Source organism: Populus nigra, chromosome 14 (genome assembly GCF_951802175.1).
Source record: "Populus nigra chromosome 14, ddPopNigr1.1, whole genome shotgun sequence".
Lineage (NCBI taxonomy): Eukaryota > Viridiplantae > Streptophyta > Magnoliopsida > Malpighiales > Salicaceae > Populus > Populus nigra.
Genome location: NC_084865.1, coordinates 10,218,028 through 10,289,493, shown reverse-complemented (window position 1 = coordinate 10,289,493; position 71,466 = coordinate 10,218,028). Strand labels below are relative to the sequence as shown.

The following is a 71,466-nucleotide window of genomic DNA, read 5'->3' as shown; positions in this document are numbered from 1 at the left end:
CAAGCTAATGATCAAAAGATGTACTACAATCCTCAAGATGACAGGGTTACCGCTGCCTCCTCATACAGTGCAGCTCCTCCTAATTATGGCAGTTATATGGGTGCTGGAACGCGATCCTCACACCAACCATATATGCAGTAGTCTCATTTACATGGTAGTTCATTTTTTTTTCTTTTTTTTTCCTGCGATGCAGAATTAAATATTGTAATGTTCTGTAAGCACGTATTATCCTTGTTCTGTTGGTAAATGCAAAGATTTAATAACATTGTAGTTGCTAGATGAAATCATCATCTTTCTGAACCATTTAAAAATTGCATCAGTTTTTATTCATTTGGCATCTCTACGTGGTGCTAGATTCATCTCAACAAGTTATTTTATACCATGTACTTCTATTTTCTTGAAATCACCACCTCTCTGAATTTGAACCTTGAGCGGCAGTAACTTCTTCCTTAAAATTTAAGCTAACCATGCAAGGATTCTCAATCAAATCCTGAATTATCTTTTTGTGCCAATCAAGTTCTTAAATAATCAAAAAGTTGTTAATTGAGTCCTTTCCATGACAACGGATTTGGGTGTTTGGTATCATTCCATTCAAGATTATCTGAAAAGAGCAATTCAAAGAATCTCCAATGTAAGCTACGAATGTAATTCTCTTTTAAAATTAAAATGACGGCCATTTGGATGCCTACACATTCATTTTTATATATATATAAATAACCTGATCTTTTATATTAAAATCTCTTAATACAAAAAAAAAAAAAAACCTAAAAGCCCTCAGTGACTTTCTAAGTGAAATTATTGTGGATTAGAGTAGTTTTTCCTAGAGGATGCTCTGCTTCTTGGTGATTTCTTCGTGCAAAATGAGCGTTGTTCCACTCTTACATCTCAGCTGTAAGGCTTGCTGTTGTTTTTTTGAGAGGCTTTAAAGTTTGTCTTTGGGCGTGCAGATGGCTATGTTTAGAGGGATTATCGTTTGAAGGTCATGGAGCTAGTGGGTTTGATTGGATTTTGGCTAGACTAGAGTGGTTTGGTTGTGGTTGGTTGATGGGTGTGTTATGGGCCTTCTCCTTCCTTGGTTAGTGGGATGTGCCAGGATTTTACATTAAATGCACATCCCATTGTAATGTACCTAGTTGTTTGATCTTCATTGAAAGAGTGGGGGCTGGTACTCTTAGATTTGATGTTTGATTGCTTGAGAGCAACATTTTTTGGTATTGACCAAATGGCTAGAAATTCAAAAAGATTGGTCAAAGAGTTGAAAATATTGTCGAATGTTTCTTTTTTTTCTTCTTTAGATATTTTGACATGCTCTCTTATTTGATAAGCTAATAATTGAAGAAATCCATTATGTAACCTTTCTTATCAGATGTTTGCACATTTGAATTCTTGAAAACACTTATTTTATGTTGTCTTACTAGTATGGCTCACTTCTGATTTTAAATGTTGCTCGGTTGAAGATGTTGATTTAATTATTTGTGATGAGATACATGACAAGGACAAAGATCCAATATGTTATGATGTTGTTTCATGGTTTATGATCTATGGTCCATGTGGTTTACAAACCCAAACAGTAAATGCATGAAGAAAGGAAAGTGTTCAAAGTGTTTTCCAAAAAAAACCAAAAGTCAAACAATCTTTGATGACAATGGTTTGTTTATTATAGAAAAAGAGAACAATATGGAAAACCTATTATTAAAGATGGGATTGAACTAAACAACAGTCATGTTATTCCATACAACATAGAGTTATTATTACGATACAATGCTCATATAAACATTAAAATCTGTTGTCAATCAATGCTCATTAAATATCTTTTGAAGTATGTCAACAAAAGATCTGATAGATGTAGGATGTCTGTTGAAAAAGATAACAATGATGAGATTAAAACATATCTTAATTGTAGATTCATATATCCATACAAAACTGTTTAGAATTGTCTCCAATTCCTATTCATTCAAAATCTCCTTCTGTCGAGCGACTTCAAGTTCATTTACCGCAATATTAGAACATTATCTTTTTAGGGAGTCAACCGTTACCCTCAGTTTTAAGAAGGCCATGTGTTGATAAAACAATGCTTACATAATAGTTTGCACGAAATTGAATTGATGTCGACGGGCATAATATTTATTACTTTAAATTTTCAAATAAGTATGTTTGACATGTTGGTAAAAAAAATGGGTACCTAAATTAAAAGGGTTTTTGCCTTGTCCATGTCACATATGTCTACCTCACTGCTAGAGAGTTATATTTTGTTAGGTTACTTTAAAACCATGTTAAAGGAGCTTTAAGCTTTGAAGACTTAAGAAAGGTTTCTCTGGAGTTGTTTATCTAACATTTCAGCTTGCTTACAAAACCTTTAAGTGTTTTTGGTGATGATAAGAATGGGCTAAGGCTTTTTATGAAGCTATTACAAGTGCCACATCTCCATAACTTAGACAACTTTTTGTTAGCATCATTCTTTTTTGTGAAGTTGTCGATCCAATAGCTTTATTCCTTGAATGTTTGCATTTAATGCATGATGATATCATATACCATCTTAGATTAACCTTCTGCATGCCAAATCTATGATTATCATAAATTGAGTTGCGAAACTATGTTTTGTATGAGCTCGAGTTGCTTTTTAATATTGTTGCCATTTATCTTAAGAAACACGATCTTATAATTTCAGATGGGTGTTTGTTGTCTGAAGTAAAAAAACAAACTTAACTAAATTATAATATCGCTGATTTGACATGTCAACATTCATCTGCTCTTTCGATACTTAACCAGTGCAAAAAAAAATATCTATGAATATGTTGTTAAATATGTTCTCGATAAATCCCATACATTGATATTTGTCCATAGCCATAAAAGTATTGGGAAAATTTTTTTTGTGGCATACAATAATTAATAAAATAAGGTCTGAAGGTTTGACCATGCTTATTGTTGCCTTATCTTGGATTGCTTCACTTTTGTTGCTGAGTGGGAGAACTGCTCATTCAAGGTTTAATTTTCATCTTCTAGTTACTGATGACTCATCATACGAAAAAGAAAAACACATATATTTCATACTTGTTTGAAAGGATAGCTCTTGTCGTTTGGGTTGAGACTTCGATGAATAATAGATGTTGCTTCGAGACATTAGACCATTCGTTATTAGTTGTTTTAGCAAATGGTTCAGACTCTAAGCAAGAAAACCATTTGGAGGGAAATCAATCTTATTAGGAGGGATTTCATGTAAATTTCACTTGTTGTTCCTACAAGAACAAGGGAAGAGATTATCCATGCTTCTCTTAGTAGCGTGGCTTTATAGCCTGCGTTCAAAACCCTCACTCTTAAAAAGAACATGTGCCTTTCATTTGACAGCCTTGATGATATATATATAAGAAACTTTGTGAATTTGTTAAGTGGATTCTTTCAATTAGGAATGGAGAAATATCTGACCTCACATTCCTAAATGATTGTGATGCATCTCTGGTTAAAATTCCATCAGATCTATTGTTAAATGTCGAGTTGGATCTAATTACAACCATTGTCTTAACAATTTATCCTTGCATTGGTGAAACCAATATTGATACAAACTATTTTAAAAAAAAGAGCAATCATCACTCCGAAGAATGTTACAGTTACTTAGATAAACAATTTTTTCCTTCATAGTTCATTAGGGGTCAAATGCCTTTACCTAAGCACTGATATTGTCTACAAGTCCTTTGGCAATATTAATAATGTTGATTTATTATACACTGTTGAGTTTATCAATTAACTCGAGTTTAATGATGTGCCCTCATATGTCTTTTCTTTGAAAATATGTACACCAATCATATTATTACGTAACATAAATCCATCAACTGGTTTATGTAATGTAATAAAACTCAATGTTACACAACTTGTTGAGAGAGTGATCAAAGTACAAATTATAATAATGTCTAATATTGGAAGTCATGTTTTCATCCCAAGAATTGTCATTCATATAAATCAAGGAAGGTGCCCATTCACAATTAGACAAAGACAATTTCCTATTAAACCATGTTATGGTATGATAATAAACAAAATCCAGGGGCAATCATTAAAAGTCATCGGCATTTTTCTCAAAGAACACATTTTCAATCATGGCCAATTAGATGTCGTTTTCTCGCGAGTTACGTCAAATAATAGGCTCAAAATAATCACATATGACAACAAAGGAAAACCTTTTAATTATACGAAGAATATTGTCTATAAAGATTTCATAGGATCTATATCTAGAGAATGATTTTTTTAAATTGTAAAAGTCAAATGCAGTCATTGGATAATGCCTTCTAAGGAATTGCTTTCTCTTTTCAATGACCTTTTTTAAAATTTCAAGAGCCTTTTTTTCTTTATTTGTTAACTTTTACCTATTCTCTTTTAGTTTTCTTTCCACCTTCCCTATTTTCTTATTTGTTCAATTACATTATGTGTTACTAAATCAAATTCTTCTTATATGTGTTATGCCTCTCATTTATATGAAAAAACACATAGCATCTAACCAACTATATTATATCTTTGTAGAGCCATGGCTATTCCAATTCAAAACATCAAGAAGTTCCTCTTTTATCCACTGATGTGTGCTCGAGTCTGTCGTCTGTGGGTAGCAAAATTTGATGGCCAACGTAATAGCTTTAATTGTATTTTATTGATAATTAGGTTAGTTTTTTCTTGTTATCATCAATCTATTAACAATTTATTCTTTTTTTTAAAAAAAAAAATTCTATATGATACTATTTCTTATAGCATTTATGTCTTCATCAATACATATTAGTTTAGTCATTGTTTTATTCCTTTAATGATTTTTATCCTTCTTTGGTTATATCTTTTTTTCTGCCTATAAAAATTGCATGGCAACTTACCTTACAAATTATCATTTCATTAATACACTATTTTTAATTTTATTTTACAGTTGCATATTTTTTCCTTTTAAATGACATTTCTTTCCATTTTTTAATATAAGGCAAAGCAATTCAAGAATCGACAAAAGTAAGGGATATTCCATTTTTCAATGACTCCATTGCTGAGGATAAACACTAAGAAATAAAAGGCTTCTACACCTACGAGAATAGATCAAGAAACCTGGTGCTTCCAAACAATGTTGTCGTTGACTTGAAATCTGACATAATAATTTCTGTCATTTCTCCTATTGTACCATTAGTGTTGAGGTTTAGTACGGTTGACTTCGTGCATATTCTATCTAAAATAAAGGGATCAAGGATTCTCACAGTTTCTTACAAACACTTTTAGTTATTTTCCTCTTATAGTTGACTCAATGTTTCATGTAAAAAAAACATCTTAACACATGCGCCTTTTATTATTTTTAAGATGTGCTTAGGAGGCTTAAAACAATACAGTCACTACAACAAATCTTGGTTCGTGGTTAAAATCTTGAAAATAAAAAAAGATCACCCTAGAAAATACACGGTTAGTTTTTATAACCCATCAACTTTGTTGAATACGTATTTCATTGCATAATAAATCTTTTCCAATATATTCCAAGGGGTGATGACATACCTATTATTCTTTAGGGCAACTATGTTAGGAGCTTTGATGTTATTGCTCTACAGGAGCTCTCATCTTCTATCATTGATGTTTTTGCAAGGTTTCGTGTCTCTAAACTTCTAGGTCAACCCTTTCACCTCCAAGTCGTCAACTCACATCATCAATTTTTCTATTTGATTAATGACCTTTCTTCTTCTTCTTTTTCCTTTTTTTTAGCCCAACCATTTTGTTTTTTTTTTTAATTCTAAATAGGTCAACCAAACTTGAATAACATTGTTGCTTCACTTTGGTATTTTAATCCTGATATGCTTAAATTGTTAGTATATACATATTAGTACGTCTTCCTTTCCTTATTCAATCTTCTTTTAGCACACATATTTCTTTTTTATGTTAACTTATTTTTTTCTCATGTTATGCCCCAGTTTTAACCAGCTTTCTATTGAGATTTATTAGCTGCCATCATCTTCAAATGTTGTATTATCGATTGAAGACCAAATTAATGAAAATAGAAATACAATTAGAGAGATTCTAGACATGAATCCTTGTGAACACAAGGTTTACCTTTGTTATTTTCATTCAAATACTTTATATTATCTTTTTGCTCATTTTTATAAGCATTTTAGGAGATTCTATTCGAAATCTCAGCCATTGCACTTTGACTATAGTGTTTCCACCTTAATCATCATGCAATATTTAACTTTCTATTTTTTGCAGGACATAAGATTCACATGTGGGTATCCAAGTTGTCCAAAATGCAACAAAAAACTTAGTAGAACTAGAAAAATTACAAATACATCGACCACGACTTTATAATGTCTTTGTCGATTCCATGGTGTGGTGTATTACATATTAATAGATTATTTAAAAAAATTAACTTTGTTATCAATGCTTTTTTATTGTTGCTTTAATTGCCCAAATGTTCACATAAATTTCGACTAGAATGTGTCGTGGCTGATAGAGAAGATGTTACTAGCTTTTTTTTTGTTGTGAAAGCTACTAAGAACTTTTTTTGTTCGTCTGCACATCATTATATGTATGAAAAAAAGTTTAGCAATCCTTTTATCATCATGCCTCTAATGATTGTCAAGCTCAACAAGAGCTTTATTTTTCAGCTTAGATTCGGTGCCTTCAGACCTAGTAACAATCGATGTGACATGGTCATATATAAAAATCTTTGATGATGTCCTTTAAAATGAGCTTGATGAGTAATCCTAGCAGTTAGGAACATCTGCAACATCTGATGTGGTTGTTGCTCCATCCTCAATACCACCACCTTCACACAACCCTTTCACTTTAGCAAACATTGTGCCTTAACACCCAATAACCATTGCATCTGCTGACACACCCACAACAGCAATACCAACAAACTTCCCTGCTGAAACAAAAAGAAAATTAGAGTTTGACAATGAGAAAACACCAATAAGACAAGCCTGTATTTTTCCTTTTTTAAAAAATGTCCAATAAGGCAAGCCTATATTGTTTCTTTTTTTTTGAAATGTTTTGTTTCTAATAACCCACAAAACCATGTGATCTCAGAGCAAGCAAAAGACATAATGCGATATTCAGACTCGGTGAAGGACTTGGAAACTCTATCATGCTTCTTACTCTTCCAAGAAATGAATGCATTGCCTAAAAACATGCACCGGCCAGTAGTAGAGTGACGAGTATCCACACATCCAGCCTAGTTAGCGTCACAATACCTCACCAACTGTAAGGAAGATTCCTTATAAAAGAACAACCCGCATGTAGAGGTGCCCTTCAAATATCGAATAATGCGACAAATAGCGGCCAAGTGAAGGTGTCAAGGGGCCTGCAAAATTGACTAACCTACTCGACAATAAAATAAATGTCAAAACGAGTAATCGTCAAGTAGTTCAAACTCCCAACAAGTTGCCGATACAAGGATGCATCTGATAGAAGGTCATCTTCCTCCTAACGAAGCTTAAGATTTACCTTCAAGGGAGTAAGAACATAATTAATCAATTGGAGGCCAGCTAATGCAATCATTTCATCTATGTATTTGTGTTGGTGTAACAGCGTACCAATCAGAGTAAGTTACACCTCAAGACCAAGAAAGTACTGCAAGGGATCCAAAATCTTTCATGTGAAAAAAGCCTTAAGATGTTGTTGTAATTGCTTAATTAACGCAATATCAAAGCTAGTAATCACAATGCCATCAATATATACTAAAAGCAATGTCCTGTAGAAGTCTTGTGAAGAAATATAGAGGAATCAAACTAACTCTGAGTAAAGTGAAAAGTAAGTAGAGTAGAGCGAAATTTATCAAAACATGCATGCGAAGCTTATTTCAGCTCATACAAAGATCGGTGTAGCTGACAAACCTCTGAGGAAGATGTGGTAAACATGTCAAGAAGTGGAGACATAAATAACTTTCTTCAAATCATCATGTAGAAAAGCATCTTCACGTCCATTTGCTGGGGTTTAATTGACAATATATGCTCATAACTAATTTGGCATAAATTATGTGTCTTTGGGTTATTTAAAACGTTACTTTTCATAATTTAGTTCTAAAACATAACATTATGCCTATGAAATCATTTTTGACATCAATTTGAGTCACAATTTAGTTTTTGTTCTAAGTTGAGTCATGATCAACAAGTAGAAATCATGTGTCTTTGAGTCATATGTCAAAAGTTGCTTTTTGTAATTCATTTCTAGGAGAATATATTATATTGATGAAATTTGTTTGACAAAACTTTTGTGAACAACCTTTTTTTAGAGCTATAATTTAGATTTTCTCCAAATTTAGTCATGGTTAGTGAGTAGAAATCATTTTGACAACAATGTTGTAAACATATTCTTTGAGACACAATTTAGTTTTTGTTCCAAATTGAGACATGATCGATGAGTAGAAATCATGTGTCTTTGAGTCATATGTCAAAAGTTGCTTTTCATAATTCATTTCTAGGAGAATATATTATACTGATGAAATTTTTCTGACAAAACTGTTTTTACGCAAATGTAGTCAAAATGTTTTATAAGTTCAATTAGTATAATCTTGTTTATTCACTCTTCATCTTCCACTCAAATGATGTCAAATTGCACTAGAGGTTTTTTTTTGTTTTCTTACATAATAAGTATAGAATAAACTATCTATATTTGTTTAAAAGGACACAGTAAGTTACTTAAAAGAAGTTGCATCAAACAGGCTCCTAGAACATGAGGGAAAAGGTTTCATACCATGAAAGAACAATCATAGAGAATGTTTTCTCTTTTAGCATGTGCTCTAAATCTTCAAACTATCTTTTTGGTTGAGATGAATCAGGTTCTTTTAAGTTTGAATGTGCTATATACACATGATGCTTTTGAAACCCATCATGTTTTCTCTTTAGCGTATTATGATGGCTTAATTAAGATGCTTTTTTATAATATTTAATCATTTACTTCCATACACATATGAAGAGCAAATTGGACAAATAACTAAGAAATGATGTTGAAAGTGAACTACTCAGACCTGAAGCTTCACGTTTCAGAACTTAATTAGTTCATTGCTCAGGAGCTAGGTGAATGCAACGCAGGTTATATTGCAGTATTACACAAACACACACACACACACACACACACACACGGGGGGTATGGGTTTTTCATTGTAGCACTAGACATAGATTATTATTGGTTGCTATAGTAAAATCATCATTTTACCTCTCTACTAAAAAAATCAACATTTTACTTTGAAGGTAAAGTTTTCTTTTCATGTGGACTCATTGGTCACTGTTGATTTGGGAAAGGCAAAATGATCTTTTCGTATAAAAATAAACAGTAAAATAACTATATTACTCTTTAAAAATCACAAGTATAGAAGGGTTTTTTTGTCATTTTCTTTTTCAAGAAATGGTGTAATTGCTTCAATGCCCTTCATATTAAAAATTTTAAAGCTATCATTTAGGGGCTATTTGGACTTTTTTGTGGTTTTTTTTTGTTATATACAATGTGAATGAGGATTAGTTTAGTCTTTTTAGCAATATAAAAAATAATAAAAAGTGACTTGCACATGTGGAGGAGGGTCGCCGTGTTCAAGTGGTGTTTGCGCCTTCCTATGACGGCCAAAATTGTTCGACCTTCATGTCAATAGAACCACCGAGTGGATGTGCTTCCAATGAGGTGGCGTGTGTGTTGTGATTCACCACAGTTAAATTTTTTCTTCCCTATTTTTTTCTCTTTCATGGCCTCTAGATTCGCGTTAGTCAAACAAAAAATAAAATACAACAGCCAAAATTACCTAACCTTCATGTCAATAGAACTGCCAAGTGGAGGCGCTTCCAATGAGGTGGCGTGTGTGTTGTGATTCACCACAGTTAAATTTCCCTTTTTTTCTCTCTCTCATGGCCTCTAGATTCGCGCTAGTCAAACAAAAAATAAAAAGTGCCTCCCATTTTATTTTTATTTAAGTTATAGTCCTCTTTCTTTTAATTAATCTTTGATTATTTTATATTTATTTAATTTATTTTTCTTTTCATTTTCATCCATTGAAATTTAGATTAATTTGGTTTTTATATCAAAGTTGCTCCTTATCCTTTTAATTACTATTTTTTTCTTTTCAATTTAATCTCCTAAAATTTAATTTAATTTGATTTTTATATTAGATTTGATCCTAGTTTTTTTAATTACTGTTTTTTATATCATTTTCTTAATTAGCTTTTATTTTTTAATTTCATTCCTCATCATTTTATTTATTTTTATTTGGTCCTCATTCTTTCTTTCTTTTTTTATTCTTTTTTTATTTTATTCTTTAATATTTGATTGATTTTGAGTTTAGATTGTGAATTTTTTTCATGCAGTGATCCAGGTCCATTGGGATTTTTTTATCAATTTTTATTTTTTCTTTCCTATTTTATCCTTCAAGTTTAGTTTTTTACTGAATTTTTTTTTTGCTTTTTTAAATAAAATTTAGGCAAGTCTTTTGCATTTTTATATTAGAATAGTATTTGATTTAGTGTATAGCCTATTTGTTATTTTTAAAAACGTTTTAAAGTTGGTGTATTTTCAGCGCTCCTAAGGATTAAAAAAATATTTTCATTTTTTAAGCTTTAGACAAGGAATTGTTATCAAACTTTCAAAGATTTTTTTGTTTCATGTCCATGTACCAGCCCTTTTCTTTGGTGTTTAGATGAAAAATAATTTTTTTAATAAAAAATTATTAGATCCAATAAAAATCAAATCACGGATTTAATTGTTCAGTTAACTCAAAATTATTTTTTTTAGATTAATTTTTTTATTTTCAATTTCATCTATAATTATTTTTTTATTTTTTGCGTTTGTTGTAAAAAAAAAGTGTTGTTTAAGCTTGTATACTCATTTCTTTTGCTGGAAAAAAATGTTTGCTATCAAAAAACCATGTTGGATAAGCCATTACATTTCTTTTCTAAAAAAATTATTTCTCCGACCAATGGCAAAGCACGGGCAGTTGGCTAGTTTGATCTAAATGCAAATCATAGTGGTGTTCATAATCATCTTCTCGATCAGGTAAAAGATGTCAAAATTAAAGCTACTTCCTAATTCATACTGGCTATGATGAAGTTTACTTTGGGAAGCCAATAATTGTAAATTCATGATTTCAGGTCCATTTACTCAATTTTACTCATCAAAAAGGAAATGATTCATTCATCAGATGGGCTGTAGTCCCTTCAGGATCTGCCGACGGCATTTCTAATGTCGCTGCTCTCGGAAGTTTGTTCTTGGAAGTTATCGTTTAATTAACTGGAACATCAAGGCCCCAGCATAACGGTAGGTTGCTTTTTACTTTATCGAAATCAGCCCCAGTTCATTATGGTTTTCGTTTCTTTTCCTTGTATATACAATTACTTCATGATTACAGAAGATGAATATATAATCAGTTGAAGGTTATGGCTTTTTTCCTCATTAAAAAATAAAATACAAAAGAAGAAGAAAAGAAGAAAAGCTGTGTCCTCTTCTCGTTTGTAAACTACTTTCAATGTGGAAATTGCTAAACCACCATATGGGGTCATTGCTTGCTTCTTTCCCGCTCGAGTCTTAAGAGTTTTCTGCTTTCACTATTGCTGGATCCTCTTTCCCATCTTGTTGTTACTTTTTAGGCCTTACTGGGCTTTGATATGGTTCATGCCTCGTGGTATTCTGTGAACAGTGTGATCTCATCATGTTGCGCAGGAGATGGTGCATGGCAGCAACATTTTTTGCAGTGGTTCTAGCCATTGTTGTTGCTTGTAGTTTCGGATTATCAGCTCTTGGAATATGGTTTATTTGGAGACACTGACAACATCCATTAAACGCATACAAACAAGCTGATGCAGTGGTTGCGGAGCAAAGAACTATAGTCATTGTAGGCTTCTCGATGGTCAATGCATTGTTTTTTTTAATGCTGGTGTGTAAGATTTGGCTTCTTTTTTTTTTTTTGACTCGGAGAAGCTGTAAATTCTGCTACCCGTGCGACCAAATTGGATTTTGTCCATTGACACAAATTGCCCTTTCAAATGCTTTATTGTGTTGTGCAGCACAGACAGTAGTGCAAAGAAAAGCAACTCGGCGCCCAGATTTTGTATTTTAGCACGAGTGAATCACACAGAACCTGTTCGATAATGCCATCACTAAGAACTTTTTCCACGGTTGTTTTCTTTTTATTTCATGTAGTTTCTTTTATTAAGCCTCTCTAGCTTTGAATTATTCACGCAAACTCTAAAAGAATCTTCTCGATCAAATATTAAGTTGTTAAATGAAATCCCAAAATATAATTTATATTATTTTTTAATATATCACTTTAAATAAAAATTCTTTAAACTTAAAACTTGCACAGATTTACACTACCTTATACTTAATGTTTATCTAATAAATAAAGATTTTGAAATTAAAACTCGTAATTATTTTATCATTAAGATTTTAATATTATATTAAAGAATCATCTTAATTCAGTAACTTAAATTATTATATAAAATTTACTTAAATTATTATATAAAATTTTAAAATATAATTTATATTATTCTATTTACAAAAGATTCAAGCTTGGTGCAGTGGCTAATTATTCCTCGTCTTTGTGCTGAACGCGTTACGGACCGAGTGGGTCAAAACATAAATATTTGGACCATGCAAAGATCAGAGCGACCAGGTCCTTTGGGAATAAATAGGAGTAAAAAACAAGCATGCCTCAATTTGAAATTGTTGCCAACTGTCAAGTTGACATTCCGAGGAGTTTCCCACTATCTTCCTGTGCTGGTATGAGAGCCACGTGTTGCTTGCTCAAGCAGGGTCTGGGAGGCATAAAGTCCAAAAAGGCCTTTCGGGTGTAAAATGCCTAGGAATCATGCACCGAGTAAAATTAATTACATTAGAAAAACTCTTTTCCAACTTTTAGAGGGCACGTCATGTGTCATGTCAACCTTCTGCGTGCAATTGGTCAGGTTAGGTATATTTTTTAAAATATTTTTTATTTAAAAATATATTAAATTAATATTTTAAGTTCGGTCCAATAATTACAAGGCAAAAGAAAAAGGAAAAGTAATAGATGATTCATAGATTACTTCTCATGCGATTTGACCCTGTGAGTTTGTGTGCACAGAAGGAGAATAATAAATAAAGTATAGTCTTCCAACGAATTCTTTGCAACGGTCGGCTGCTGATAAATTTCATAACTAATTTTATTTTATTTATTAGTATAAATATTCATGTCAGCTTGTATATATCTCAATAAATTTTATAAATTTTAAAATTAATAATTATATAAATTTTTAATAACCCTGAAATTTATAAAATTTAAACTAATAATTTTTAAAAAACAAATCTAACACTTAACATATTGAGAGAGAGATAAATATATAATGACTACCATAACCCTTCTTTACTATGATGTTTTTTTTTATATTAAAAAAAATATATAGATTAAAAAAATGAATGAATTTCTTATATTTACATAAGATCACGAGTTGGAATATTTAAATTTAGAAAATATTCTTTATTTTTATAATGATGATTAATTCAATTAATCATAATTATGAGAACATGAATCCTTATTCTGTTAACTACTCGCTCTAACCCTTTTAACCTCGTTTTTAAACCTCACGCAAGGGAAGGCATCAATGCTTTTGAGCACACAGCACATAACAATGACAACGCAGATGCACCCTCTTAATAGGCATAACTGAGTATAAACGAAAATAAAAATAAGGAAAATATATATATATATATATATATATATATAATAATAATAATAATCAAAAGAAACTAAAACGCGTAGCGTTTAACCATGTAGAGAAACACCATGGGGTCTATTATTAAATTTATTGTGATTTGTAATAGTGTTAATTTTATTTTTTTTAGTTATGAATTTTTTTCTTTTTAATTGCATCCTTTAATGAAATGTTTTGGGTTTTTCTCAATTAATTGTCTCTTATCTTCGCGTGTTCTATGGATTTGAATGGTTTTTTTCCTTGATTTTTAGACTTGTTTGGAGTCAAATAAAATAAGGTATGGTTTTGATTTGTAATAAAAAGATATAATTAAAAGACAAAATAGTTTATTGTAAAACAAGAGAAAATCATGTGGCCACTATCGAACTCATGCAAAAAAACCCTTTTTAGAGCCGGTTTGTTTTGTGATTTAAAAGTATTTTAAAAAAAATTATTTTTTTTTGTTTCAAATTAATTATTTTAATGATTTTAGAAAGATACTAATGTCAAAAAAAATTAAAAACATTATTTTAATATATTTTCAAATAAACAATATTTTAAAAAGAAAACGCTACCACAATATCAAATAGGCTATTAGTCTATTTGTTTTTCCTTTTCTTTTTCCACATTACTTTTAGTATTTGGGGTTTTAGTTTTGGTCTAAAAATTCATTTTGTTTATTTTTCAATCTTTAGGTTTGATTGAGGAGAGAGTTGTCAGAAAATGTGAAAGGGAGAGAAAATTGTTAATTCCCATATTCCAGTAACAAAAAAAAAAAAGGGTATCAACATCAATAAGTTGTTAAGTAGGAGAAAAGTTATATTTAGGTGTTTTAAATTTTTATATTTCTAGAAAAAATAGATTAAGGCTTGAAAATATTTTTTTTTGAAATCACGTTATTTTTTTTATTTTTAACCGATTAAATATTAATGTAAGACCTAAAATAAGTTTATTGAGGTATTTATAATATTTTATTAATTTTTTTAATTAAAAAAGGTTGAAATGCCTTTAATTGGTATTTAAAATCTTACCCTGACTTTTCAAGCACCTTTAGTGGTTGAGAAGTCAATTAGTAAATAACATGTGTTGTTGATATGTTTTATGTTTTAACTAAATGAGTATATGATGATAGAAAAAAAAAGAAGAAGAGAGTGATCTAGGTGCACGAGCTTGGTAAGACAGTGTTTAACATTTGCGATCGGAAAGTGATTTTGAAAAAATTTAAATTTTTTTTATTTTTTTTTAAATTAATATGTTTTGATGTTTTCAGATTATTTTGATATGCTGATGTTAAAAATGATTTTTAAATAATAAAAACATTATGTTAATATGTTTTGGAATGAAAAACATTTTAAAAAGTAACCGCTATCACACTCCCAAACACCCTAATCTTATTCAATCAATTTCTTGAGAATGTTTTTTTTTTATTGTAGTGCAATTAAATACAAAATTAATTTTAAAAAATAAAGTTATTAAATATTTGATTCGATGACTTTGGTTGTAGGTTTAGTGGGTTAATCTACCTAACCCAAGTCAATTCAATATATTTTCAATTCAATAATAATAATAATAAACACCAAAATAACAACAACTTTGTTTTAAGATTAAACTGAATTCAAAATAAATTGATCGATTTGTGTTTGAACTTTTCTAATCGATCGAGTCTTATAAAATCAACTTGGACCATCATTAATTTAAAATTTGAACTATGAAAGGTGGGTAAGGGTGGGTTAAATAGGAGTGAGTTAAATAATAATGACAAAAGTTCTTCAAAACAATGCGCAAATAATATATTATTTTTAATATATTAGTAAAAAATATAAAACAATTATTTTTTGTTTAATTTAAACTTGATGTTGTCTTAAAAAATATTCTATGGATAAAGAAGGATACTTTTTTTTTTAATTTTGATTTCATATCATCTAAAGTTTTTTTTTTTAATTATTAAGCTTTTTATTTTGATTTATCATCATCTAAAGTTTTTTTTTAAAAAAATTATTTTATAACAAATTGAAGGAATAAGTATTTATTTTGATTGTTTTTTATTTTTATTTTAAAAAAGAGGGATTATACTAACATATTATTTTATCTTAATAAAATATAAATTATTATTTTTGTTAAAAAATATTAACATCTATTCAAATAAAAAAAATAAAAAATTAACTTCTAGCTCCGGTTTTCTCAATTTAGTTTTTAGCTATTATTAACAATCTTTTTTAAGATTTATTGTAGCATGCAATCATCAATTTATTTTATTTAAAATATACATTTAATTTTCATTTTATAATTAAAATATTTCTTGCTGTTAAAAAAATTAACAGCACCGGTGTATTTTGTTTTTAAAATTCTTTTTATTGTGTTAGCAGTTAAATTTTAATACGAACCCGCGGCGGGTAAGTTGACCAGTAAAGACTAAAAACAGAAAACAACAAGAACAAAACCCCTGCATAGCTTTACAAAGAGGGGGAGAGCAAGCGAAAGAAAGAAGATCTGTAGTTGATTTTTCCCTTTTCTTTTTCCAAAAGAAAGTGAATTCTAAAACAAAACAAAACACAAAAAAACCTCTCTCTATCTATGACGATAGAGATGATGGTGGTGATGAGAGTATTAGAAATATAATTGGGAGTTTCATTCTCGTCTTCCGGCTTGCATTCAACAGACAGGTAAAGATATTCTCCTTTTATTTGATGATCTATCTTAGGGTTTTCTCTTTATCTTTTATTCTTTAACATAATCCAGCTACTGCTGCTGCTGCTGCTCAATTCGTCAAATGTTTGCTTTTTTAGGGTTTCCAATTTACACTATCAAGGCCTCACCTTCCTCCATCTCTGGTCTCTGTTTTTAGAGTTTTGACTATTTTGATCCACTGCCTTTTTTTCTTTCTTTTTTAAGCTCAAATGATTAATTCTGCGCTTCTATGCCATCTTCACTTTGTATTAATTTGAAACGCTTTTAGGATGCCAAAGCTTTTAGTAAATAAAAAAAAATTAGCAACTCAGATTCGGGAAAGTTTTTGTCAGTGTTATAATTGAGGACTGAATGGACGGGGAGTGTTAGCAAAGCTTCAATCTGGGCTAAAGTTATGCTTGTGAAAGCTTGAAATGCAGGAGGTGTGTTTTATTTATTGGAAAAGGGGGGTTTTAGCTGTTATTGTCTTCGAATGGTTAAGTTAGAAAGTGGGGTTGGATTGACTATTACCTATGTTATTCGATTTTAAGTGTACTAAAAGCTTTTGATATTTTGAAGCATTCTAATCCAATCGGGTCTAACTTCCCCATTTGGTTGATTGATGGGTGCAAGCTAGGCTTCTTATGCTACCTTGATATTATGAATTCTAGTGATTTGAATTTCATTTCTTTTCTCCCATAAAATTCCCATGCATTATGTTTTTTGTTCCTTCCTTGGGCTCATATGTCTCAGTAATTTCAACCTATGAACATTTGGTTTCTTTTTGGGTTTTGAAAACAGCATGTTTAAATTTCAGTTGAGATTGGGGTTGCGCGAATCAATACAGATCCTATTTGAGGGGAAGAGGAGTGAATGCAAGTAATTACTTGGGAAACCTTTCAGAGAGAGAAAATTTTTAAGTAAGTGAGAAATTTCCTTTTTCATGATAGGTGACAAAATATATTAACTGTCATGCATGTTTGAAGCCATATGAAAGTTCTTATCCTTAATATCATCAATAAACACACTGTATCCTCAGAAATGATCCATCTAGAAAACGGTGATTGTGGTTTAAAACTAGCAATGAAAGGGCAAAAAAGCATGTCTTTATTTGCGTGTGTTATCATTGATGACACAGATCAGTTGAATTCCTGGAAACTTTGTGTGAAAGAGTTCCAAGCAAGAAAATATGATATCTGAAAGAGACAAAAAGGAAACGACCAAATTATGGTCCTGCTGAATTGTGATCTTGTGAAGTAACCCAGAAAGTCCTTCATTTTGATAATTTTTTATAAAATGGCTGCTCTCAAGTCTCTAACTAGCAGTTGGATTATATCATTGCCCTAGACCAGTGGTCCTTGCTGAATTTGAGTGCAGGAATCAATTTATACCGTTCATATTCCACTCACAAAAATATTGGCATTTATTACTTGCTGTAAGGATGAAGACATGGTCACCTTGGCTAGGAAGCCATGATTACTGAGAGTTTTTTTTCCTTCCCTGTATGTGTTCAATTTCTTCTCTAATCTTTAAATATCAGAATTTTTTCAGACCATGGCTTTATTTGGTTTTTACAGGGGTTTCCTAGTTGAGAGCACAATTTTGAAGAATTTCATAAGTTTATCATGGATGTCAAAATAATGAGATATTATTTGAGTAGTTGAAGTGACAAGTTTGTGGAGGGGGGGGGGGGGGGGAGGTAATAAGGGAGAACTGCGTTAGAAGCCTAAGACTTCTTGATTTTGTTATCTGTGCCCGAATCCTTTAATTTTTAACAATTAAATGTGATTTTATCAATGTAATCTTAAATGCAATGTCTGTTAACTCCTAGCTGATGTGGCAATTAATTGCTTATGCCATGATTGGTATGGCATGCGGATAGGCTAACTGTATAGACACATAATCACTTTCACATTCATAGGGAGTGAGAGTAAGAAATAAAATCAAAACTAAAATGATTCTTGCACGCCTGTGCAAATCCTGAAACCTGAAAATTTCCACGTTTCTTCAATGCCTCTACCATCCTGGCAAGGGTTCCAATGGAAGAACCATGCTCTTGATAAACATCCATAGCCCCCTTTCTTATCCTCTGACTTTTCTGATATTTCCTTTCCATGGTACAAGTCCATCAACTCTCATATTCATCCTTGATCTCAGTCCCACGACAAACTATCCTCCTTTGGCACCATTGCAACCATAAATTGTTTTTAACACTGAGTGCCACCATAGTCCTATCTTTGACTATCTTCGAGAAACTTTAGGGAAACACTGCAATCTAAATCAAATTTACTCACACCACATACCAGAGCCTCTGAACTGGAAGCAATGAAGCAAAGATAATCAACCTTTCTGTCGATCATAAGGCCAAGATCATTTTTTAATTGCAGGGTTAAGTTAGATTTTTGTGATTGTTTTTATCTTATTTGGATTTGGTTTAGTACAGTTAATTGCTATGATGTTAATCTCAGGATCAACATTTGGTTGGTTCTTAGAAATTGTAGTAGACAATGCCATGAGATACACATTGCCAGTATGTTTGACAGGTGTATGGTTTCTTTAGAAGCTTCAGTTGGAGGTTGGAATTTAAAATTAGGTTGGGTGTTAGGCTGTTAATTGGGACATGGATAGATGGTGATACTTGGGTTATGATTGGGAAGCATTCTGGGGCATTTAGAATGAGAGATATGCAATTCCAGTTCTTTTTTTGATTTTTGATTTTTATTTTTCGAGATCAGATGACAGATGATGCAGTGCCATTAGCTGACTTTGTGTTTAAAAACATTTAGCTGATTTGCATGCCAGATCAGTGATGACATTGATAATTTTGCAGTCAGGTCAACTTGGAGTTACAAGACATCCCATTTAGGAAATACATTGATACAAAATTGGCAATTGTGACATTCAATTGTTACAAAATAAAGTATTAGGACTCAAGTAGAAAAGCTCGAAAAACTGTAGGACTTATAATGCTGTCATCCTACAATGATAAACATTAGTAAGTTTGTCTCCATCTTGTGTTTTGCTCCAAGAAGCACCTCAATGGAAGTGGCAAGAGAAGTGTTGAGTATTAAAGATTTGATGGAGACATTGCTCTTGATATTGCTAACTAATGTACAAGGAATCATGTAAAATACCTTTGTCATTTGGCTGAATGCTTCATTGAGCAATGATTCTGTCAAGTTTTGTGTTGGCATCAATTCTCTCATTGTTGGGATTGAAATGGCTTGTCGCACAATTACTTCATAAATTGAATACCATTTGTACAGCAATAGCTTTTATAACCCTTGCTTTGTGGCACTCTATTTGCATTATCATTGTTTATCTTTGTTAGTTTGGTATAATATTTGCTTTTTATTCTTTGATACAATCTCTGTATTGCTTATTGACATTCATTAGTTGTAGACTTGCAGTAGGGAGTCACTCTCCAATCTGACATCTTTTCTTTCATTTTTATGATCGAGTAAACTACCTCTAAATATTTAGAAACTAAGAAAGAGTTTCCTAATAGCCAGTTGATTTACGATGAGACAGGTGGATACTGCTTTCTTCGTTTCTACCATTCGAGTGATAACCTGCTTCAAAGATTGTGGCAGATTTTTTTCTCTTGCTCTGTTCGTGGGTTTTTTCGGATAAGTTTCCTTGTTTACCGTATCTAGCTATGACTTTGCTAGACCTCGGAGTGCAAAGACCTTTCATGGGGTTTATAAGATTTAGATCCTTTGCTCCATCTTAAAGAATTTTGTTAGCCATCTCTGCTTTGTTTGAATTCATTGCATCTTCAGATGTTTGGATTGACTTCCTAATGTAATGATTCTTGATCTGTGATCACATGCTGAGAATGAATCATTAGTTAACAGTTAACTATGAGAATCCATGCTTTTTTATGGTGAATTGAGTTCCACCTCCCTGGACTTCAGTCTTTGTCTTTGTCCCTATAAAACATAATGCTTGAACATGAAAGGCTAACCTTTCAGGCACATCCCCCATTTTGTGAGACATTGAATGGTGCACATCATCCATTGTGTCTCGCTTCATCTTTTTCTAAAGAGCTTTTAGTGTCTCGCTTCATCTTTTTCTAAAGAGCTTTTATTGTTGCCTTCCTACATTAGAACTCTAAAATTCCTCTTAACAAACAAGTACCAGTACAATGAGGTGTCATTTTCTAAACAACCACTATGGCACCTTTACCCCTTCACCTTTTCAGCACAACTTATCTAATTCCATGCTTGTTATAACCTGCTCTATGTCTGGAAGAGACAGTGCCTGACATCTCTACTCCTTACCTCCATGTCTTGTCATAGCCTGGAGCATGAAGTATAGAAGTTCATGGAGTTAAGTTCTAGGAATTTAACTGTTTCTATTGTTGGAGATCAACTTTGAATGCCCAGAACATTTGAGGGTGGAAAATATCATGACAACTTATAGTTTTATCCAGCACCATATTTCTTCCCTGATCATGTAGTGTCAGCAGGCAAGTGTGTCAAAATGCCAAGTTTAAATGACTGATACATAATGAATATACGGCAACTATTGATAATCTTTTCAACCTTTGCATATGTAGCACAATCTGTGCTTTTTGTTAGTTCTGATTGAACTCTATGTATAGCTCTAAAGAGTCTCCACTGTAATGATTTGCTAGTTTATTGATGGTTCTTTTCTTCTTCCGGTAATGCAGGTGTGATGGAGATATCATTGTTAGAAGTGCTTCTCAAAACCATCTCCACCTTCTTACATTTATCAAAGGATGATAACATAAGTTCTGATCCAGTTCAGAAGTACTACCAGAAGGCAGAAGAGATACTCAAGTTGTTGAAGCCAATATTTGATGCCATTGTTGATTCTGAAGTAGCTTCTGATGAAGTGCTTAATAAGGATTTTCTAGAATTAGGTCGATCTGTTGACGAATTGAGGGAGATATTTGAGAGCTGGCAACCATTGTCAAGCAAAGTTTATTTTGTAAGTTTTCAACTGTATTTTTGTGATTATAGACGGCATGTTTGTTCTACTCATGGATTTTCAGGGTGGTATCAAAGCTTACCTTGGTTTAGCTTCTTCATGATTAGTTCCTGTTTGACCTTTTCATATGCTGTTAGCTTATGTAATGATATTGAATCCCTTTCTTTATATTTCTATTACCAACTTGCCAGTAGTCATGATGACAAAAGGTGGGAATGTAGCACGAATGTTTGAGTTGAAGAATAGCAAAGGTGGAGGGTTCACGATGATAGGAATTTCTGCTTTGGTTATTGAAAACAAGATGCTAGGTTGTTGATTTAACAGTGACAGATGCAGTGCTGGTGGTGCCAGTGATCATCTGTTCACTGCATTTATTTCTTTTCCTGTGACGGCAATTTCCTTTATATATAAGATTTTTTTCTCTGGAACTGAAATGCAATAACTGCAAATGCTGGTAAATAAATGTGCTGGGGGCCAGGTTGGAGAAAGCTTAAATTTGCAAATAGTGGGAGCCAGCAGTGCCTTGGAACAGGCTTCACTTTGTTTTTAGATCTCTGTACCTGTGAAATTCCTGGAAGCATCCATCTGTGGAACTTGATTAGTTGAAGCTTGGGAATTGTTGACATTGCTGTCATTATCCTCATCTTCATTCTTGCTGTCATTTCTTTGTACTTTGTTTCTTGAAGTTGAAAGCAGGCATTTAATTTATGATATTCATTCATAGAACAATGAAAGTTGAAATCTTGAATTATATGCCTTCATTTAGTTTTCATTATGAACTGTTATCTTCTTTATGTTTGTCATTACTTGTGCATAATGTATAGAGCTACTTTCTGAAAATAGGAACAAAAAGATAATGCCAAATGTTTGCTACCCTTTTAAAAAGGGTCAGGTTTGTTTTGGCTAAGCTTCTCTTGTACATGGTGTCTAGGTTCTGCAAATTGAATCGTTAACATTGAAGATTCGTAATCTGGGCCTGGATAGTTTTCAGCTATTGAAGTCTTCCCGTCAACAACTCCCAGATGAATTAAGTTCATCTTCTCTTGAGGTATTTGTCCACAAAATCTTGTTTTAAGCTTGTAGCTATAATGTTTATAGAAAGAGCATACACCTCTGCAAGCTATGAACTAACAATTGAATGTCTGATTACAGAACTGCATACAGAAAATTAAGCATTCTGTATATGAGCAAACATCATCCATCATTAAAGAAGCTATAAGTGGCCAAGAGGAGGGTGTTGGACCCAGCTCAGAGATCCTGGTGAAAATTGCAGACAGCCTGTGCTTAAGGTCCAATCAGGAGATTTTGATTGAAGCAGTGGCCCTAGAGAAGATTAAGGAGAATGCTGAGCAAGCTGAGAAAACTGCAGAAGCTGAGTTTATTGATCAAATGATTGCACTTGTGACCCACATACATGAACGCCTTGTTCTGATAAAGCAGTCACAGACATCTAGTCCAGTCCCAATACCTGCTGATTTTTGTTGTCCCCTCTCTCTTGAGTTGATGACGGATCCAGTAATTGTGGCATCAGGGCAAACTTATGAGCGGGCATTCATTAAAAACTGGATTGAACTTGGTCTCACTGTGTGTCCCAAGACACGGCAGACTCTGGCTCACACTAATCTCATACCTAACTACACTGTAAAGGCATTGATTGCAAATTGGTGTGAGTCAAACAATGTGAAGCTTCCTGATCCCATAAAGTCCATGAGCTTCAATCAGCCCTCACCACTTCTTGTGCATGTAGAATCTATTGCATCCAGGGATTCACATGTTCTTCCTCATTTGAGGGAAAACCAACCATTGTCTCCTGAGTCAAATCGGTCTGCTGGTTCACCTGGTAGGAGCATGATCTCTTCTAGTGGAATCCATAGAGAGGGAAGTTCTCCACTGCATCCCCGTTCTACTTCTGAGGGTTCCTTGTCAGGTGCAGTTGGAAATGGCCAGGGTTTGGATATTGCAAGAATATCATTAATGAGTTCTGAAGAAAGGTCAGGTAGCTCAGAAGAGAGGTATTTGGATTCAGTTTGCCACCGGTCTGCATCACCATCTAGAAATGAAGTTTCAACTGCTGTTAGAGCTGATGGTCTGCAATCTCAGAACCACAACAGAAGTGCATCAGCCTCCAGTGCACTTGCTCATGCAGCTTTTCCTCAAGGAGCATCAGGAGATGCCAATGAATCAACAGAGTTCTCAAACCATTTTACTTCCTACAGCAGTGATACTTCTGGGGAGGTGAAGCCAGAGCCACAGGCATCTTCGACCTTGAACACCCCGCACAGAGAACCTGAGTTCCCATCCTTTTTGGTTGATACACGGTCTCGAAGCCAAACAGCTTGGCGCCGGCCTTCTGATAGGCTTGTGCCAAGGATAGTTTCTTCTCCAGCTATTGAAACAAGAGCTGATCTTGCTGGCATTGAAATGGAAGTTCGGAAGCTGGTTGAGGACTTGAGGAGCACTTCAATTGATATTCAAAGAGACGCAACAGCTAAACTGAGGCTACTTGCTAAGCACAACATGGATAACCGGATTGTTATAGCAAATTGTGGGTCCATTGGCTTGTTGGTTAATTTGCTCTGCTCAACAGACAAAAAAATCCAGGAAAATGCTGTCACAGCACTTCTTAACTTATCAATAAATGATAACAACAAAACAGCAATTGCAAATGCAGATGCAATTGAGCCCCTGATTCATGTCCTTGAAACAGGAAGCCCTGAGGCTAAAGAGAACTCAGCTGCCACTCTCTTTAGCCTCTCTGTGATTGAGGATAACAAGGTCAGAATTGGGAGGTCTGGGGCAGTTGGACCACTGGTTGATTTACTGGGTAATGGGACTCCAAGGGGGAAGAAGGATGCAGCCACAGCTTTGTTTAATTTGTCAATATTTCATGAAAACAAGGCCCGAATTGTAGAAGCTGGTGCTGTTAAACATCTTGTGGACTTGATGGACCCGGCAGCTGGGATGGTTGATAAGGCAGTTGCTGTTTTGGCAAATCTTGCGACAATTCCTGAGGGAAGGAATGCCATTGGTCAGGAGGGTGGGATCCCTGTTCTTGTTGAGGTCGTTGAGCTGGGTTCTGTAAGAGGGAAGGAAAATGCAGCCGCTGCTCTCTTGCAGCTTTGCACAAATAGTAGTAGGTTTTGCCACATGGTGCTCCAAGAAGGTGCTGTCCCGCCATTAGTGGCATTGTCTCAATCTGGCACTCCAAGGGCTAAGGAAAAGGTACAAGGTTGAAGATGCTTTTCTACGTTCATCTCTTTTCTGGAAGTTGATGATAACGAGTTTTTGGTTGCTTGCAGGCGCAGTCCCTTCTTAGCTACTTCAGAAACCAACGGCATGGTAATGCTGGAAGGGCTTGATATGAGACGGACAACCTGTCAATGCGATCCCAAGGTTTTGATTCAAGTTCTATACATATTGTGTACATTTGATGTTGCAAATAATGCATATGAAGGTTTTGCGGTTTGGATTTTTTAAATGATTTGTAGAGAATTGAGTTTATGGGAGGGCATGATTGAGGCCTCTTGTGAAAAACATTTTACATGTGAATGTGGAAAGAAAATATACCTGTGAATTGTCTTTGCAGAGAGCCTGAGCAATGCGATGATGGATGGTGATCCATGTTATTTCATTGATGTCATGTCGAATTCATGTCTGCTTTCTATGCGAGTTATGTTTATGTAGTAACTGTTGTCGAAGCACCAGATTGTTTGCATAAAAAATAGTGGGGGCACTCTCTCCACAATTTTCAATCTAGTTTTTAGAACCCACGATATTTGGCAGTGAATTTTCCAAGTATTTGGAATTGACATTATTACAGTTCAAATTGCCAATTGCCACGAGGTTAAGGAGTCCAATGAAGCGAGATGTGCTTCGCTTGTCTTCTATCTGCATGAAGGTTGAGTCCTCAATAGAATCTAGATCGTGTACATTTTTGTTTAGGGTTTACTCATATCCCCGTGATGCTATTTATGGTCAGGTTGAAGGTTTTCTTGTCTGTGTTTGATAGAACCGATGATGTGGTACTGGGGTAAAATAGTCTTTTTATATATTTACTTATCATTTTAGAATTGTTTAGGGTAACTTGACTGTTTCATAAATTTTTACTAGTTAAATTACATGGTTATTCTAAAAAATAAAAAAACAAATAATAATTAATTTTGATTTAGGGTTTATTTTTTTAAATTACTAACCATGCAACCAAAAATTCTTAGGCTTGGCTTTATGAATATTTTAGTCATTTCACATTGGTTATTTTAGCAATATTTATATGGTCATAGGGGTGATTTAGTAATTTAATTAATAAAATATATAAAAAAAGAAAAAGTTATTGGTGTGTTTTTCTTAAATATATGATCTATGCTTTTTTAATTAATTCAATGAATTGAAAAAAAAATTTCTATCATTTTTTTTTAATTTAGAATTTAGATTTGATTTTTATTCTATTGATTGCTATTTATTTTATTTGCGATAGTTTTTTAGATTGAATTTTTTTTTTATGATTTCATCTTCTTTCATTATATTTATATATTAGATTCAATTTTTATTTTTTATTGCTATTTTTATCTTGCCAAGTTTTTTAAATTGATATTTTTTTATTTTATCATTCAACATTAAATTGAGTTTCTTGATTAGAGTCTAGGATTTCACGGATTATGATCTTAAAAGATTAACACAAGTTTAAGATATTTGTCTAGGTTTATTTGTTTATTTTTTAAACTCATGTATTTTTTTCATTTTTTAACATTTGATTCAATTGGATATTGAGCTCTATAATTTTTTTTATTGCTTTATATATGATTTTCATTAATTTTAAAAATTACTCAAGTTATCTTGAGCATTTTTGTTTTTTGTTTTTTTATTAAATTTAGTTTCTTTTTAAATAGTATTTTTTTAATTTAATTTAATTAATTTCTTAATATTTGTTTTAAAAATATATTGTTTAGTATGTCACCTTCTCTATTTTTTCAAAGTTAGGTAAAGAATATTCAACTCATGGTATAACACGAGATAAACAAATATTATTTATTTTAAATTTTTTGTTTTTCTATTTTCTATTTTAATATTTTATTTGTTTGGAGATTGAGTTCTATTTTTTTTTATAAAGTTTTTTATTAATTTTTTAAAAAACTCAAGTTATCTCAAATTTTTTTATTTTTATTTTTTATTTCTATTATTAAATTATTAAATATGTCGTTACAAATATCACCAACCCGATACTTTAAATTTTTAACTCACTGACCTCTTTACATTTTTTTTTATGCTACAATGTGAACAAAAATTTTAATCATGTCCCAATCAACTTTTAACACGATGTTATTCGCATTATAGTTATTATTAATCATTTCATTTGAAATATTATTATATGTGAGGTTAATATTAAAGATGGAAATATGAATAGAAATTTTTTGTTCCCTTTTGAGTAAGGAGTTTTTTTAAACGTTAATAGAGTTTGTTAAAAGGTATAAATTCTTTAATTTAAAGAAATAAAAAATATCATAGGAAAAAATATCCAATAAAATCTATTTACAAGGAATTGTTATTGCTAAACACATTCATATATAAAAAGTTTTTTTTTATCAATTAAACTAATTTTATAATCATAAATCATTTAACTCATTAAGGTCTCCATAATTTGTTCTATTGTTCATAAATTTTTCCTCGAACATGTTTATTCAACTCAATTTATAAATCTTAACCCATTAATATAATCCTTTAACATTTATACATATATTTAAATTTATAATATACTAGTACAAAAATCAATTGAGATTTGATAATTTATTTAATCTAATTCTAATCATTATCAACATATCATCATTAGCTAAATACATACAAAAATTAAACATTCACTTTAGTTTCATAATCCCCTTCTTTTTACATATTTTTAGCCAGCCACTTTCTAAACTTTTTTTTATTTTTTATAATTTTATTTTTCTTCGATAACACCACTTAAACCCACCACCACCATCATTTATCATAAGAAATATATCTACTTTACACAATTTCAACAATTATATACACTCTAGTTTCTTCATAATTTAGGAATTTCCATGTTCTACTACAAAAACATAATTAAACATGAAATTCTTGCATAAAAACAACTTATCTAGATATCTTGAACCCAAATCAACTGTCATAGCATTAACTAGTTTATTATTCACATTCTTCCTCCTTCTATTCTTCATTTTTCCTCACTAAAATCTCATTTTAAATTCCTAACTCTCTTGCTCTCTCTTATTTCATTTGTTTCTTTGAGAATTTTTAGTTAGAATCACTCATTCATTCATCACTTCTATGTTTTTTTTTCTTGAAATTTCTTTCCTCACTAAAACTCTCTCTTCTACTTATTTTTTTACCCAGCAAACCCATTAGTTAAAAAAAGAGTAAGAACTGAATTTTTCCCATTTTACACTTATTTATGAAATTGTCATTAGTAAGTTGATATGATATTTTTTTTTGTCTTGTCCGACTATTTCCACTCTTATATAGCCATATCAAACTCTAACTGCTCTGAAATTTTAATCCAAGATAGAAAAATATATCAAGAGTTTACTCGTAAAATTTTAATTTGATCTAACATTCAGATCGAGAGTTATGCTTGATACTATAAAATTAGTCGGTAGGTGATTTTAGGCAAACATCCGAATTTTCTTGTTTAATCCTTACATAAATCATATCAATTATTTCTTTAAATACCCTGGGTCATTTTATCTTTTAAAAAATATAATTATTTTATATTTTATATTTATTTACTAGGCTTATTACCGTTTCACAATAACATTATCGATTTTTTTTCTTTTAACCAATATTTGTACCATCATTCTTGCCTTTTTTTTATGTTATATTTTATTAGAGCTTACCATTTATTACCACACTAATATCTTAGAATCATTTCTTCATTTTTCTTATTTTTTTACCCATCACATTAACGATTTTGCTGACATTATGAATTTTATGCTAAAAATTCAAAATTCTTATTTATAACCTTAACAATGCTTCTTTATTTATTTATAGAGTTTATCCCATTCATTATACATGACACTTATTATCATCATCATCATCATCATTTTTTATTCATTCTTTTTCTTTCGGGTTTTCATTACTCGTTAAACTCTTACTATTTTTAGTCCTATTTTTACATGGGAGATTGCATTTTTTGTTTGTTGTTTTCCTTGGATTTTGGATAAAACTTACTATAAACAAATTAATTAAAGTCAAATTTAAAATATTATTCACTTAAATATCATTTAAGTTTGTCATAGTTTTCAAATAAAATCATATCTTTTCCTAAAAATATTATCAATCATTTTTTTTATTAATTATTATAAATGAATCTAATATGCAATTTATTTAAATATGATAAAAAATATTTTGTAATTCTTTTTATTTTTTATTATATTTTTTACATAATTTGTTTGATTTGTTTTTTCAATTGCATATAAAATATGGAGACATGATTTTTTTTTAATTTTAATTTTAATTTTCTTTCTATATCATGACAAGGTTTTTTTTTTATTAAAAAATGCTCCGTGTTAAAAAATGCATACACTAAAAAAAAAGAAATGCATGAATAAAGAAATGAAATTTATATTGAAGAGATGCATTCTTACCTACTTGTTTCAAATTATTGAATTTTTTATAAAAAAATATTTTAACTTCCTATCCTTTTTATTAAAAAAAGCTACTAATAAAAAAACATGTTTTAGTTAAATATAAAAAAATGAATGAATAAGAAAGAACTATTTTTTCCTTCAAAATTCGTCTAGAAAATTTTTAAATTATAATTTTATTAATCAATGTATATGTTTTTTTTAACATATGTCACATTATTTAATAAAATTAAAACAAAAAAGATAAAAACAATAACAAAACATACAATCGAAAAAAAATAGAATTCATAAAAAAAAAAAAGCTTTATATAAAGACGGCCAAAACGTGCTTTTAACCCGTACTTGTCTGTATTTTGTATCATATTCTTATGATTTTTTTTCTTCTTAAATACAATATAAATTTAAGTGGAGCCCACTTGTATGATTCTCGTATAAGCTGTAACATATATACGAGTTCTTCCTGCGCTTCCTTATTTTCTCCCAGCTGCAGTACACTTTTTGGTCTCTTACAATTATAAAAATATTATATATAAAAAAAATCCTTCTCTCTTTCTCACCGGGTCAAACCCACACCAGCGGCGAATCTTTCCTCGCCATAATCTGAGCCCCAAAAACCTTTCCTCAGGTAACTAATTGCCTGATTTATTCTCTAATCTAACTGTTAGGGTTTAGGGTTTTATTCAATTCCAATTCTAGGTTCAATAGCTTCAGTTTTCACTATTTTTTTTCTTTCTTGGTATTATCTGTATTAGATATGTAAAGTTTTGTGTAATTTCAGTGAATTCCCATAATTTCAGTGAATTCCCATAGTGAAATCTCTGTTTGGTTGCTAAAGTTGTGTTCTTTTCATTCTTATTTTATTATATTTTTCTTATCTTAGATATTATTGTTATTATTAGAATCTGTTTCTGTAATTTGGAAATCGGAAATCATAGAAAAAATGATTTTTGTTCTCAAGGATATTTTACATGTTTTGAATAATGGGGTGACGATAATTGAACAGCTGAATAAGAGATTATTATTCTGTTGCAGCCATTGAGTTAAATCAACATGGGTCCTGACTTGGAGATAAAAAGCAAACAGATTGTTGCTGTGGAAGTTTCGGATGGTAAAGAGAATATAAGTGTGCGGCAAGATCCTGAAGATAATAAGGTCTTCCAATTTGCAAGTAATTGTCAGGACAAAGGCTTTCATGATGATCAAGATAAGGCAGCTTTTGGAAGTGCGGACGTGGAGGTTAATATAATTGACTGTACCAATGCCAGTGACAATGAGCAAATTGTAGCTAGATATGAGGATTCGACTGAGAGCATGAGTTCTTTTGGGGACTTGGAATCTGAGACTAAGAGTGTTTCTTCTGATACTGAAGTTGAGTCACAGTTATTTGTTGGAGGGGGATCGATCTCTATATTTGATGGATGTGGTGGAGCATTTCAAATGAGGTATTTATTAGTTTGATTGATTTATTTTGTGGACGCATAATTTAGTGCTCAACTGTACGTACGGCAACATAAGAAATCAATTAATCTAATACTACCTCTTAGGTATTGCATCATGAAATAATAATTATGGACTATCAGCAATTATCAACTTTCCTTTCTCAGTGAATTTACATAGTTGAAATTTAGTAGGGGGCAAACTTGTGCAAACCTCCATGGTTGTCATCATTGTTGTCATTGATTAACTTGCCACCTGCTATGTTAACCTGTATTTTGCAGTATGAATGGCCTTAAAACATAAATTTCGGTTAGGATTGTGAGAAAAAACAATAAAAATTCAGATCCATGTAGCAAACCCTCCATTGTATGTATTTTATTATCTTGTTTGCTGAAAGGTAGGTAATACGCCTCTCTTTGACATTGCAGTGGAAATCATAGTAATAGTAACTTACAGCTGTGTTTTCCTAAACTCGCATCTACAGTTTCATAGGAGCACCAATGTTATTATTACATTGCTGCTACCTGACCTCTCATTCTTTGAAACGTTGTTGAAGGGTTGTAATGCTTGCCCTCTGTTAAAGTAAAAATTTCTGTTCTCATTTCCAATTTACTCCTGATGAATAAGCAGTGGCGAACATATCCATAATCAAATCATTGTATGGCCTAAATCCTTGCTATAAATTTTTATTTTTTTATCTTGCTTCTCTATTAAAGTAAAAATTTATGTTCTCATTTCCTATGTACTGTTAATGTATGAGCATTGACAGACGTATCCATAATCAAATCATTGTATGGCCTAAATCCTTGCTGTAACAATTTTTATCTTGCTTCAATGAGACTGATGTGGTTCCTTCTTTTTAGTATAATTTACTAGCTGCATTTGTCACAGCCAAGTCCTCCTGAGTCTTGCATGTTTTCCTTTTTGTTTAGTATATGTAAGACAAAAGAAAAAAATCGTAAGATGTTTTCCTCAATTTTACTATGTTCGTGTGCTGTTTGCTTGATTTAGCTTTCAAATATTGTTTCCCATGCAACCTTTGTGGCTATTTTCAATTTTCCAGGAGGAAAAGATTGACAGATCATTGGAGGAGATTTATACGTCCTCTTATGTGGAGATGTAAGTGGGTAGAATTGCAAATTAAGGAATTTCAGTCCCAAGCGCTTAAGTATGACAGAGAAATTGCAGAACATGAAGAGAGAAAACTATTTGATCATGAAACATTTATGGAAGAAGGTTTTCCTGTGAAGTCACTGCCATTTTCTACATGTATGGAAAGAAAGAAAGTAATGAAGAGAAAGAAAAGAAAGAGATTTGAAGAGACTGCGGATGTAGCATCATATATGTTACAACACAACCTCTTCTCATATTATGGTATTAAAGTTGCCAATCCTTGCCTTCTGTGTTGTTTATACTCCTATTCTTACAAATATTTTTCTGTAAATGAAAAACAATAAGCCTCAACTTCCTTTTCTTTTGATTCTGTATTGAGCAGAAAATAGGAAGTCTGCTATTGATGGTGCTACTATCGATGATGGTTGCCTTAACCTTGGTAAGGAAAAATATTATTGACTATTACTTTTTGGGAATGAATGATTTCCTGGCCAAGATCTATGAAATCCGTGCATACTCCTATAGATATTTTATGTGGAACTTCCCAATTGCTTGCCTTACCATATAAGCTTTAGAATATGGGTTAAAATAAAAAAATTCTAGTATGCCTAACTGACTTTATTTGCTTCTATATTTTGAGCTTTTTGTTCAGTGAAGGACTCTCATTTCAATCTCTTTAGAGGGGGGCGTGTCAGAACTTTTGTGTGTATCAAAGATATCTTGTTTGAAAGTAGCCTCATGCATGCTGTCTGTCAATAGTTTTGGTTGTTGATTTGATGCTTCTCTCCTCTGCATCATTTCATTTGTTTTTTTTTCTTTTTTTTTTTAAGAAAATGTCAAAGTACTTATCTAATTCCATGTTGACTAGGAACATTGCAATTATTCAGGTTAATGAGAGCAGTAATTTGAAATGTTATAGGTGATCCATCTGCACTCACTCACTCATATGTTCAATACATGATTGTTAAAAAACATAAGACTATTATATGTTTCCTGATTATTGTTGTGGTTGAAAATTCTGCAAGGTTATTGGGTTCTTAATGTTCTTTTATAGGTGGTGATTTTTCAGCTAAGACAATTAAGGGCAATGATGAGTTTGGATTTCAAGATGGATTGGCATCTCTTCAGTCTAGTGATAACATCAGTGAACATATTCTTAGACAAATAGAGGTGCTAAAATCGCAAGTACATAAGTTGAAGGCCAGGGTAGACAAAGTTGCTAGTGAAAATCCTGTGAAATTCTCTTCTGTCAATGCATTGAGCTTACATGCACCATCTGATGCTTTGACCAGTTCTGATTGCAATCCAGCTTCAGTTGCCAAGAGGGGAGATGGTACGCCTTCTAGATTGCCACATACTGTATCTAACATGGGAAATGTTATGCCTGAAACTGCAGTTTCAAGTCATAGAGAGGCCACCTCTCGATCTGATATGATTGGGAGCACAGGCCTACTGCATGTTGGGGCTTCATGTGGAAATGTACGTGCTTCTTCCACGATTTATAATTTACCTCATTTTCACTCATCATTGCTTGAAACTACAGTTTTAAGTCATGGAGAGGCCACTTGCTAACAATTGTTAACACTTATGAAGCTGTTTATTTGTCATATTTTCAGGCTGAGAAAGGAATTCTGATACATGATGCTGCAGTGAAAGAGGAGATAGGAAACTCGAAAAAATCCAATAGTGGTGTAACAGAGAAGCCTTGGGGAGTGATGGAAAAGCAAACAACCCAAGCTTCAGAACCTGAGCTGCCGGAAGAGATGCTAGTGAGTCGTGTGCGTTTCGGTGGGAAATCACTTCCTAAATCCAGGCTCAATGTTTCCAATAACAAGAGAAAGCGGGGGAGGAGAAAATAAGGCTTCCCAAAAGAAAAGTTGGCACCTACTGTCATTAGAATTGTACATGCTGCTTATTCTGACGTGTCTTCTCTCTATTCTCCCCTTTATACTGCAAAATCAAATACATAATTCTTATTCTGTAAATCTCTCTCCATCTGCAGCCACTTTGTGCACTGTTTCTAAGTTTGAATTCTATTGTTTTGTTGTGATTCGTTATACTTCCATAATACATTAGCTTTTATTTATTAAAAAAGGGTTCATTAGCCATTACACATTCAAATTCTTGCAAGTCTTTTTAGGCAAGCAGTGATGGTAATTAAAGAGTTTTTTTAATTCAATCTGCACGAGGCTCTCATCTCCTTGCATCGAGACTTTTTGGTAAGAAGGGTATGCTAAAATAAAATGAAAGGTTGATGGCTTGACTGGGTTGCTTTCATAGTAAAATAAACTGAAAGGCACGGGGTTTTTTTTGTTTTGTTTTGTTTTTTGGCATGCTGGAGAACGAGCAGTAATTTTCTGCAGCTGCACCTTTTGGTATTGAAATTGAAAGGAGGGAAGTGAAAGGGGAATTTACTTTATTTGAGGAAAGAAGTTAAGTGTAAAGAGCTTCAGAATGGAAAAGTAGGGCATTCAGGAGTTTTATCAGCAAACACACCATCTCTACTGGCTCCTCCTTGAAGCCAACGACTCTTCCAAGCCAGGAATCAGATTTCATATTAAGAAAAGAGTTGTTAGATCAGATCATGTATTCTTTCCTTACATCGACCTCCAAACTCAACAAAATATTCCCTTTCTTTTCATCTTTATCCTCCTATTCCATTGTATAATAACCTCTCCATCGATGGATCTACTCTTGTGTTCAAGTTTGCAAAATGGGGATGATCATGAGTTTCATGGGAAAAGGTTAGCCATAGTGTGATCTAATACTGTGTAATTTTGCTGATGCTTTCCTTTTACCCCCCTTTCTTCAATTTCCCTTCGATTCCAACCTAGTTTTGTTCTTCCTTTTGTTTTCGTTTCTCAAATCTAAGTGAAAGTATGAACAAGCGTTTATGTGATTGTGTTTAAGATTGTGAATAATCATGAGCCGACTGTTTGCTGGCAGGGCTGCCCATTCCTTCAACACAGATGCCGACTTATGTGATGGGATCACTCTATAAGCAATTTGTGGACAAAAATATCAAGACATTCGATGAATTCCATGTTGCTGTTCTTGAAATCTTCAAGTAAGATTACAATTACCGCTTTTTTTTTTTTTTTCATAAAATGTTAAAAGAACACAAGTAAGAAAAAAATGCAGAATGAAAGTTCTCATGCACGTGTCTGTCTTAGGTTTTGCCTTCTTGCATTTCTATTGTCATGACGAGAAAGGTATGGTGGTATTTGTTTTTGAATTATAAAAATATTTTTTTAAAAATTTAAATATTTTTTATTTTTTTATTTTAAATTAATATTTTTTGATGTTTTTAAATTATTTTAATATGTGATGTTAAAAATAATTTTTTAAAAAATATTTAAAAAAATATTATTTTAATATATTTTTAAATAAAAAAATATTTTAAAAAATAATTATTACTATATTTTCAAACACAGCTAATACCGTAATTGCTATGATTACATAAGAAGGCTAAAGGGGCATCTCTTGTTGCTTCTTGGAAATGATGTTTGATTAATCTATCTGGTGTAAAATGAGATTATCTTCGAGTTAATTATAATTTAGTTATAACTATAGTCTGAAAAAACTAATTAATTAGTCTTTATGTATTTATTCCCTATATTTTTTCATTTATAACTTAATCCTTTTCATTTATTTCATGTTCCCTTTCAATTCCTTTTTATTTTTATTCTTATTTTATTAAATAGAAAAAAGGAAAAAAGAAGAAGGTATAGGATGGAAATATTGACCAGAAAAGATTTTGTTTTTTGAAAAAAAATAATACTAAATTAAATACATTCAACACTAGTCTAATGATTATTTAATTGATATTATAAAGATTTATTTAATTTATTTTTGATAAACTATATGAACCATGTTTATAACTTACTCAATTATATATATATATATATATATATATATATATATATATATATATATTCCTTTTAACAAACTGATTATTACCCTCTTAAACAACTTTCACGCAGCACATTCAACTCATCATTACCTGGTAAACATTATGATGTGCCCTCAAGGAAGGATGTAGAGGTTAGTTCAAACCCTAAAGGATGATCTCCCTGCACATTCACATATATTCTCATTAGCTTCCAAATTCTATAAATCTCAAATTAATATACAACATTATAAATTGTCCTACAGGCTGGTTACAATGATTGGAGAGCAGCTCCAGAGTTAAAAAAGAAGGAAATGTTTATCAATTTCATGAAGGAAAAATTGAACACTGGCAAGTTAGATGACTCTACCTTTATCATTGGGCTAGCAACACCTCCAGCAGCCATGGCTGCTAAAAGAGCAGGAGAGAATGTGCCCCAGTTAGGGTTTATCAAGGCCATCCCTGATGTCATCTTTGTGCCATCCGCAACGATACTCGCCCTTGTCTCAGCCAAACTCACTAAAAGGATGCTACAAGGAAGCCCTATAGCATCTTGATGACTCCATCATCCTAAACAAATAATTAATTCGATTGATGTAATGCGCGCTAGCTCTACAATATTGTTGGCCATTACTTGAAAAGTTTCAAAGAGTGATTATCATTAACATTATTAACGGATTGCCTGGAGTTAATTCTATTGTCCTTTTCAAGGGAATATATATATATATATATATATATATATGTTTGATGATCCATATATGTGTTCATAAATTCTATTGTCAATGGGAAAAGATTAAATATCATATTAATTTATCAATGTGCATGGCACCTTCCCTTCTACAAAAACCGAGATTAAATATTTACTTTATCAGAGCTGAACAAGTCGGTGCTGTGATCAGAATGAGAAAGTATATAATAACTAAGATGCCGAGCTCAAATAAGAGTAAACTAGTACTAGGAAACCGGAGAATCACATTTTTTAAGAACTCAGCTCGTGCACAACAGTCAATGAGACAAGAAAGACCAGAAACGACTACGCTATTTATTCAACATTATGGCTCTCCGACTTCTTATTACAATGCTACTAACAGTCATGAATATATAGATTCAGTTTTTGGAAACGTCTAAGTACAAGTTGTTGCATTTTATTGAGTGAAAAGGGAAAATAAAGGTTGGGATAATGGATTTCTTAAGGGCATTTGGAGGTGCCCTTTGAGTTCAACTTGTCTCTGTAGCATGGACATTCTGACTTGTTTCCGTAAGTCCCTGAAGGCACACACTTGCAATCTTTGCAGCAGATTATACAGTAGTCATAGCAGCGTTGGTAGTATCCCGCCTTGGCACACCTAGCCTTGCACTTTGGATCACAGAAACCTGTCACGTTTTCCAAGCCAATAAATCTACAATTAGTCTGTAATAATAAATAAAAAAAACCCAATACTATATAATATATGTGTGTGTTGTGTATAGCAGCTAGGTGAATGGTTCTGATTACTTGGAATTGCTGGGGAGGGAGGTGGAGGTGACGCGACGTGGTTGGGCACAGCCATGGTGAACCGAAGGAAAGAGGACAGGAGGACCACTGAAAGTAGCAGCAGTGCTGCAAAAGAGAGCTTCATTTTTTTTATATCAGCAAGGCTTGATTTGCAGGGCTAGCTAGAGGTCACTGCTTGGGAGGTGATGGCCTCGAGGGGGTTTACAAGGGTATTTATAGTGGCCTAAGGAGACTATAAGGTAAGCCCTACGTGGGAAATTGCAAGAGATTATAAACTAATTACACATTGCGAGGAGGGTTTTTTTGGGGGCGGGGCATCGATATGGATTTGTCTCGACTTGTGTAGCCCAGCACCAGCAGGTTTCTTTTCTTTCTTCTTCTTTTTGTGCCACTAGCAGCTTCCTCGCTAGGTGTTAATAAATTCAAGAACTTGTACATCCACAGCAGATAGGTTTGGAACGCTCTGAACAGATCTCGACAACGGACCACCTACTGCGGTTTTAATTAATTCTCCTCTTGCTCTTCGCAGCATTAGCATGTACGAAAAGCTGAGGCTAGTGCTAGTGGAGTTGTGATCTCCTCCTGCCAAGAATGGCTCGTGTAGCCACATGCTCAACCAAATTGCATCAATTCAAAACATTGGCTAAGTGAACTATAGTTTAAATAAGTAATAGTATTTATTTATTTTTCCTTTTCTGACTGAGGCTTTTGTTTCGTGCTTTCGTGGAAGCACTCTTTGTCGGTGTCTGGGAGTGTTTCCACCGAAACGACGATCCACAGAACATAAAAATTCAATTTCTTAAGAATCACTGTTTCAACTAAGAATATTGACTGAATTCTACTATGAATGGCACTGTACATTAATGGTGTATTTCTTCATTTCGGTCATTGAGATTTATTCTTTTGTAATTTTATTATTCTAAGTATTTTTCCACTTTACATGCTCTCTATGAGAAGTGTGTAAAAAACTAAACCCTTTTTTTAATTTTACCGATCAAAAGCCATGGAAAACTTTATTTTAGTCCTTGAAGTTTTGATTTATGAAATATGGTCACTCTTTTAGCTTTTTATAATCTGATCTAAAATTTCATTTTTTCCATGAAAACAATGCATTCTTTGCCATTAGCGACTAGGATTTTTCTTTTAGGCTAGAGGCCGGACCCTGTCTTGTTAGCCTAGGCATGCCTAGCCCTTAACCTTTTCTATTTTTATTTTTAAAATTTTAGAATAGATTTTTTTTAAAAATAAAGTTATTAAAATAATATTTAATCAATTATCCAATTACATCATTTTGGTAATATTAATAATTACTTTATAAATAATTATATATTAACCTAATAGACATAGTTTTTCTTAAAATATTTTTTTATTAATATTCAACAAAAATAGAATTTCTATTTTCTTATTTCTATTGTTATTTTCTATATTTTTTTCAGATTTATTATTCTATGTCTACTCATACAGGTGCATAAAAATTATTGATTCATAATTTTTTTTTATCAAATCCTCTATTCACGGTTATAATAATTTTTTTTATTAAAAAAACAATGCTTTTAATAAAAAAACAAGTTTTTATATATATAAAAAATATAAACAAGGAAAGATAATTTTTTATTTAAAAAATATTTTTATTGTTATTAGTTTTAATTCAGTAAATCATGCTACTAATAAAACAAAGATGTTACTGTCTAAAAAGAATTATATGAAAAAAGAAAATAATTTTGACTAAAAACATATTTTTTCTCTTGAATTTTAATTATTGTCTTTCTTATAAATATTTATTTTAAACGTAATATAATAAATGAAAATATATTTAAAAAATAATCATCGTCATGGTGGGGTCATAATACTAAAGAAATTGTCAGATGCAATATTGTTTACTTCAACTTATTTGCTGAAGTTTCTAGTTGCCAATGGTGAAAAGGGTCGCCACCGCGGGCACTCACACCAGTTTCTTTATAATATAATATACATGCCCACTTGAAACAGCTGTAATGGGCTCCCTGCAAGCTGTAATGGCTTTCTCCAATGCGCCTCAATTGCGTTGCAATTTTTTAACTGTTTATAGGGTTTGGTAAAGACTTGGATTTCAAACCTTAGAATAAGAGAGAAGAAAGATGTAAGAACTGAGAGAGACTTGCAGGCTGTGTGACATCTCTCAACTTGCACTTGTTTTATTTCTTCACCAGTGGCTTCTCAGGGAAACACATCCTGTGCTGCTTCCTTGAGGCAATGGCTCGAATTCTGTAAACAAATTCGAAAAAAGGAGAGCCCAAGAGAAACAGAACAGGCTAGCATGTCCTTCTTGGGCTGCCTTGAAGAGAAAATTACTAAATTATAGAAAGAAACTGCATCCTATGTCAGAAAATCATGAAAGAAATCTTGTATGCGGTGCATCCCACTAAGTATTTTGTGTGCCTGGTTGGCCTTACACATCAGTAGTTCGGGCTTTTCATCCTTGTTAGGAGGTTTGCTTGCTTCATGTTCTTAATCCAGGGAACCAAATGTATGGGAAATCACCTCAAATCAAGCACATGATTCCAAGACTCATGCGCAGAATCACGAGTCCTGAAAACAAGGCTGAAAAGATGCTTGTAACAACAGCAAACAATATTGTGTGTAAATGCATTGTAAACATTAGGCTTGGTTTTAGCTTCCTTCCTATATTAGAATCTATTCATCTGTATATATACTGATACAATTCACTGTAAGATTGTTTGGGAAGAACTTCTTTGAAGATCAATAAGAGTTTTAGCATTTCCATCTCTTCAAATCTTCATTACCAAATCTCAATAAAAGAAACAAATGCCTTCAATGCTAAAAGGAAAAAATTCGAACTACCGGTGCAAGGCTCTTTATTATCTGTCATAGCCATAGGGATTGAAGAGCATGACTTTAGCCAAGAATGACGATATAAAAAGTAGACAAATAAGGGGAGAAACTTTGCACTTGAGTGCATGACATCAGCAACAACAGTTTGAAATAAAATTTTGTGATCATTATCATGAGTCAGAGCTTATCAAATGACTATTTTACTCTCAAGCTATGGAAAGTTGATACACTTTTTTTTTTTCTTTTTTTGAATTCAAGCATGGACCTCCTTAAATCGGAGAAACAATTTCTCAAATTTAGAACCGTAGCACTCAAGCTATAGAAGGGTCATTGTCCTGATGAAACCAGATCTGCACAACCTACATGACAGCAAAACTTGGTGCACAATTAGACGAGGCCCTACTTTGTCGTGTAATTTTTCTCAACTCCTAAAAAAACAGAGAAAGGCGACATAGCTCCCCTTTGCAATACATACACGGGGTAGATACATAACTATACATGCAAGCTTTACTGTGTAATTAAATACCAACGTCAACCTCCCAGGAAGGTGGATTGGATGTTTTGACCGTGAGAATGCTCTTCGGTGCCATGGCTGGAAGCTAGTAAATTGACCTGCACAAAGATCTCAATAGTTTCAGCTACTGCAAATAACCTCTAAGCTTTAACACTGTCAAACAACATCAAGCACTGGTGGTTGCAGAAGTTACCTTGATGATTTCCCACTTAGAACATGGACGTTTAGAGGCTGTTAACACACTCATGTGGAAAAGCTGCATTTGGGAACACGGCTAATAAATGTTTCATACCAGAAAATGCTTCACAATGATATCTTGATTCCACATAAAACAAAGATAATGCCTAGATCCTGAAAAACATGAATATTCTGGGTTTTACAGCAATTAAATGTATTACTGTTGCATATATGTACACTAGAAATGAAAACTGCACAAGAAATTTGAATTTGGAATTGTGGTTGACATTTCTTTCAATGATGAATATTTTAATCCTTGCGAAAATCTAAATCTGAAAGAAAATCTTATTGATCAAGAAAATGAGAAAATAGTAAGCGTGATAAATTTTCAGCAAAAAACTTACTCTGAAAGGATCACCCCTTAAGGACTGAACAAATAGAGAATTCCCAGACTCCACATCCTGCAGAGAAACAAGAGCCACGTCAAATTCCTTGCCATTTGTCACAAATAAGAGTTGTGCAGAGAAGTAATGGACTCAAGTGAATGATACAAAAATGGAATTTAAGAATCTATCATTGGTATACCTCCAGATAAACGTCCCTAAGTCGCCTTCCAGTTTGAGTACAACAGATTCGGACAACATTTTCATCACAACTTCCACTAATGATGTAGTCACTTCCATTAATGTAGTAGGAGCGGGTATAGTTATGAGCACTTCCTGTTGAAGCTATCTTGAAATCCATGTGAAGCCTCCCATCTACTGCCAGAAGTTGCTTGACCTGACACCAGAAACAACAAGTTCATTATTGTCAGATAAAGTGAGAAAAAGGACATCCTGAAACCTAAAGCAGCATCTTGCATTTGATGATACATTGGTGACATCTAAAGTGAGATGGGTCAAACAGTCGGGTCGAATTAGAAGATTTTATTGATGACCATGCTCATTCAAACAGACCCTTTCAAGAACCATGGAATCCATATTCACTCTGTTAGAATAATGAAACTTTTGCTAAATACTCTACAGTATATTTTTAGATGTGTACTGTATGCATGCAAGTAGTATGTACTGGTATTTTGGGAGCTAATCTGAAATAAAATCTATTATGTAAAAGTTGCTAAGTACAAGTTAGTAGCATGTCAGATTAGGTATCCTAGCTCTCTCTAGATATATCAGTTATGTAACCTGCAAGTGGACAAACAGAAGTGAAAGACTAGAAATTTCCGCTCCAACTTTTCTCTCTAGTCTGTGTGTTTCATGTTCAAAAACCAAACACACTCATGTATAAGAAATTTTGAGTTAGCTAGTAGTTTCTCCAATATCACTTGAGCATATACATAATCTAACAAGGAATACCTCATTATCAACAGCTGATACAAGCAGATAGCGATCATCTGGTGAAAAGCAAACCATCACATTTCCACATGAGCTTGATGCTGTATAGCATGGCCACTGTGGTTTCTGTCTCAAATCCCACAGCTTGACATCATGGTCAAATGAGGAAGTGGCAAACAAGAAGGGGGAATGGTGTGCAAATTTCACGACATTAATGGGTTCTCGATGCATATTAGTAAATAGTTGTAAACGTTTTCCACTAAAGATGTCATATAGAGCAACATCTTTTGAGTACCCGCTAGCCAAAAACTGATCATCTCCAGAATTGACATGAACAGAAGTCAATTGGTCAAAGTCATCAAAAGTGACCACACCAGCACTGTAATTTACATCACTGACTATTGGCGGTATATGACTGATGTCAAACAACTTCAAGCAACCATTATCAGAACCAGCAAGCAGCTGCTAACACACATAAAAGATGATCAGCAACTGCCACATTTATGAGAATCAAAATGTAAGATGATTTCACAATCTAAATAATAACGAAAAAGTTAAGATGTTGCTACAAATAATTTATTGGTAACACATACCTTCGAAGGATACTTCTTGAGCCAACAGAGACCCAAAATGCTGTTCATGTTGTTAGCAGATGGAACATAACCAACTAGCTTCCCACTTTCATGATTGATTACAACAACTTCACCATCAAGAGTTCCAAAAACCATCAGACGAGAATCAGACGGATGGTATTCAAACTGCCTTGCACGAAGCCTCTTACTTCCTTCTTTATATATATGGCTAAAGGTGTGCAAAGGATGCAACAAAGGCCATGCAGCAGACCCAAGTTTGGCAGCGGTAAGAGACCTTGAGAAGTGACATTGACTCTTTCCATGATGGCATGATTGCTTGAACTTTGAGAAATTTGGGCAGGAAGCACCCGCTGTTCCCATCTCACGCTTCTGCAGAACAGTAACAACACTTTCTTTGTTCTGTCGTTTATATGGTAAGTACTCATAGTATTTTGAAAAAATAGTTCTTCCCATTTCTCTGTCCATCTTTGTAATGGAAAAATTATCTAACACCTCCAAACGAGGCAACAAAACAACCATGTATTCCCTATAATGTTTCTCAAAGCAAATGGGTGAAGGATGATGATGTGAAATATAGTTCTTTAATGAGGTAGGGCGGCCATTCTTCAAGTCCCACATATGTGCTCTTGCAAGGATCTCCTCTTTGTCTGTAATCTATAATCCGCAAAAAAAGAGACCTGTTAGACAAACTAAAAAAAAATTCTTCACAGCACTCAATAATTTAAAATTTTCCCTTCCTAACCAGCAAATCCTCTTACCTTGTTTTCCAAATTTGATAGTCCATTCAAACTGGGAGGGACATCAGATGATATTTCTATTGAACCTACTCTCTGAAGGCAGCTTGACATTTCAACTTCACTGATATGCAATAAATTATCAAATTTTGCAGACCCTTCCTTGATCAAAGCTGAACCTGTGAGAGAAAGTAAGTCCCCGCAATTCTCTTTAGCATGGAAACCTTGAAATGTAGCATCTCTAATGCTGATAGATGATGTCTCAAATGCAATTCTTGCTTTGTCACCAAACGATGCAGGACATGGTCCAGTATCCTTGCAACATAAGCAATTTTGGAACCGTAGTTCTAGTAAGGAAGGAAGTTTTGATAGAGCAGCAGTGGTTGTCCAGAGATTTGCTACCCTAGTCTCACACATTGAGAGACGCATCAGACTTGGCATGCAAGAAAAACAGTCTTTATCCAAACTACCAATTGAAGTGCAAAAATCCAAATTCAAGGTGTGTAGTTGCATAAACGTTCCAGCCATGTTGAGCTTTTGGATATGAGTAGACCTCATGTTTAGAATATGACACGCTAGGCCATGATGGCACAAATCCCTGGAAAGATCCCAAATTACAGGATGTTGAAACGTAAATAAATGTAGAGTACCACACACACAAGGATGATGAAACTTCACCCTCCTCAAGTAGAGTTGATTAGCCATGCATGTCATTTCCATGCATAAGATGGTGGACAAGAAGCACTTCATTGCAACAAACTAAATTAAGTAATGCAAATGCACCAAGAAACAGATTACATAATTATGGTGGCCAGTGGAGATCCCTTGGAAGGGCCCAGAGTGGCTAGGACCCTCCCTAACCTAAGAAATTTTCCCTAGGATATTATAGCTTTGCTCCTCATATTTACATCATTCAAAAAAGTCCTTTGATAAAAATTAAAATGTAGATTTTTTTCAACCGCCCTCCTTAAAAAAGTAGTTGTGTACCTTTAGCATTTCAACCAAAGTCTTGACCTTTAGCTTTCCACATTCAGGGAATACTGATAAGACTTAACATGAAATTTGCGTGCTTGGCAAAACAAGGGTTTACCATTACACCAATTTATCTATTCACCAAGTGTAGTTTCCATTATCAGTATATCTATTCTATCAATTTGGGACATAAAATGGCAAATTCCCAGGCAAATCTGCCAGCCCAAATTCTTAAACCTTTCCCCTTCGCACTAGTTCTCATAGACTGAAAATTTCCACATGAAAGCAAGATCTGCTGCTTTTTTCCCTCTACTTTTAAGAATTCAAACTGAATTTCTCCCATTAAATTGGTCCAAAGTGCGCTCTCTTCTTGCATTCATATTATTCTCCAACATCCATAGTCTTGTTTCCATCGTTATATTCTTTTCAAAGGCCAACATAAACTGGAGAGTGGAATTTTCCAATTACAGTGATTTTACATCAAAATTTTAAAATAAGTTATGAGAGCTTCATGCCTCAACATCAAATTTCTTTCCCCCACCACCTTTTTTAAATTCAAGAAGGGAAAAATCTAAAAATTAAATGAAACTTAATGATAGATAATGAAGTGAAATTATAGAAAATGAAAGGCAAATTATCCTGGAAAAAATTATTCAGAAGTGAGGCATAGGAAGGTGATAATACTAACTGCAAAAAGTTCTCTTCCGGGGACATGTCATGGAGATCAACTACTCGGAGTTTCAGATTGATAGTCTGCAACAAAGGCATAACATATTCTTCATTGAAATTGCAAGGTGATTCATGAAGTATGTCGACTGCATCAACATCAGAAGAGTCTATTGCCAGGAACACATCAATCAGGGGATAAATATCAGCATTACATAGCTGATTCAGAAAGAACTTAATGCTGCACTTCCCTTGTTCGGACTTCTGGATTTCAGCCTATATAATGAAAAGAAAAATTGTAATTCAAGTGTCTGGTGCCTTCAGTGCTAAAAATGCATGAGTTTACAAAAATTATTGAAGCATGTATCAACAGGCTTGAGAAGTCAAAAATTTAAGGTGTAAATTTCTAGTATCGCTCAGTAGGATGCAAATGTTATTCTTTAAAATGTGAACACACAACATGAGCCATAAGGTCTTTCATTCATTTATGAGAAGATGATTGATCTAAGATACTCATCAGTAGAAGCACCACAAATTAACTGTAAACTAACAATCAGCAAAAGGTCTGTACACGAATGCCAGAGAAGTGGTCTGAAAGAAGTTTAGTATTGAGTGGATTATTATACAGAGCCATACTTTTCGACAAGTACTAAGCTGATCAAATGGCTGTAGTTATATTAGTTCATCCATACAGGCATTATAGCAGACTACATTGATAATATTTCAGGATCAATGTAATATTAGTTTCACTGCTAATTCCTTAACAAGAAAAAGATACATTATTCAAGCATTTTGAAAAACAACATTAGATTCAGTTATATACAAGTCCTTAAAAGGTTAATAAAGGCCTTGCACCTTAACCTTTGACCACCATATTCTACATCAATAGTCAACTCTGAATGTTCAGACGAACTAAGACTTGTGAATAAAGAAGTTTTCATCAACCTACTTCCTCTAAGAGCTGGTCTTATTACTAGCAAAATATTTCTGCTAAACTGATGGATGATATTGTCTTCGATTGAACATCTTCAACTCATGCCTGCAAATCCTTTCTAAAACATACAAATTAAGCAGAGCTGCTTAGTTTTAAGGACAAAGTTAAATTATTCCGAGAACAGCTTCAGAACACGATACATTTAGCTAGTGCTTGCAGAGGAGTGCAGTTATATTATATTGGATTACTACATTACTGAGCCTATAAATACAGAATACAGAAAAGTCTAGCTGGTATCACCATATAGCAACAGAATTATCATTGCAGTTGCAGTTGCAGTCCTTAGGCAACATTTCTGCACCATTCTCGTCTGTAGCCCACTATCTAGTTAGTGCACGGTGCTATTCTTTTCCAACCTTCACTGGCTTCTATTACTTCTAGAGAGTGCACTTCTTAGGTGATGCAAACACTGAAATCAAAATGATCCAGCCGCTGGAAACTTTTCACAGCCATCTACAATTTGCTTATTTTCTAGTATCTTTCATTGATAAACTAGAAAGCCATAGATTTTAACTATATTATCTCAAAGTGTCAAGTAACATCGAAAGGGAAAGGCAGATCAAAGTAAAATCTCATATAAGAACTTTTAAGAAATAAGAATATTCATAGGAACAACAATAAAAAAATGAGTGCAAGTTTATTAAAAGACCTTATAAAACCATGACAAAACTGCAGAGTTGGGTAGCACTTCATGCTTCTTGCAAGAATCAAGGTACCTGGAACCAAAAAGGCAAGTAGAAAACAATAAAGGTCAACAATAAAGACCTTGTGAACAGAAGAGCCATGCACCAAGCCATCAAATCCTTTGGACCATTAACTGATGGGAAGTTGCATGTCCACACAAAAGAGTTTCATAGATGTAGTAATGAAATTTACAATTTTTTAAGCTTACAAACTACTTGTGAATTAAGTTTCGACCATATTAGACTAGATTTATTGCATCAAAGGCAGCAGAGGAAGATCAAATTTTGCCGGACACCGCTAACAAATTAACTTTCCATAATGGACTTAGACACTGGACGGAGAAAGAATAAAGGAAGGGTAAGCTTTATATTAGTGGTTTATTATGCAAAGATATTAAACTAGGAATAAATAAAAAAAGATATAAATGATTTTTTTGTTTTCGTTCTTGTGGGTATCCACAAAGGAACACCCTTCAGCTAAATTTCAAACTTTTCTTGACATAAATTAGCTCGAAATCTATCAAAACTCAATTCTCTGGCCAAGAATTTGTCAGTATCTTCTTTGCTTCTTTTCAACAACTCCATATAACCATATATATGATACGAAAACTTGACCCCCAACCCCCAAGGCTACACAATCTTTAACAATTTAGTCCCCTTATACTGAAGCAAGAACAACAGAAACAGAAGTCATTAAAGCAAATAGACAGAGACAGGCATGGAGAAAGTAAAAGGAAACCAAACAAAAAGAAAGATACCGAGATTGTAAGCTGGAGACATCCATTGATGGAAATGATGGGCTCTGCTTCACGCATGCCACATACGCAGTTCATCCACAACAGAAATACAGAACTGAAGTTGCAAGAGGGAATTAAGATTCCTGTGCTATGACCAAAGGAAGGGTACGTATTGGCGGTTGTATAAGCGCAGTGGCTTCTCGATACCAAATGGATAGGCAGAAGACTACTGCTCATATCATATCAGCTGTGAATAAGTCAAATCTCCATTAACGTGTCTGTGGGCTCATGGCAGACAGTGATGTCTGAGCTATATCTTATTTACATTAATAAAATGCATGCTCATCTACTGCCAAGTACCCGAGTGTTTTTTTTTTTTTTTGTACATTAAAAAAATAAAATAACATAACGTATATATGAAATATTTAGAAAAGTAATAAAATTTATGAGTCATAAATGTTATTCTGATTCTCTTTAATTTTAAAAATAAATTGATATAATTTACAATAAAGAGAAAAAAAAATAAAAAAAATAAAAAAAAAAGAACTTTGAAGACACAATGAACTTTCAACTATGATGTCAACGATGCCATTAGAAATATATTAACAAAATAAATCTAACGACATCAAAAAGGTCACAAACAATAACCAAAGTGGGTCACATAAACCATCCAAATATGTCGAGGCTTCTTTGTCTTTGAACAGCTCGTGTGACACATTCTAGTCACTGTTAGTGATCTTTTGATGTCAAAATCTTTCCAACGAAACTAGTGATATTATTACCGGGGCTTTGGTGTTCCTTCGGGATCCTTTTTTTTTTCTTTATTTTTTTCTCTTTCATCTCTCCTTTTTATAATTTGTGAAGAGAGAGGATAGTTAAAAAAAAAAGTAAAAAAAATGTGAAGAGAGAGGATAGTTAAAAAAGTAAAAAAAAAAAATCTCTGAGGCACACCAAAGCTTTAGTGATGACATCACTGGTATCGTTGAGAAGATTCTGACGAAATGAATCAAATGGCATCAAGGAAGGTCATCAATGGTGATCGAAGTGTGCTACATAAGTCATCTAAAGGCAAATGAGCCCCAACATATTTAGATAGCTCTTGTAGCCCACTCTGGTCACTATTTGTGACTATTATAGGGCATGCGACGTCAAGAACGACGAGTCTGCCTTCTTATTAATGGTGAAAAGGAGTTTTGAATTTAATCATAAAATTATGATTATAAGATTTAGGAGTCGCCACCTAGTATTATGGTTACTAGAAAACTTATGATATGCAAGAGTATAGATAAGGGACTGGTTGTGCAAGGAAAAGACATATCACCCTCAGTGCACCTTACCTAAGGTAAACTACATTGTTATTTGATTGTTATTCTAAATCATGTTTCTGTCTATTGGTCTTGTCTAAAGTTCAAAGTAGATCTCCCTTCGTGAGGAAGTCTTTACCATATTGGGTTAAAGCATAACTACTCTAAAGTTTAAATTTTAACATTGCATTTATTTTTTTGTATCTTTAATATCTTAGGGTATACTTTACAGTGTAGTTTTATACCTCCAAATACTAAAGTCTACAGCTAAATCTTAACATTTTAAATATAAAATGAACAAAATGATTGGTGAAGCATTTTTGATATTTTGGTTAAATTCTAACAGATAATCATAAATTAGTTATGATATCAATTTTACATTTTAAAACATGAGAAATATATAATTTTTGTTTTTTTATGAAAATTTGCTTGGAAAACTTTTAGGACTTGGTCGTGTGCACGAAAACAAAATATTTTTTGTGTTTTTTAAATAAGGATTTTTTATATTTTTTGTTTTTTTAAGAAATTTCAGAGAAAATCAGGTATTTTTTACTGGGTTCATATCTTACAATATAAGTTTATGGCTTGATATTGAATAAAATTAGTAGAAAAACATGCGAGAAAATCTCAATTTTATTTTGAAGTGACCCTTGGAGTTTTTTTGGATTTTTTTCATTTTTTGTTATATTATTATATAATATAATATTATTATTATATAGGTTGGGCTAGATCTGGCCCAACCATCTAAGCTGGACCCAGCCAGGTCGGGTTGGGCTGACAAGCAGCCCAACAAACTTAGCCTCTCTCTCTTTATTGGGCTAGGCTGAAATGGGTCCAGCCCATGCGTTACATGGTCATTGGCTAGGCTTAGTGATCGTGTTAATTATATTTACCTTCTGTATGCAGTGGCTTGTTTTGTTGCAGGGAGGAGAAGAAAACTTACTCGATACAGGGGGAAATAGCTGGTTGGTCATGTGGGAAGGATTGTCATGACGCTGATGGTGGCATCACTATGGAGACATGACGGAAAAAGAGAGGAAAACTAGTGGAGAGGAATAAAAAATAGGGATTGAGGATAAGCTAGTTTTTTGCCAACTTTGGACCCGAATTTATTCTCCTTCGATGCATGAAATCCACCCCTATTTATAGGGGGTGGAAAAGGGACACTTTGTCTCTTTTGAAAAAAAATATTGGCCCTTGATTCAAACCGGAAGGACCCCAACCGTTGGTTCAAGGTTGTTATCATGGTCTGAAAAAGTTGGCAGCTAAAGGCTACCTAGGTTTTCCATTTAAGGGCTACACCGCGGTGCTACGGTGTCAATCAACCAAAATGAACCATACCGAGGTATAGTTAAATGTCAGATCATCATGGTTGTCATAACTCAATTCTGGGTTATTCCTCAAAATTCACTTTTTTTCAAAATAAAAATCACAAAAATAAAATAAAGGCTGGTAACGTGGAGAAAACAGGTCGGGGAATCAAGCTGTAATTAGGAAATTCAAGACCTAATTGTACTCTATTATGCCAAAAAATGAAGAAAAAAATGCAAATTCAAGGTCAAATTAAATGATTATTGGATGAATTTGCATAAAAATTAAGTCCAATAACATAATTTAATAGACCAATTTGATTTAATCATGGGCCAAATTAAATTTTAATTATGTTTAAGAATTAATTTGGGTCCAATTGAAGGATTTAATTAAGTGTAAGGACTTAATTATACTTTAAATGGGTCAAATTAATTTTATTTGGGGCTTAATTGGTGAAAACTTAAGTTTGAGAGCCTAATTTGAGCTTAATTAAGAAGATTAGGATTTTAATAAACCAAATTTTTTTTTCAAGTTAATTGATTGAAATTATGGGCCAAATTGCAAGAAAAGTAAAGTTTTGGGGTCAATTAGGGGCTAAATTGAAGAAATTAGCAGCCAAAGGCCAATCTGCAAAAGGCACCAGACTTTAGGGGCCTAATTGACAAAAACTAGGGGTGAAATTGAAGAAATTGAAAGTTTAATGGTCAATCAGAGGTTAAATTGACAAAATCCGAGACCAAGAACCATATTGTAAAAGGCGCGTAACTTCGGGGCCGAGGTTGAAGTTCCACAGGGATCTAATTGCATTAAATTAAAAGTTTAGGGTCAATTAGGGGTTCAATTGAAACCAATTGAAAGATGGAGGACTAAATTAAAAATCTGTTAAATTCCCTAATTCAATCTAAAACGGCACCATTTTACATTAAAAAAAGAAAGAGAGAGAGGACCAGACGACGCGTAGTCTGGTTACTGTTCATTGTCTTCTTCTTTTACCCGAAAGAAATGCAGGTGCATTTAATGCTTGATTTCTCCATCAAATCAAACAAAACTTGCACAAAACAGATCCCCTGCAATTCCTATACAACCCCATGTGAACGTTTCAAGATGAGTGACAGCACGACAACACTAGAGACGGCGTGAAGAGGTCAACTCAGGCAGCCTTTTCTTGCAGATTTGACAACTCAAGGAGGCTACTTTGAACCAACGATTGGAATCCTTACCAACCAAATCAAGGGCCGAAATTTTATCCCGGTGTAAAAAAGATTACCCTCTTTCACCGCTTATAAATATAGTCTCCATTGATGGCCTGAGAGAGGAGAAAATTGGGTTCAAAAATCACAAAAAACCAGCCTTCCCACTGTTTCCATTTTCCTTCTTTCCTCGTCAGCCTTCTGCAACTCTCTCTACCTCTTCCATAGCTGCCTTCTCCGACGAGAATGCCAACAAACCCAGCCTATACACCACCACGAACACCAGTTCCACCATAAGAAGCCAGCACAACCACCAAGCAGCCACCGCGACCCTCTCTCTCTTCTCCTCCAGCCTCTCTCTTTCTCCTCTGCAAACTTCTTCTTCCTGCACAGTAGCAACTCCGGCGACCAAGCTCTCCATCAACGTCACCACCAGCCTTTTTTCAGCCACCCCGACCAGCAGCTCCTCCCACTCGTGTCAGGTGGCCTCCCCCTACTTCTACCAGTTCCTTACCTTGCTCTCCTGGCCATTGCATGCAGAAGATATTTTGCATGCAATGGCAGATTAATTAACCTTGAAGGTGGGCCAGACCTAATTTGGCCCAGCCCAAATTTAAGGGCCTAGTCCGGCCCACTCCCAAAGACATATTCACCCTTTTGTGGGCTGCGCTCAGCCTAGGGCCGGCCCAGCCCACATATTTAATATTATATTATATTATTATTTTTTTAAAAAATCCAAAAAAATTCAAAAATTATTCAAATTTTTTTTATTTTTTCAAATATATTTCTACCAATTTTGCATAATATTGGATTGTATATTTATACTATAAAATACAAATCCGGTATTAAAATACCTGGTTTTCTCCGAAATATTTTTAAAAAAATTCAAAACATTTTCAAAAAGAAAAAAATATATGTTATTGCATACGACCAAATACTAAAAAATTTCCAAGCATATTTTTCATTAAAAATATATAAATAAAAATTGCATCATTTTCATGTTAAAAAAAAATCAAAAATGGATATCGTAACCAGTTTATGATTATCTATTAGAATTTGACCATCATGTCAAAAATCTGTTTTCAATCTTTTTTTTTAGGATCCAAATGTAGACTTTAATATTTGTGGGGTGTAAAATTACACAATAAAGTACACATTCAGGTATTAAAGATACAAGGTGTATAAATGCGATGCTAATATTCAAACTTTAGAATTGTTAGGATTTAACCCGATAAGGTAGAGACTCTCTCATGAAGAGAAATTTGCCTTGAGCCTTAGAAAAGACCAACGAATAGAAACCCGACTTAGAAAAAACAATCAAACAACAATACAGCTTACCTTAGGTAGGGTGCATTGGGGGTGATGCGTCTTTCCCTTGTATAACCAGTCCCTTACTCAGACTCTCGCAGACCATAGATTCCTAGTGACCATAATACTAGGTGGCGACTCCTGAACATTAATCATAATTTTATGATTAAATCCAGAAAACATTCCCAACACATCACACCTCACACTAGGAGGCACGACATGAGCCTCCGCCGTCGCCAAACGACGTCGCGCCCCCCACAACAATGGTTATGTATGTTTTTTCAAATTTGATGAAGAAACGAAGTATTAAATGCTATTGAAAAGCAGTTACCTCAGCAGTTCTTTCAGGCAAAAAATGAAAAAGAAGATGAATAGTAACCAGACAGCAAGTTGTCTGGTTCCCTTTTTTTATTGTTCAAAACGGTACCGTTTTCGACTTTTTAGGGTTTTAATTTAGGGGTTTGGCCAAAGTTAAATTTGGTCCTTCTACTTTTAATTTTTTTCAATTGCAGTTCTAATTAACCCTAAACTTTCAATTTTATGCAATTTTACCCTAATCGAACTTCAATGTTAGCCCTAGATTTCAGGACCTTTTCGTTTTGGTCATTGATCTTGATTTTATGCAAATTGATGTTCAATTGACCATTAAACTTTCAATTATCTTCAATTTCACCCCTGATTTCAATCAATTGAGTCCCCAAAGTTCGATGTTTTTCAAAATGGTCTTTGGCTGCGAATTTTTTCAATTTAACCCCTAATTGACTCTAAAAACTTCAATTTTCTTGCAATTTCACCCCTGATTTTCTTGTCAAACTTCAATGTTAGCCCCAGATTTCAGCACCTTTTTCATTTTGGTCATTGGTCTTGGGTTTATGCAAATTAACCTTCAATTGACCATTAAACTTTCAATTATCTTCAATTTCACCTCTGCTTTCAATCAATTGGGTCCCCAAAGTTTTATGTTTTTTCAAAATAGTCCTTGGCTGTGAATTTTCTTCAGTTTAACCCCTAATTGACCCCAAAAACTTTAATTTTCTTGTAATTTCCCCTTGATGTGAACCAATTAACTTTTAAAAAATTCAGTTTGGTCCTCTAAAATTCCAATCTTCTAAATTAAGCCCAAATTGGGCTCTCAAACTTAATTTTTCACCAATTAAGTTCCTAATAAAATTAATTTGAACCATTATAACAAAAGCTAAATGATGGATTGTAATAGTAATTTCATTGTAAATCAAGAGAGCTTTTAATGTGGATTGTAATAGTAATTTCATTGTAAATCAAGAGAGCTTTTAATGTGGATTGTAATAGTAATTTCATTTTTAATTTCTCATCTTTTCGCGAGACGTTTCTTTGGCTTTATTTTTTTACCCCGGCGAAAGGGTGGCACTTGCGTCATTAAGGAGATGCATGTGATGCTTCTCGGTGGCCAAATCTGGTCATCTACCATCTCATTGGATAGGCAGTAGTGCCTTCTTTCACATGGTGTGGCGCGTGTAAAGAGATAATGGTTGGATTGTCACTGGTGATCGATTATTTATGTTTTTTTTCTTTTCTCTCTTTTAACAACTAAAGTGCACAATTGTCCTTTTTGTTTGTTATTTGTCAAATCAAACATATTTATCATCTCAAATACCTTGGGTCTAGACCTATGCGCCTAGTTCTGGCAACTATGCCAAACCTGCGTGCTTGGTTCTGGGAACCACACCAGATCCACGCGTCTTGGGTCTGGCAACCACACCAAACCCAAGTTACTTAGATTTGGGAACCATTCCAGTCCAAATAATCATTTTTTTGTCCATACAAATGTTCTACAATGACATATACATAACATATGCAAAAGTAGTTCCTTATTGAAAAAATTAATAATAATAAAATAAAATTAAGTTAATTATAACTTAATCCCTATAGTTGACAAAACTATACACTCAATCCTTGTAATTTCAAAATTATATATATATATATATATATATATATATATATATATATCATTCTTCTATTTTAATTAGTTAATAACTTAATCCCTTAATTAATTTCATCTTTAAAAAAAATAGAATGAAGAAAAAAATTAAAGCAAATAAAATAATTGTTAGGTAATTTAGTCTATATTATGTTTGAATTTTTCTATTCAAAATGCACTTGAAATGAAATTGATAGTTTTTAGATAGTTTTAAACATGTTAGACTCTATTAAAATATGATTCAGTGAAAGGTCCATGTCTCGGATCACCAATTTTTAAAAAAAAATGTAAAAAAAATTAGAGTTTAGAGAATGTTTTAAGTGTCTTGGGTCTGCAGTCATGCCAAACTTATGATTGTTAGACCCAAAGTGCTTAAAACATTCTCTATATTCTAAATAATTTTTTTATATTAGAAAAAATGATATTGACCTGCTACGGAGCGAAAGCCATTATCTAACTTGAAGTATAATTAAGTCATTTTATCTAATTAAATCCTTTAATTATACCCATATTAATTCTTAAACATAATTATACTTTAATTTGGCTTATAATTAAATCAAATTGGCCTATTAAAAATCTAATTATATTCTTAGACTTAATTTTTATGTAGATTTGTCCAATAATGATTTGATTTGACCTTAAATTTATATTGTCTCTCTAGTTTTGGGTACAATGAGATACAAATAAGCTCTCAATTCCATTGTAGCTTTATTTTTATGTATATTTGGAATCCTCCTTAGTTTGTTTTTTTTTAAATGTCAGTCTTCTTGCTATTATTATTTATTATTTTATTTTAAAAGGAAAAAGGGTAAAATTTTAGGGAATAACCCAAAATGATTTATGACAATGACATTCCTTGGTGTCATTAGATTTCTCTCCTCGATATCTTTTTAACAGTATCGATTATGTCTTCATCGGAGTTTCAATGTATATTGGTGGTCTTTTTCTTCTTCTTTTTCCTTGTTTTTCTCTCTCTCCTCTCTCTTTATTTTAAATTGTGGAAGTCTATTTTTTAAATTGAAGAGAGAGTCACAAATGTCACTTGTGACTTGTAGGTTGTAGATCTCATCTTGTACTCTCTAAACTATACTACTTTCTAAAATATTTTATGTACTATGTTATTTTATTTGTTTTTTTAAGTGCTAAAATAAAAAAAATACTCTCAAATACCCAATGTCTTGTTTTTATTTTATTAGTAACTTTTTTACTTTGAATTTTGATATCAAAATTGTACAATCATTAAAGATGGGAAAATTTATTTATTTTTTTAACTTGTGATAGGCACATAACAAGTTATTGACTCTACATGTGCTCATAAGAAATTAAATATTATCCAAAATTGATCAACTCCACATCTAATTTGTTAATTTGTCAATGCTATTTATAATTTTAAAACAAATAGTTAAAAAATATATATTTTTATAAATACACCATTGTTATATGGTATTTTTAAAATTATTTGAAAACAAACTTGATGATCTTGATGAATTTACAAGTTGATTTATAGATTTTTCTTCCTATTAAAATTAAAGCTAAAAATAAAAACCTATCCAAAAAAGAAAAGCATTGCAAGGACTCATTAATATTTGACTACTTTATTAAAAATTTGATGAATGATTAAAAATTCTGATAAATATCTAGTTTTTCACATATCCTAAACAACTATATAGTAAAAATTAATCATGTCATGGATGTAATTTTGTCTACTATGATTAAACTCTACTTATCATAAGAAATTTGATTAAGTAAGACATATTCTAGAAAGAATACTAGTGAGATAGGGGGGATATTGTTTGATAGTTGGGTAATTGAAGTTACAAAATGAATGTATACAAGAAATGGTTAATGACCGATGATAGATGTTTTGACTACGACATTGAACGACTAAATACTAAAGATCATATCCTTATTTAGTCTCCAATCTAACTTATAGATAATTGAAGTTTTAAAATATTTGAACAATTTGAATGGATTAAGCTATGTAATGTAAAGCATAAAATTAGTATGAGGATTATGGTTTAGGTGGTGATAGGCCAGATTTACTTCCTTCACTTAAAGCCCAAACCTAATAACAACCCATGATTAGGTTTGGTATTTGCTCATATATCATCTTGGCACAAAAAGGCTCATCAAGGTCACCAATTAAAGGCTTGGTGGGTTACCAGACCTATCTAAGCACATTATGCTCAAGGAACACATAATTTTTATAGAACCACCTAACACGGTTCTAAGATGGTCAAGTTAACCCAACTAGTACAACCTCCAAGATTACCTAGTTAGTGTAATTGACACGATATATAAGGAGGGATAGTTGTCCTAATAAGTCCATTATAATTCCTATTTTTTACTCAGAATAACCCTAAAGGATGAAGGCTTTTATGATCATATCATCTGTAAACCGTTTCTCTATGAAATTAATGATTTTATTAGTATAAGATACTTAACCATAAAGTTTTATATCAAAAGAGGGTGGCCATAATAAGGAGAGAACCAAATAGACTATAGAAGATGAATCTTCACTTGTCTTTAGGCAAAAACGTTTTAGTGGTAGACTATAAAAGGTAAATGAAGAAAAGAAAAGGTTGTGCACTGAAGCAATATATAAGTGTTACAAAAGGTCACCCTTCATGAGAAAATACAAGCATGAACACCAATATTGGCTCTATTTTGGATCATGAACAAGAAAAAGCCCTTATAAAGATCCTCAACATCTAAAAAGATAACTTTATTTTTTAGCACTCATATAAGTCTAGCATTAACCTTGACATGTCAGCCCATAAGCCAAAGGTAAACCTAACTTTCCCTCCTATTTATCATAATAAAAAAAATTTAAAAGGAAAGATAAAAGCTATATCCGAGAAGGTGGATAAACTTTTTGAAGCTAGTTTTCTTTGGGAAGTGATGTACCTTGAATGACTCGCTAAATTGGTCATAATAAATAAAATCCATGGAAAATAATGGATGTGTGTAGACTTCATCGATCTCAATAAAACTTATCCTATAGATAAATTTCCTTTACCTAAAATAGATAGACTTGTGGACTCCATGATTGAGTTTGAATTCTTAAGCTCCCTAGATACGAGTTTGGGCTACAAGTAGATCCCTTTGCATTCTAAAGACGAGGAGAAAACATCTTTTATAATAGATATGGTGACCTTTTTGTGTACGGACTATACCCTTTGAGCTTAAAAATAATAAAGCCACTTACTAAAAGATAATGAATGCCACACCATGTTATCCCACCCAAATATAAATAGGACTTTTTGACTTTCCAAAATAAAATGGGAAAATATATGAAAAATTTAAGTCACCACCTAGTAATTAGAGAAAAATAAAAATCCTAAAGATTAACACTAGTTTTAAAGATTCACATAAAAAGTTAATTATGCTTAATGGAAGAATGATGTCATCTTTATTGTATTCTTTTAAATGAAATATTAGCTTTACCACGTGTTTCCTTATAAATCTATCTTTTTATTTGCCATGAGATATTCTAATTATTTCTTAAGCTTACTTACAATCCTTTTATCATTTTTAATGAATAATTCAATATTGGTCCCTAGAAGTAGGAGACTTATTGATTTAGGTGATTCGCAAAAATTTTGACATCAATCCTTTAAAAATGAGACTTGTCGAATTAACCATTTCTAAAATGAGCATTGGACCTATAGGGATGGGAAAAAAATAGGTTTTAGCCCCTTTATTTTTACTAAGTCTAGAATAGGATCAAAAGACACCACTCTTGCTCGTTTAGGTCTATGTGGGATCACGTTGACTCAACCCAAATTATTATATCATATCTATGAAAAGTACGACACAACACAAAAGGAAATTTACAGCAATAATTCATTTTTATTTGTTTGTTTTCATTTTTTATTACTATGAAAATGCTTTTATTAGAAATATTCAAACTCACACAACATATACAAATCGCATTTGTGTATAAAAAAACTATCAGTATACACAAAATCAAACACATAAATAACAAGAATATAGTTGGAGGTAAAATTAGACAAATAATTGACTTTAAAATCCAAAGATTGCGTTAAAAAAAAAGTAAAAAAAAATATCAGGAATAATTTAAAATGCAATTAGGGACTTAATTAAAAAGTATTTTAAGAAAAATAGTTTAATTTGGCTTTAATTGAAAGAATTAAAGGACAAAGGATTAAACTAGAGAAGAACCCCAAAGTAAAGGCTTCAATTAATTCAATTAAGGATAAAATTAAAAAGAAAATATAAGAATTAGAAGGGTTCAATTAATTCAATCACGGTGAAATTGAAGAGAAAAAAGTTAGAATTTTGGCATAATTGGTCAAAATTGTATAATTTTAGAAATTGAAGACTAAATTGTAAAAAATGACCAAATTAATTGGGTCAATTAATGCACTTAAGGATGGATTTGAAAGAAATATCCAAAACTAAACCCTTAATTGAATGAAAATTAAAAAAAAAACTAAAAGCAAGGAATATTTTTTTTGTTAAGAGGCTAATGTGAGTGGTTGATGAAGATGATGTTTCTATGCTGAGAATGGAGGAGAAAATGTTAGTTTTTACATTAAGAATGAAGGGGAAGAAGATATTGGTGAAGGCTAGTCCTAGATAGTGGTGGTGCTTTGGTTGAAGAAAATGATAGTGATCAAGAGATACTGTAATGGTTCATTCAACCGGGTTTGAGTGATTTAGAACGAATATGAGGGAGGTTCAATTGGTTTTGTTTATGTAGGTATATTAGTTAAGTATGGGTGAAAGGAAGATAATCAAGTAAATGGGTGGAAGAAATTTTTCTTCTCGGAAAGGGAGCCTATCCTACTTTCCCTAATGAAATTGAAGAGAAAAAGTGAAAATTAGAGCAAAATTAGTCAAAATTACATAATTTTAGAAACCAGTAAGTAAATTGTAAAAATAAAAAAGCCAAAATAGAGGGTTCAATTAATGTATTTAGGGAAGAAATTAAAAAGAAAATCTAAAATTAAAGGCTTACTTGAATTTAAAAAAAAAATCCAAAAGCTAGGGATTGAAATGAAAATGACATAATATTTTTCTTTTTTTATACACAAAAATTAAATAAACACAAGTGACTAAAATAATGATTAAAATTTAAAAGATATTATTGGTAATTTTATTTAAAAAATAATAGGAATCAAAATATAGGTTATGATAATTGTCCCCTTTTTACAATAGTTATTATACAATATGAAAATAATTTACGTTTATGTAGTAAGTTTGTAAAGAAAAATAATACTTTTTAAAATGAAATGAGTCAAATCAAAGGTGATCAAACTCAATGTAGAAATTCAAGATTAGGTCAAATCAAATGGGACTACTTTATTTGCAAAAAAACTAAAATCAAGTTAACTTGGATATAACCACTCTTTTTTTACAAAAAATTAGGTCAACTTAGAGATGATTACTTTCTTAGTAAAAAATTAAAATTAGGTCAACTTGGAGATGACTACTCACTTTAAAAAACATTAAAATCAGGTCAACTTAGAGACAATCATTCTCTTCGTGAAAAAATAAAATTGAATCAATTTGGAGATGACCACTCTCTTTTTGAAAAATTAAAATCGGGTAAACTTGGAGGTTATTATCTTTTTTAGGAAAAATTAAAATTAAACCAGGTTGAACTCAAACAAGTTACAAGGAAACCTATTGAGCTTAAATCTGTTAGAGATCATTAGGCTAAAAAAATTGAAATGAACCCTATTAAGTTCAAATTCATTGAAGTCTTACAAGATTAATTCGTTGGATCCTTGATGGGCTCAAATATGTTCGACCCAAGTTAGGCTTAAAATTACAATGAACCTTGTTAGGTTTAAATTTGTAAGAGTCTTGCTGGACTTAGATTTATTGTGGCCTTGTTATGATCAAAATTACAATGAACCTTGTTGGCTTCATATTTGCTAGAGTTTTGTTGGACTTAAAGTTATAGTAGTCGTGTTGAGCTTAAAATTGCAATGAATATTGTTGGGTTCAAATTTGTTAGAATTTTGCTACACTCAAGTTTACGAGAGCCTTGCTAGGCTCAAAATTTCAATAAACCTTGTTAGGTTCAAATTTGCTAGAGTCTTGTTGGACTCAAGTTTGTTGGAGCTTTGCTGGGCTTAAAATTACAAAGAATCTTGTTGGCTTCGGATTAACTAGAGTCTTATTGGACTCAAGTTTACAAGAGTCATGTTGGGCTCAAAATTACAAGGAACCTTACTGGTTTCAAATTTGCTAAAGTCTTACTGAACTCAAATTTGTTAGAGCCTTGATGGGCTCAAAATTATAATGAACCTTGTTGGGTTCAAATTTACTGGATATACATATGGGTCTCATGAGAACATTGCATAATAATAAATAAATACTTACTTGTTTGAAGTATAGTCCCCTTTTTCAATTTTATCATTGATGATCTAAATTTGTTGCTTTTGTTCTAATGTCCTCCAGTTACTTAACTCTCTGATTTTGTTGCTTTTATTTTGATGTCCTCCAGTTAGTCGACTCACTGTTTTGCTGCAAATTTAATGACTATATTCATTCAAATCTAATTGTAAAAAAAAATCATCGAGGTGTAAATTTTTAAAGTATTTTCATGATTATTAAACTTATTTGGTTAAGAGCCCAAAACACATTATTCAATGCTGAGATTTTTTTTGGATATTTTATTGGCATATAAGGCAAGGGTTAGTTGGGCTTGTGAGAAAAAAAAGTGATTTTTAATGAAATTTGGTTATAACTAGCTCAAATAGATTTTTTTGCTAAATGCAAGGAAAAAAATGGTAAGAAAAGGTTCCAAAGTTAAATTTTCTTTTTTTGCTTTAAAAAATGAGAGCATCTTGCTTTGTGTTGCATTAAGCTTGTTTATTTATTAGTAAAGATTGCACAATTTATAAAAATGACATCTAGATTATGATTTTTTTCTTCTTTATAGAGGTTGACATCTTTCACCATTATCAGAATTGACTTTTGAAGACACATAATGTAGGTTTAGGTTTATAACCTAGATTTTGATATCAAGGCGAGTGATCTCATTACGATCTTAATTCTCCAAGCTTCTTGTGCTTTATCACTTGACATTTAATTTTTAATCCCGGACATTTTGGAGAGCTTCCTATCCTTTTTTTTTGTTTTGTATCTTTTTTTTTCTATATTATTTTTTTTTATTCTTTTACATTATTTTCTAAATAAAAAAATTAATTTTTTCAATAAATCAATTTAGTTTTAATAATAGAGATTACCACTCAATTGTTGAAGTTGTGATAGGCTTAAAATTACAATGAATCTTGTTGGGCTTGAATTCGCTAGAGTTTTGCTAGACTTGCATTTCATGGAGCCTTGTGGGACTCAAAATTGTAATGAACTTTGATGATTTTGAATTTTTTGAGTCTTGCCTAAATTTGTTGCAACCTTCCCGGACTCAAAGTTACAATGAACGTGTTGGGTTCAAATTAATTAAAGTCTTGCTTAACTCAAATTCATTAGAGCCATGTTAGGCTTAAAATTGTCTAATTGTAAGAAGTGGTCAAATGAGTGGTTCAATTAATATATTTAGGGATGAAATTAAAAAGAAGGTATAGAATTAAAGCCTTAATTGAATGAAAATAAAAATAAATAAAAAAATTCAAAAGTCAGGGATTGAAATGAAAAAAAGCAAAAGAAAATCTCTTTTATCTTTATAGTAAAAAAATTAATTAAGTTCAAGTGCCTTACGATATCTTTATTGGATTTAAATTAAATCTTTATTCATACACTAGCTATTTTAATTAATTTGAATATCTAATTGAAATATTATTTAATTAGGAAATCAAACGATCCATTTATTATAATTGATTTTAAGAAATTCATTAATATCATAATGGATTTATAATCAATGTAGTGAAAGAAAGATCCATTAGCTCCAACATATCTTTTTTTTTTAAGAGGGTAATTTATTAATATGAAAATAATATAAAACAAATTACACTCTTTTTTATCTGTTATAGGAAAATAGACATGATCAAATTCTTCCTAACGTTGGTGTTTTAGATAACATCGAGTCCTTCCATAAATGGCAAATAGAGCTTTCTGAACTTCCCCGACCAAGATTTCTCAAAATAGGACTTTCCTTTCAAACAACTGAGTCAAACGAAGCTCTTACCACGACCATTGATTAACAAGAGAATGGACGGACCGCACTGCTAGATCTCATTGATAGAAGATTTTAACTACTCAACACCACGCAAACCCTTTATAAATAATTAAATTATCTTATAAGCCAACTCACGAGCTCTGCCGAGCTGACTCATCAAAATCTAATTGCCTGGCCAATGCTCGCCGCCATCTTTCTTTCTTCCTGGTAGCTTTCTCGTATAAATAACAAACAAGTAAGGAATAAAGGAATACCTAGAGAGGTGTGCTAAATACAAAACGTAGAAAGCAAGCAAGAGAGAATCATCATGTCTGTAATAATCCAGGAAGAGAGAGAGAGCGAGCAGAAGATAACTACAGAATACAAAGCCCTTCCACCCGCAAAATCTCCCGAGAGAATACATACAAATCAATCCCCAATGCCTCCCACCCCACTTTCCCTCAGGAACGATGAAACCAAACCACGCGCCATTGAGAGTATCAAAAGTAATAATTTAACCAGACAGTGTCAAGATAAATTTAAATAATATCCAATGTGATCAAATTAATAATAATAATAATAATAATAATACTCCAGGAGAGAGAGGATGAGAACATTATCTCTCTAGATCAAAGCAAGCAGACCCCATCCCAATGCCAATCCTCCTGCTATCTTCTGGAAGCATCTTGTTCTTCCCGCTCCACTCTGCAATAATTGGTTCGCTCAAAATTTAGAACTCAAAAAAAAAAAAAAGTATGATATTTACTGCACCTAAATTCATATCTACAGTAACAAAACATTTCTCTATAACTTGACCCACGTTAAAATCACATTCTGACGCTCGCAAAAATACTGATCTTTCTATACATAAACTGGCATGAACCAGCATCGAGAGCGAGATTCCGGTGGCTGAAATGATTCCAGGAACCTCTAACATCTGATCAAAAGTTGTCGGCGGTGAGCCAGGCGTGCAAATCCCATTGATGTCAGAGTCGTGGACAACTCTTTTGGGAATGGGAGTTCACTTGTCAGAAAGTGCATCTTACATGCTACAAAACGCGTTTACTAGTCTTGTACTAGAACCAGTCTCGAGTGTGAGACACGAAGCTGCTGCAGCTTTCTTCTCCTTCTTCTTTTCTTTTACACTTCACATATCACTAGTTATTTAGCACGCACCGACAAGATGCATCTCCATCATCTTCACTACTCAACAAAATACTCACGGCTATGTACTCCTTACAGTGAAGCATTACTGATTGCAATTACGAAATACAATACAATTATAGGGTTTAATTAAAAAAAAAACAAGAGAAATTAAAAATGAAAGCCTAAGGATAAAAATTAATATTTTTTTATTTACACTGTTCATGGAGCGTCTATCAACAATTTGATCTCTATTTTTATCAAAATCTATATTTCAGTAAAAAAAGTAAAAAAAAAAAAAAAAAAACACGAGGAGAGACAGCTTTCACCCAATCACATTCTAACCACCAGCAACCCTAATTTGGGTGCCTATGAGTTAGCCTTTAAAAAAGGAGTACAATAGAGATGGTTATGGGTTTGACTTCAAAAAAAGGAGTGAAAAAGGTGTTTTTAGCTTTTAATGATACCGATAAAAAATACATCAAGCTCCAGAAATTTTGTTTTAGTTCAATTTAGTTTTGAGTTTAAAAGTTGATTAGAATGTGTTTTTGTGGTTAGGAATAGAGTTTTGGAGGTTCCTAAAATGTTTTTTTACTTATTTTTTAAATGAGAATATATTGAAATTTTAATTTTAATGGTCTAAAAAAAGGTGGAGGCATGAACTCCAAGGTCCAGGCATCCATATGCACGAGAGCTTGGCTTGAAAGCCTAGGCATGCCTAGCCGTTAATTTTAAAAGGCAGGCGAGCTAGCGAGCCTAATCTTGCAATTCCAAGAATGCTTGACCTCTAATTTAAGGTAAGGTCTAGGCACACTAGGACTCGATTGCTTTATAAATCAGTATAGGTTTAGGCTTTTATTTAACAAAAATATGATTCTAATAAAAAAATATGTTTTCATCATAATAAAAAAGAAATAAATGAATAATAAAAGGAAAGTTTTGGAAGATGAAATACTTTTTTTTCTCTTTAATTTAAATCACTTGGATTTTTTTTAAATATTTAGTTTAATTGATTTAAGTTTTTATTCCAATAACCGTGACATTAATAAGAAAAACATGTAATTTAAACTCAAAAAATACATTTTTTACTACATAATTTAAATTTAAATCCTACGCTTTGCACAATCATTTTAGCTAATGCATATTCAAACACATAAAATATATCAAATTTAATATAATTATTAATAATTACAGAAATGAATAAAATAAAAAATAATTCCGATCTACTTAAGACAGCAAGCAAGCACAATAATCAGCTTCATATTAGGAAATATAAATGAGCTCCTACTGGTATAACACTACATACCTAATAACATCGTCAATAATTAATTCATTACGGTTCTCTTACCAAACCAAAAACCCTAACTGGATCTTTCCATTTTAATAAACTTTTCATGATTTGTGTTTTCTAGATCTATTCCCGCATTGCCTTATCACACATGTTAAACCCAATTTTAAAATTGCTCATAAAAAAATAAAGATGAAATGATAGAACTTACGTCGTCAGCGATAGAACCAGGAGACATGGACTCTGCGCTAGGTCCAGGAGCCTCCGTTGGTGGTGCTGGTGGGCTCAACAATGCTGGACCAGGAGCCGGTGCCTTCTTTGGCTTCTTTTTACTAGGAGTAGGAGCAGGGACCTCTGCTGTCGGTGCAGCCACAGGCGAGCTTGTCGGTGGAGCAACAGGCACTGGAGACGGAGGAGATTTTTCTGGTGGAGAGCTAACAGGAACCGGAGCCGGTGGGGAGCTAACTGGAGTCACGGCTGGAGGTGGTGTAGCCAATGGCGTCGCCACTGGAGTTGGAACAGTCTGTTTCGGTGAAGATGCTACTGGTGTTACCGCCGGTGGTGATGATACGGGTGCTGGCGTTGTAGGTTTTGCAGGTGCTTTAGCAGGTGCAGCCAATGGTACGGAAGGAGTTGTTGGAGTCGCCGGAGTTGATGTCGGCGTCGCAGCCGGTGCTTGGCCACCGACACCGGCCACAAGGACGCAAATCAGTGTCCAACCGAGGATGCCATTCCGATCCATTTTTTGAAAGAGAGAGACTGCGAGAATCGAGAAGGAGTGTGTTTTTGTCGGAGTATATCAATAGAAGCGAAGACCTTATATATAGGGACCATTAGTAAAACGCAACGGACATGATTAGGTGGATCTGAATCGTTGATTATAAAAGGGGCCCACTATTAATAGCCTTTAGATAAACATATCAAAATAGGACAAACTATTAGGCGTTTATGAAAATTATTTTTTAAACTTTGTCATATTTAATGAATTTTAGAAAAGTTAATTAAAGAAAAGTGATTTCAAATCAATTTAAATAATAAGCATTTTTGCTAAGATTTTTTTTTCTTTGCTCTTAGCAAAGAATTACACTTTTTTTTTCTATTTCTTATTCACTTACTAACGTTAAAAATCAACAACTACATCTTTCTAGCAATAACAACTTTCTTCATAGTCAAATTAAACTACATTTAATTTTTTTCTTAGTATATTTCTTTTATTTTTAGTGTTTTATTTCTTTATTTTCAACTTTATGGATCAATTTTATTAACATGTTTTCTTTGTTGTGGGTTTTATTACTTATTATAATAAAATTTTCCATATTGATTTTATGTGTTAATCATTATTATTATTATTTTTGCTAAAAAGTTTTCCATTCAAATTTAGGTGGTTAAAAACTGTCTTTCAATAATTTATCCTGAAATCATAATAATTTTGATTTTGATGGGTGAAGAAAATATCATTTACCTATCTAATTTCTTGTTATGTTGTATATGCTCACATCTTTATATTGTTTCCTGATAACTTAAGGAATTATGTTTTAAGAATCTGTGATTTTTTTTAGATTCTACAATTCTAGAAATTTTAGATCTTATAGATTTGGAAATTACTTGTTTGTTTTTTTTTTTTTAAAAAAAGCATTTGCTTGTTATGGATAATAAATCTATTCATATAACATGTATGAGAGTAGTTGTATATGTTCTAGTTACAAGGACATCTATTATTAAACAAGAAAGATATAAAATTTATATACTAAAAAACCACATACAAATGTACTGATCAAAGAGAATTCTATATAGATATTATTTTAAATTGAGATGGTAGACATTGTATTGAACAAATGCATATAAAACCAATTGTATTTTATCATTTGTGTGACCTCCTCACAAGTCATAACCAATTATAATCAACACAAAATGTATCTATTAGAAAGTAAGTAATTCTATTCTTACAAATTATAGGTCAAGATCCAAGATTTCATTTTATTAATGGTCTTTCCTATACGTATGTTGAAACTATGCATCTTTACTTTAGAATTGTATTAAAGACAATTCTTAAATTATACAAACATTTTATTAAAGACCTAGAGGATATGGTTCCTACAGAGATAATTAATAATCAAAGATTAAATCCTTATTTTAAGGTATGAGAACAATACTAATATTTTTATACATTAAATAATTATATCAAGAAGAAAAAGTTTATCATTAATGTTTCACATTTATATAGGATTGAGTTGGAGAAATTAATGGAACCTATATTCTTACAACTATTCTTGTTGAAATTCAATGAAAATGTCAAGGGCAAAACGAGGGAACAACACAAAATATTTTAACAGCTATAACTTTTGATTTGAAGTTTACATATATTTTAGTTGGAAGGAAAGGAAGTGCACATTGCTATTATCCAGTTTTGTTCCTATTTTGTTTTTTAAAATAAAAAAACAAAAAATAGCAAAAACAAAAAAATAAAACCTCAAAAACTATGTTCTTGACTTATTTGTATCATTTGCAGTGTTTTTTCTAAATAATTTAAAGTTAAAAAATATACTTTTAACACGTTTAATTTTTAACATGCTTATTAAATCGACGTTAATGTTGCTTTATTTTTTCAAAAAAGAAAAAAGAAAAAAAATACATTTATTATTTTAGTGATCTAATTATAATTGTGAAATGGACATGACCGATTTTAAAATTAAAAACCCTCTCACCAAGCAACCTAAATTCTAATCAAATAGTCCATAATCAATATTCTTAATCCAAGGGCCCATATTTATTTGCTTTGCCTCTAAGTTATTCCTACAGAGCACCAAAAATTAAATGAATGGTATAGATTAATTCTTGAAATTCAATGGTTGATTTTGGTTTGCTTTGTCTTCAAGCCAAATGAATTACAATATAAATTAAGTGTGTGCTAAAAAAAAAGGTCATAATAAAAATTAATCTAGGGAAACCTAAAAAAAAGAAAAGAAAAACCCAAAAAAACTCTTTCCTACACTCTCTCCTCCTATATATATATATAAAACTAAAACATTATCTCTCTTTTATTTTTACAAAACCTAGCTGCCAGCTTCAATGCCCCCTCAAATGCCCGATCCCAACATCATCCATTACACTAGCCTTAACAATGACATATCTCCAGTCATCAAAGTTGCCAATTAGCCACCTTCATTGTTAAAGACAAACCCATCACCAAACCGAGAGAAAAAACTCATTTCCTTCTCCCGTTTTGAACAATAAAGTGACAATGTCCATTATTTTTTCCCTCTCATTTAAGACCCTATCTTTCCCAACTCTGGACCAAAAATCAACAACCAAACCACACCCCTTCCTTCATCCCTCATCACTTTCCTCTCTTCCGTTGTTTTTTAGATTACTCATCAACCATGTTTGCCAACCTCAACCCCATTATAACCACCGCTGCCACCAGCAGTGGAAGAGAAATAACATCCTCGTGTTGTCTTGCCATCCGAGCCTCTGCTCCAGTAACCCAGAGGACATCTAAGACCACCATTCTTTACTCTCCCGAATCCAAAATCAAAAACCCAAAAGTTAACCCTCTTCACCATTAAACTAGTCGAGCACCTATGACACCTCGTTTTTCTCTCTTCATCATCAACCATGAATGCTAGCAGCTCCAGCCAATAACTTTAGCCCACACAATCAACACAACTCAACATCCAACTCATAACTCCCCCACATCTAGTGTCTCCTCATTATAGCAGTAAGAGATGCTCGTTCGCCTCTTTCATCTTTCTTCTTTTGACCATTGTTAACCACCACCCATGACAAGCCGACACAACCAGTAACTCCCTTTCTTTTCCACGACAGCCACTTATGAAAAAGAAAAGGAAAGTGAAAATAAAAATTATATATGTAAAAAAATAAAAATAAAATGAACTATTTGTGAATTTTTCTTGATTTCACAAGCAGCGGTATCTCTCACCGCCACTATAAGAAGAAAAATAACGAGATGTTCTCGATCCACCAATTTTTTTGTCTTCACCAAAGGCATTGTGTGGCTTCACTCGCCACCAGTGGCGGTGGCACATGGAGCATAAACACCACCACTGTTTCTATACTTTTAAGGTCTTCGGTCACTATTCCTGAGTTTTCAACAATGTTTTTCAAAATATTTTAGACCTTTAAAGGTCTATTTTGCAAAGTTTAGATGATTAATGTGTGCACTTGAATTATTGTTAATTTTTTAATTTTGGTGATTCGTAAACATGTAATTGTAGAGTGTGTGAGTAATTGGTGAGAAAAAAGGGTGTGTGTGTGTGTGTTTGTATTTTGTGTTAAATAAATGGTAAAAAAAGGATTAAAGATAAAAAAAAAGTTTTTTTAATTATGTTTTAATTGCATAAATCCTAAAAATTATTTGAGCATTATTTTAAAATCTAAAATATTTTGACATGTTTTAAAAATATTGCATGGATTTTATAACAAATTTGTAGAATTTCAAAGGATTTTGGCCTATATTTCAAAAAATATTAAAAACTTATTTTTGACAAGAAAATATCATCAAATTTTAATATAAGAATAAAAAAACTAAAAGGAGTTAATAATCAAAATATTATTAGGGATAATAATTTATTGTTACTCACTTTAATATATAGATAAAAACTTGTATGAGGTTAATATCCAAAATATTATTGAGAATAATACAATTCATTCACTCATAATATAAGGATAAAAAAACTATAATGAATTTTATCTTAAATATTATTTGTAATGATGCAATAGCCAAAAACTCTAAGTTTATCCCGAAAAAAAACCTCAATGATAATTTAGGACATTTTATCATTCCAAACCAAGTCCTTAACTTAGAAAACTAGAGTATGTTTATTATAGCAAAATCGTCATAGTAAGCTGAAAGAAATATAAATATTATTAGAATATAACAAATAAAGAGAAAAAATAATACAGTTTACCTTAGGTAAGACATAATAAGGATGCTAATACTTTTCTTTTACACAATTATTTTCTTATCCAGAATCTCTAAAAGACTATTTAGGGTTTCTAGTAACCATAATATCAGGTGACGACTCCCTTATCAAACCAAAGACCTTTTAGGACACTGTCTGGGAAAGGCCGTCATGACATTATGCCTTCACAAGAAGAGTACATCACACATGATTCACGTGTTTTAGGTGATGCACTATCAATACCAAGTGGTCTAAAAATCCTAGAATGTATAAAAAAATATTTATTATATGCAATAAGAATCTAAAATGTCTAAATTTGTAATGACCCGAACTTGCAAATGCTTTATATCATCATTTCTAGTGATCTTATTCATAAAAAAATAGGTAGTTTTTTTATAACATCATGTACAAGTATATACAATTTATATTTACACATTAGTAAGTTTTTCAACACTTTTAATATTACATGTGGATATCTTGATTACAAATTAATTCTTAGCAATTACAAGGACCTATCCGTCAAAGAGACAAAATAATTTGCTAACCCTTGAGAAGCGTTGATACCTTCCAAGATAATTTTCTGTAACATATGGAAGGTTATTAAGTTTAATCGGTATTTAAATAATCATAATGACTAATATTTATCAATATATATTAACAACCTAATATTATTAAACTACTTGTGCAAAATCCATAGTAGTTTACAACATAATACCTTTTCATCCATTATAGACAAGATCCATATTGTTCAAGGATTAAAGCAATTATAACACCTATGAGGAGTGTAAATTAGGTGTATTACTAATATTGACAAAAAAAATACAAATTATTTTAAACAAACACAATAACCAACAATATAATTAAAGTACTTAAAGTAAAGAGATAAGGGAGACAATTTGCAAACTTATTTTTTAATATGGTTCGACAAGGCTACATCTACACTTGAAGTACTAAACTGTACTTGAGCATTATATTACTTTACTAGTCCAATTTCAAGAGTTTTTACACCACTTGATGAATCCACATCAAGATTTTTTCATCACTTGAAGATATGTCATTTTCAATATTTTTTCCACTTGAAGATATGTCATTTTCAAGATTTTTTCTTGGTAAAATTACCTCACCAATACCAAGAATTTCTACATAACTCTCAAAGATTTACAAAAGTGATTTTGTTATCATAACTAACTTTTTTAATAGAGTGGAGAATAGAATTGAAAGTTCTAATATCTCTATATCTTACAATATATCACTTATAAGATTTGAAGGTGTTTAAGCATAGCGAGAATGAGATTGAATACTCTCGTACTAGATTGTAAAGGTTTAATAGCACTAATTAAAGTATAATCAAGGATTGATAATTTTAAAGCGTATTTACTCTTAAAACAACTTGTATATCATATATGTTTGAAATCCCTATTTTATTTTGCAATTAGATAAGCTATATATATGTTTCTATTGAAAACTAAATGTTTATAGCTGTTATAATCTCACTAACGACTTAAATAGTCGATTGGTTCAGATTGGTCATGTCAATCGATTGGCCCATTCCTGTAAAATTCTCAAGTGTTCATCACTGATGAACTACCAATCAACTCGTTGATTTGGTTATTCTCAATAGTCGACTAGTTCATGCAGAATTCCAGTTTTAACAAATTAACCTTTGGTGAATTCTTAAAACTATCTATCTTAGATTTAATCATATGATTTACCAATCATTTAAATGTATGCTTAATGAAGTTTGTGAGTTTATTTTAATGGTGTTGTCAGGTATGATATAAAGATTTATATTAAGCACTTAAAATGAATACTTAATTTAAATCTTCACTTTGTTTTTTTCTTGAACTGTTTGAATGATTTCTTCACAAGATTCACCAGACTTGTTGATATGTTCTT

At 32.3% G+C, this 71,466-nt stretch overlaps 6 protein-coding genes and 1 long non-coding RNA gene across 13 annotated transcripts in view; 4 read left to right on the top strand and 3 right to left on the bottom strand.

The window, feature by feature from the left end:
• The window catches only part of LOC133672914 (FRIGIDA-like protein 3), a 4,260-nt gene extending 3,976 nt beyond the window's left edge, over nt 1–284 (top strand). For all 3 annotated transcript variants that reach the window (XM_062093481.1, XM_062093480.1, XM_062093479.1), the window contains one exon: nt 1–284. This exon is cut by the window's left edge and continues 354 nt beyond it. In XM_062093481.1, coding sequence (XP_061949465.1) covers nt 1–141 — 141 coding nt within the window. In that variant the 3' untranslated portion in view covers nt 142–284.
• Nucleotides 285–16,067: 15,783 nt separating this feature from the next.
• LOC133672978 (U-box domain-containing protein 4-like) lies at nt 16,068–24,854 on the top strand. 3 transcript variants are annotated; one of them, XM_062093554.1, is made up of 6 exons: nt 16,068–16,309; nt 17,131–17,233; nt 20,989–21,269; nt 22,201–22,317; nt 22,422–24,491; nt 24,569–24,854. In XM_062093554.1, exons 3-6 carry the CDS (start codon nt 20,994–20,996, stop codon nt 24,626–24,628), a joined length of 2,523 nt encoding a protein of 840 aa, XP_061949538.1. In that variant the 5' UTR covers nt 16,068–16,309; nt 17,131–17,233; nt 20,989–20,993; the 3' UTR covers nt 24,629–24,854. The 3 variants fall into 3 exon arrangements, with proteins under 3 accessions (XP_061949538.1, XP_061949541.1, XP_061949540.1); XM_062093557.1 differs by having other exon boundaries at nt 17,115–17,233; XM_062093556.1 differs by lacking the exon at nt 17,131–17,233.
• A 4,488-nt stretch (nt 24,855–29,342) lies between these two features.
• On the top strand, nt 29,343–33,417 carry LOC133673232 (uncharacterized). Its single transcript, XM_062093967.1, has 6 exons — nt 29,343–29,507; nt 29,915–30,324; nt 31,383–31,693; nt 31,815–31,871; nt 32,487–32,911; nt 33,049–33,417. Exons 2-6 carry the CDS (start codon nt 29,933–29,935, stop codon nt 33,289–33,291), a joined length of 1,428 nt encoding a protein of 475 aa, XP_061949951.1. The 5' UTR covers nt 29,343–29,507; nt 29,915–29,932; the 3' UTR covers nt 33,292–33,417.
• Nucleotides 33,418–34,021: 604 nt separating this feature from the next.
• LOC133673233 (uncharacterized) lies at nt 34,022–35,995 on the top strand. The gene is made up of 4 exons (XM_062093969.1): nt 34,022–34,176; nt 34,379–34,499; nt 35,416–35,476; nt 35,588–35,995. The coding sequence occupies exons 1-4, from the start codon at nt 34,146–34,148 to the stop codon at nt 35,876–35,878; spliced, it is 504 nt and encodes a 167-aa protein (XP_061949953.1). The 5' UTR covers nt 34,022–34,145; the 3' UTR covers nt 35,879–35,995.
• Nucleotides 35,996–36,273: 278 nt separating this feature from the next.
• On the bottom strand, nt 36,274–37,416 carry LOC133673234 (uncharacterized). The gene is made up of 2 exons (XR_009834966.1): nt 36,817–37,416; nt 36,274–36,695 (listed from the first exon to the last, which is right to left on the bottom strand). It is a non-coding gene; the product is annotated as an uncharacterized LOC133673234 (long non-coding RNA).
• A 2,376-nt stretch (nt 37,417–39,792) lies between these two features.
• Nucleotides 39,793–47,336, bottom strand: LOC133672315 (protein DWD HYPERSENSITIVE TO UV-B 1-like). 3 transcript variants are annotated; one of them, XM_062092698.1, is made up of 10 exons: nt 47,074–47,334; nt 46,282–46,348; nt 44,661–44,914; nt 43,025–43,598; nt 42,267–42,920; nt 41,695–42,135; nt 40,925–41,119; nt 40,744–40,800; nt 40,356–40,418; nt 39,793–40,260 (listed from the first exon to the last, which is right to left on the bottom strand). In XM_062092698.1, exons 1-10 carry the CDS (start codon nt 47,097–47,099, stop codon nt 40,180–40,182), a joined length of 2,412 nt encoding a protein of 803 aa, XP_061948682.1. In that variant the 5' UTR covers nt 47,100–47,334; the 3' UTR covers nt 39,793–40,179. The 3 variants fall into 3 exon arrangements, 2 of the variants coding, with proteins under 2 accessions (XP_061948682.1, XP_061948683.1); XM_062092699.1 differs by having other exon boundaries at nt 43,025–43,403; XR_009834833.1 differs by having other exon boundaries at nt 40,174–40,260; nt 40,356–40,513; nt 47,074–47,336.
• Nucleotides 47,337–62,519: 15,183 nt separating this feature from the next.
• LOC133673391 (lysine-rich arabinogalactan protein 18) lies at nt 62,520–65,456 on the bottom strand. The gene is made up of 2 exons (XM_062094156.1): nt 64,860–65,456; nt 62,520–62,922 (listed from the first exon to the last, which is right to left on the bottom strand). The coding sequence occupies exons 1-2, from the start codon at nt 65,388–65,390 to the stop codon at nt 62,842–62,844; spliced, it is 612 nt and encodes a 203-aa protein (XP_061950140.1). The 5' UTR covers nt 65,391–65,456; the 3' UTR covers nt 62,520–62,841.
• Nucleotides 65,457–71,466: the final 6,010 nt, after the last annotated feature.

Coding starts and splice junctions, on each gene's coding strand:
- LOC133672978 (XM_062093556.1), top strand. CDS start 20,994: ATGGAGATATCATTGTTAGAAGTGCTTCTCAAAACCATCTCCACCTTC. Junction 21,270..22,200: donor TGTCAAGCAAAGTTTATTTT/GTAAGTTTTCAA, acceptor CATGGTGTCTAG/GTTCTGCAAATTGAATCGTT. Junction 24,492..24,568: donor CTCCAAGGGCTAAGGAAAAG/GTACAAGGTTGA, acceptor GGTTGCTTGCAG/GCGCAGTCCCTTCTTAGCTA.
- LOC133673232 (XM_062093967.1), top strand. CDS start 29,933: ATGGGTCCTGACTTGGAGATAAAAAGCAAACAGATTGTTGCTGTGGAA. Junction 31,694..31,814: donor CAACCTCTTCTCATATTATG/GTATTAAAGTTG, acceptor TGTATTGAGCAG/AAAATAGGAAGTCTGCTATT. Junction 31,872..32,486: donor TGATGGTTGCCTTAACCTTG/GTAAGGAAAAAT, acceptor GTTCTTTTATAG/GTGGTGATTTTTCAGCTAAG.
- LOC133673233 (XM_062093969.1), top strand. CDS start 34,146: ATGGGGATGATCATGAGTTTCATGGGAAAAG. Junction 34,177..34,378: donor CATGAGTTTCATGGGAAAAG/GTTAGCCATAGT, acceptor GTTTGCTGGCAG/GGCTGCCCATTCCTTCAACA. Junction 35,477..35,587: donor CCTCAAGGAAGGATGTAGAG/GTTAGTTCAAAC, acceptor ATTGTCCTACAG/GCTGGTTACAATGATTGGAG.
- LOC133672315 (XM_062092698.1), bottom strand. CDS start 47,099: ATGGATGTCTCCAGCTTACAATCTCG. Junction 44,915..46,281: donor TTTTGTCATGGTTTTATAAG/GTCTTTTAATAA, acceptor TTCATTATATAG/GCTGAAATCCAGAAGTCCGA. Junction 42,136..42,266: donor TCAAGAAGTATCCTTCGAAG/GTATGTGTTACC, acceptor GTGTGTTAGCAG/CTGCTTGCTGGTTCTGATAA.
- LOC133673391 (XM_062094156.1), bottom strand. CDS start 65,390: ATGGATCGGAATGGCATCCTCGGTTGGACACTGATTTGCGTCCTTGTG. Junction 62,923..64,859: donor CTGGTTCTATCGCTGACGAC/GTAAGTTCTATC, acceptor CAATTATTGCAG/AGTGGAGCGGGAAGAACAAG.